The following is a 72,089-nucleotide window of genomic DNA, read 5'->3' on the forward strand; positions in this document are numbered from 1 at the left end:
CAAGGACACCAGAATTTTTACTAGAAGTGGAAGAGTTACACAAAGTTCGCGAAATGATCACAAGGGTTTATGCACTAAGAACAGGCAAGCCTTTTTGGGTTGTATCCGAAGACATGGAAAGGGATGTTTTTATGTCAGCAGACGAAGCCAAAGCTTATGGACTTGTCGATATTGTAGGGGATGAAATGATTGACGAGCACTGCGATACTGATCCAGTGTGGTTTCCAGAAATGTTTAAGGATTGGTAGTGGGTGGATTTCTTGTAAATTTATCTCAAACCTAAATTCGGGTTTTATGCTATAGAAAATAGAAATACTTCATGATGATGAATCATCAGGTTAAGATCGATCTAAACCAATCCATTTTATATATACATACGACATGCCAACGGTTAAACAACTTATTAGAAATGCAAGACAGCCAATACGAAATGCTAGAAAATCGGCCGCGCTTAAGGGATGTCCTCAGCGTCGAGGAACATGTGCTAGGGTGTATGTGCGACTCGTTCAGATCATGAGTTCAAACAAATAATAAAATTTTTGAAGTATCCATGATCGGTACCAATGAATAGGATAGAGAAGCTCTATCCTAGATTTCTATGGTATATGGAATTTATGGTTTCCTTTGGTGCAAATCCAATCATCTAGATTGGAAGAAGCAATTCCCCCATTGGTAACAAATGGTTATCCATTAAGCGGAGGAAATAGTAATAAAAAGAAAAAGGCTTATGCTCCTTTATCTTAAAAGAACGGACTAAAGGGTCAGCTACTTAGCCAACTTTCATAATTAAATACCGTCACTGTATGAATAACTCTTATTGTGAAAAGAGTTATTTACTCTATAATGGATAGGTAGAGCCAAAGAATGTGAACTATACAAGTTCACAATACCTTTTGATGAAAGAAAGGGCTCCGGTGTATAGAGAGGGCCTCGCCGTTTAAAAGGGAACCATAAAAACGATGGAACCCACTGTTTTTTTAGTATCGTTAGAATTTGTTATTTCTATGCGAAATAACTAAATAGAATAAAAAATCGTGGTTGGGAAGGTTATAGTAGCAAAAGCCATTGGAATTAATATTTTATATATCGGAATAATCCGTTTAGTTATTAATGGGAAAAAAGAGGGTTAAAAGAAGAGAAATCATTAGTTATTCATTAAGGTTAATTTGATTCAATGACCAGAGTTCCGCGAGGATATATAGCTCGGAGACGACGAACAAAAATGCGTTCATTTGCCTCAAACTTTAGGGGGGCTCATTTAAGACTTAATCGAGTGATTACTCAACAAGTAAGAAGAGCTTTTGTTTCTTCTCATCGAGATAGAGGCAGGCAAAAGAGGGATTTTCGTCGTTTGTGGATCACTCGGATAAACGCAGCAACACGGGTATATAACGTATTCAATAGTTATAGTAAATTAATACACAATCTGTCCAAGAAGGAATTGATTCTTAATCGTAAAATGCTTGCACAAGTAGCTGTATCAAATCCAAATAATCTTTACACGATTTCCAATAAAATAAGGATCATCAATTAAAGGATAAAAAAGTAATATACAGGAATAATTAAAACCGAATTCCCGGAGAGGGAACTCCGGGAAGATACAATAAATTAAGATTAAGTGGTAGGAATCGACGAGCATGTTGCAATAAATAAAAAAACTATTTATTTTTTCCCATTTTTCTTTCTTATAACAAACACAAGAATCCAAATTGGATTACTTTACTTTATATATGAGTCTGAGTCTTTCGAATAAAACATCAACAATCGGAACTTAAGTTTCGATTGTTGTTTCTTAAATTCTGGTTGGAGTTTCTTAAGTTTCGATTGGAATTGAACTTTTGTGTTAATTGAGGAATATGTCTATTTTTTCTGTGTCTAGGACCAGTAATTATTGAAATTGCCTGGGCTTGAAATTGCTTCTCATTCTCATAGTTACGAAATGGTAAGAAAGATAAAATACGAGCCTGTTTTATAGCAAGAGTAATTAATCGTTGTTGTTTCAAGGTTAATCTATTTATTCGTCTAGATAATATTTTTCCTTGTTCACTAATAAATCGATTAATTAAACTCATGTTTCTATAATCAATTCGATCCCCCGGGCCTATTCGAGAACGCCTACGAAAAGGTTGTTTGGATTTACGAAAAGGTTGCTTAGATTTACGAAAAGGTTGTTTGAATTTACGAAAAGGTTGCTTAGATTTATGAAAAGTTTGTTTGGATTTACGAAAGGGTTGCTTAGATTTACGAAAAGGTTGTTTAGATATATACATGATTTATTCCTTATTTTAAAATTTGAAAAAAAAAAATGGATTTCTTTCTTTTATTAATTTTTGATCCAGAACCAGAAGAAGTAGTCTTTCTTTGGTCCATATATTATTTGATTAAATCAAAATATACTATATAAATTGATTAAATCAAAATATACTATATAAAAATATAAAAAATCCAAATATATAAAAATAAAAACCCTCTATACATATGAAATAATATCTACCTAAAATCAGATGAGTTGATTTGTATTTAGTATTCTATCTATGTTCTATATATTTAATAAGAAGTTCTTACTCTTTCTGTTCTTTGGAAAAATCGAACACACGATGCTCCTATTTCTTTATTTCATTATGAGTGGTATGCTTGCGACAATAACGACAAAATTTTCTTAATTCTAATTGTCCGGGCGTATTGTGGCGATTCTTTTGAGTACTATATCTAGAAATCCCCGTCGATTCCTTATTGGTACCCTTTCGAACACAACTAATACATTCCAAAATAACTCGGATTCTAACATCTTTGCCCTTGGCCATGAACCTCCTTTCCTTTTTGGATCGACTTAACTTAATTCTTATACCTATTCTTTTATTCTTCTATTTTGGATCCAAAGAAAAGAAGAAGAATAAAATCCATAGAAGTTCCTAACTAAAAATGTGATTTCTAAAGATTTTGTTGTAATTCTTCGAATTATCGAACAAATCCAATCCAATAGAATACAAAATTTTTGAAATTCGTAAATTAAGTAATAAAACATAGAGAAATAATTAAAGAATACAATCCTTATCCATCTTTTCTTTCTTTTTGCTTCATATACTAAAAAAGAATTCAAAAAGGGGAAATTTTCGTCATGTCACGAAGAATTCTATCTCTCGCATAGGAATAACTAGAATTAAAAAAAAGGGAATGACAAAGCATCTGGGAATAAACGATTGATTTCTATCAATAAACCTGCTAAAGCCCCAAACCATAGAGTACTTAGCACGGGTGCTACAGAGAGATATGTTTTTATATCCCGCATTGAAAATCCTCCTTCCGTATTGGAATACATATATGATCAGATACTCTTGCCCAAGATCCTTTGTATTTCTTTTGTTTAGGCGAAATTCCTAACTAAAAAAACAAAATAAATATTATATATATATAGAATGAACCGTATAGACGAGATTTTCCTATCCCTAAAAAAGATGACCCCTTCTTCCTATACATTACTAAGGAATAGTAGTCTTTCTTTTATAGGTGAAATTTGACTGGATTTTAGTTTATACCCCTTCCTTGATTATATGAGACCAAAAACAAGAAATGACAAGAAAGTTCTATATGGATAAAGAAATAGAAGAAAATTACGATGTGGAAAACAAGAAAGGAATTGTGTACAATGGCATTGTACAACAATTTGGAAAAGGGATGTAGCGCAGCTTGGTAGCGCGTTTGTTTTGGGTACAAAATGTCACAGGTTCAAATCCTGTCATCCCTACCTATTAATTCTCTCTTCGTTATGGGCAGTAGTGGGGAGATCGATTAAAGTGGGTATAACTTGAATTTGTGGATACTATACGGACGTGAGACACGTTAGGAATAGAAAAGGATTTTCTTTTTTTTTTTGTTTTGAAAGCGCTCTTAGTTCAGTTTGGTAGAACGCGGGTCTCCAAAACCCGATGTCGTAGGTTCAAATCCTACAGAGCGTGATTCCATATATCTTATGTCGAAACTAAAATAACTTAAAAAAAAACAAAGTAGAATTGCAACTCCAATTTGACCTCCTCCAGACCAGAGAGGAGGTCAATCAAAAAAGAAATATTACTCAATCAAAGATCCAACTGATCCCCACGCCTGTATTGCAAATACGCAGTCACGAATAATCCCGCTAAAGTAATAGGAATTAGGCCTAAGACGATTCCAAATAGAAAAACTTCAATCATTTCGATTTGTTCGAGGGGATAAAAAAAGAGGTACGATCTATCTCTAAATAATAGTCTAAACTACCCACGAATCTCAATGACCAAGAAAAGAATTGGTAATTAGTGTGGAAAAGAGTCTAGAATACCAAGAATCCAAAAGAAAGATTCTTCTATTCAATTCATTTCAAATAAGACGTATCTTGTTCAAGCTAATAAATAGAGCTGGGGTTATAGTTAAAGCAGCCAGTAGAAAACCGAAATAACTAGTTATAGTAAGCATGAAGGGGTTCAATTCCATTTTTTTTACTACACTACATATGTTGGTAAAGCACTTACCTAAGTTTAAGTTATGGAAAATTCATAATTCATCGGTTATTTTAGATAATACTAAAAAACAAGATAGAGTGAGATACAGAAGTGTAAAAAAAAGAGAAAATCGATTCATCAGACGGAACATGAGTCCCTAATTCCGAATCAAGAGATTTGTTGTGGAATCTGTCAGTTAAGTAAACTAATAATATTAAGAACTAGATCATCTAACCCCATTGAAAAATGAAATTGGATTTTCGGGAGAATTTTGGAATAAAAGATAAATAAAGAATTGAATTTGAAAAAAAAAAAAAAAATTCTTTCTATTTCGGATTCGGATTATTTCTTTTTTAATAGGATGGATTTCATCCTCTTTTTGGAGCAAATTTTAACTCATTGTATTCCATATGGAATAAGAGGAGAAGAAAAGCATTCCACGACCCCCGAGGGGCCCCCTCAAAAAGGGAACTATTCCTAAAATTTACTTTTTTTTATTTATTTTTATTCGTTTTTTGAACCCCAACAAAAGTGGATTCAAAGTTACTTCAATTATCCTTTTCTTTTAAGTTCTTCTTGTAAAGTTCCATGCTTGCTGTTTGGTCAAGAAAATTAGACCTAATCCAACAAACAAGACAAGGATTGATTACGAATCTTGATTCTTCAAAGAATGTATTCCGTTTCTTTCATAACGGATTATCCGCTATTCGATTTTCTATTTATTAGATATTATTTTATGCTAACCAATTAAATTCCTTTAACTAAAAAGGGATCGATTTTGCATATACTTATCTTTGTATTGCGTCAATATGAGAATATCCTTCCTAAATTCTTTATCTTATTAATCATTAACTTAGATTTTCCCAAGATCTTGGCCGCTATTCCAAATTAAATTATTCTACTATTCCGAAGACAATGAAAATAAGTAGGACCCAAAAAATTGTGGGGTTCTATTGATGCCTTGAATAACATGTAATTTTCCTATAGACAAGGAACAAAAAAGAGAAAAAAGGAATTCTGTTTCGGGACCAAGCAAAACTGGATTGCTGTGCCATAGGAAGGATAGCTATACTAATTCGGTATACTCAAAATACACCTTTGGTACAAAATTGACAATCTCACAAGGATGAAATATCAGTAATTTTCTATTTACTGGTGGATCCCATCTTTTACGGAATCAATTCCTTTTTTGAATAAAAATTTTGGGAGCTCAGCATGTCTGGAAGCACGGGAGAACGTTCTTTTGCTGATATTATTACCAGTATTCGATACTGGGTTATTCATAGCATTACTATACCTTCCCTATTCATTGCGGGTTGGTTATTTGTCAGTACGGGTTTAGCTTATGACGTGTTTGGAAGTCCTCGACCAAACGAGTATTTCACGGAAAGCCGACAAGGAATTCCATTAATAACCGACCGTTTTGATTCTTTAGAACAACTAGATGAATTTAGTAGATCCTTTTAGGAGGCCCCCAATGACCATAGATCGAACCTATCCTATTTTTACAGTGCGATGGCTGGCTGTTCACGGATTAGCTGTACCCACGGTTTTTTTCTTGGGATCAATATCAGCAATGCAGTTCATCCAACGATAAACCAAATTCCAACTATAGAACTATGACACAATCAAACCCGAATGAACAAAATGTTGAATTGAATCGTACCAGTCTATACTGGGGTTTATTACTCATTTTTGTACTTGCTGTTTTATTTTCCAATTACTTCTTCAATTGAGAGAAAGAAAGAGAGTAGTAAGAATTCTCTTATCCCATTTGGAAGGATACCATCTTTATAACTATCCATGACTGTTTTTGTCTCTAGCATGACCACTTGAGAAAATGTGGAGGAAAGTAGGGGAAATGGCCGATACTACTGGAAGAATTCCTCTTTGGCTGATAGGTACTGTAACTGGTATTCTTGTGATTGGTTTAATAGGTGTTTTCTTTTACGGTTCGTATTCTGGATTGGGTTCATCTCTATAGTAATCGGAGGATCCAGATTGTAAACATGAAAAAGTAGGAACTTAGCGGGTCCTTACTCCCCTTTATCTGATTAGAGCGGAAAGGGCCCGCGGAATTCTTATTGTTATAACGCGGTTTTGTTCCATAATCTAGAAATTGGTTACCTATTTCTATTTGTAAAAATAACAAAGAGAAAACCTTTGCTCTGATGGTTGGAATCCCTCCATTTATTCTTTTGTTTGTTAATGATGTTAGTGAGTGAAGCAATCCATCGGTCGATTTAAAGCCCCCGCCTTTCGCCCATAAAATGGATTCACTCTTATGAAGCAACAAGAAAGAGGGGAGAGGATCCAGTATTTTATTCCATGAAGGAAGTATCCTGCAAATCGTTGATTTAGTTTAGAGTAATAAACTAATAAAACCTTAATCAAAACTACTCAACTAGCCTAAAAATCAAAACCACCCTTCCATGGGAGGGTATAGATTTTTTTTTACAAAATTTCTGTAAGTTCAAAGTTGAACTTAATTCAAAAAGTAAAGCAATTCTATTTGCTCACAAGAAATGTGTCCCCCGCCATACCTTCTTTCCCTCTGTTTGTCCACTACCGCGCCCGAACCTAAGCAAAGGAAGTCCAAAAGACAGACCCGAATAAAGAATAAATAGTAATCTTTGACAAAACAAATAAGAAGAAAAATGATTCTTACTTCGATACAAGAAGAATCGACACAAGAAAAAGGCAAAAAAGCCTTTTTCTTGTGCCCAATAGAGGATTAAGAAGACCCACAATTCCTCCTAAAAGGACTTGTTCCTTTTATTGTTCTCGTCTTTGCCTTGGATCCTCTTCTTTTGCATGAGATAGAAATAAGGAATTCCAGAAATCGAGGCTTTTTTCTCACTTGATGGTAAGAAATCCCAGGATCTAGAAATTCATTTCGTACAATTGAACCTTTTCAAACTGTTTCTTTTTGAGAACCAAAAAAACTTGTGCCAAAATAACAGATGCGAAGAAAAACAAAAGGCCTTGGACGCGCAATGGATCCTGAAGCACTATTTCTGCATCCCCCTGACCAAACCCTCCTACATTAGGATTGCTTGTTAATGGTTGATCAAGCTTGATTGATTCCCCCTCTGAAACAAGAAGTTCTGGCCCGGGAGGTATAATATCAATCACTTGGCGTCCATCCGATGCATCCACTATGGATATTTCATATCCCCCCTTTTCTTTACGTAGTATTTTTTTTACTATACCTGTTGACGTAGCATTATAGACCGTATTGTTACTCTTGCTACCGTCAGGATAGATCTGTCCCCTTCCTCGGTTTCCCCCTACATATATGGGATATTTTAAGAAATGAACGTCTTTTTTTGTAGCGGGATCGGGGGAAAGAATGGGAAAGACAATTTCACTATATTTCTTACCGGGAACAGGGCCTATCACAAGAATATTTTTTTTATTGGGACGATAACTCTGAAAAGAGAGATTTCCTATCTTTTCTTTCAACTCAGGAGAAATACGGTCGGGCGGCGCTAATTCGAATCCCTCGGGCAAAATAAGAACAGCACCCACATTCAACCCTCCCTTTTTACCATTAGCAAGAACTTGTTTCAGCTGCATATCATAAGGAATTCGAAGAACTGCTTCAAATACAGTATCAGGAAGCACTGCTTGGGGAACTTCAATATCCACAGGCTTATTAGCTAAATGGCAATTGGCACATACAATTCGTCCAGTTGCTTCCCGCGGGTTTTCATAACCCTGCTGCGCAAAAATGGGATATGCGTTTGAAATAGATGTGCGAGTTATTACGTATATCATGATCGATACAGAAATCGATCGAATCATCTGTTCCTTTAACCAAGAAAAAGTTTTTCTATTTTCCATGTCCAATCGCGGATCCCGGAATTTCTACAATAAATTAGATAGGTAGCTAAGCTAATCTAGTTCCCTATACACGAGTCTGTTGTCATTCTACTGCAATAGTTGTACTAGAATGATGAATACCTTGAGCAGGTAGAAATAGAAAGAATTTTGTTAAAAAGGAAAAGGGCTTTCTTTCTATTTCTAAAGGAAGAAAAGAAATATGCTAATTTGATTAATATTAGGAAATGAAATGAGTGAGTTTATGCTTCACTAATTGAATGATAAATGACTACAAGTGAAGGAGATAGACGGTTTAAACAAAAAAAGACCCAAAATTTCAAACACGTGTCTAGAATCACAGGAAAACTACAAACAAAAATAGTGAAAATTAGCTCGTTAGGAGCCCATCCAAGATTGTTGTAGACCCAACGAATTAGTAGTTCCCAACCGCGGGTAGAGTGAAATCCAACAAAAAAATCAGTAACTAAAAGAATAAAAAAAGCTTTTATTGAATCATTTAAGTTATAGAAAAATTCCTGAACCCAAGAATTCAAAATGACAAGTTCTTCTTTACCCAGAAAAAAAGAACCACTTAGAATAGCCAAACAGATTATATTTGTTGAGAAATGCAAAATGATATGGAGATGATCCTCATTATCTATTTTGGCCAATTGTATTATTTCCTTGTGTATTCCTATAGGAAGTTTTTGTACATGTGTCTTCGGTTTCTCTTTTATCATTTCGTCCAAGAGAAAAAGTTCCTCTAATTCTATGAATCCTTCTAGAATCCTTTTCTCTTGAATATCAGTTAAGAAAGTTTCGGATTGCCTGGTATTCCACCAATTCTTAATCCAAAGTTCCAGACATTTGTTAAAAGAGAAAGAGACTCCCCAGGGCAAAAGTACGATAAATACAAGATATAAGAAAGAAGGCAATGCTTTCTTTTTTTTCATTTTTGATCTGTAAGCTGAATATATATGATATTTCTTTTCTTTGAAGCAAAAATTCTATAACAAGGTTTGAGACCTTGTGTTTGTATCTATTTCTCTTTTTGTATACTAGTGGAATTTCATTGTATTGGGTTCTTTCTTAGATCTAAATGGAGTGGAATAGAGAAATAAAAAAAGGCCTTTCGTATAAAAATGGAAGAATAGTATGCCATATATCTCACTTGGACAAAACAAATTCGAAGCAATTTTCTCTTATCCTCGTTTGTTCCTTCCTTTACTTTAGATAAATACTCGAAAATCCCCTTACAATTGCAAAAAATTGCAATTGGTACTCAAAATACTTCAATTGGTACACGCAAGAAATAGGCCAATTCGGCAGCTTTTTGTTCAATTTCTCGTGGAGTAAAAAACTTCTCATCAGTACGAGTCAAGGGAATGACCCCCTGGCCCCGGATTTCCATATAAAGGATACGACGAGGATAAAGACCCTCTTTAACCTGAATTCTAATTGATTGGATATCCCGCACAAGGAATTGAAGGAAGATGCGACGTTTTATTCCAGGGAATCCCCAACGAAAAATGCACACTATTCCCTCTTTTCTATCGAATCGGTCATAACCACTGCCTACATTCCATAAAATAGTGCACCACAAATAGGAGCTAATGAATAGGCCCGCGATTCCGTAGAAAGACATCACGACCCCCTGTGGAAAAAAAAGAATTTGTTGAGATGGAAGTACAGATATCATATTCTTACCAAGATAACTGGAAGCCCCAACCGCTAAGAATCCTAATGAACCTAGAAAAAGAATACAGGCCCAGAAAAAATTACCTCTTTTTCGAGAACCTTTTAGAAGTTCTATCCATATGTGTTCTGATCGCCAATTCATATTAGATATACTAAATCCAGTAGCGGTCAATTGAAATTGAGAGAATAAGCTAAATGATTTTTACTTTACTTTTTTTGATTCTGAAATAGCCTTCAGTAGCTAGTACTCCTGTGAAATAATTGGTTAGATACATTGACTTTCTATTCAAAAAAAATTAGTGGATCCACTTAAAAAAAAAAACTCGCTATAGTCGGCTACGCATATGCATGCATTTATGCTCGTAGCTTATATCTGCATCCATAGACGTTTTTCATTTGTGTGTAGAAAGAGCTACATACCCTATCATATTATAGTACTTACACAAAAAAATATCTGTATTATGATCCTGGAAATACATTGAGAAAATTTGGCCCCGTCGTTTCTAGACAATCTTATTTTTCTGCACATAAAGAAATAAGGAAGTCATTGCAATTGCCGGAAATACTAAGCCTACTAAAGGTACGAAAATAGAGGGTAAGTTAAAATCTGTCATAGAATATGTGTCTCAATTCAAATTTACTATTTCTATCTATTCGAAATATATCTTAAGATTCTTATGATATAATTAAGTATATCTATTATAAGGAATATTGACTATTGTATTTTTTAGTTTACAAAATAAAGATTTTTTATAGATATAGAATAAAAAAGTATTCTATAAAATAAATGAATGGAATTGATAATAAGAAAATTGCAAAAAAGGGGAACTCAAAAGGGGAACTCATTAAAATAAAATATTTTATTTTTCTTTTCCCATTCTCATCGCCTTTCTATCCTTCTAATCGAACTTGAAATTGGATTCAAAAGAAAGCTATTGTGAAAATAAAAGAAATACCTCTTTCAGAATACCCTTTAATTTAAAAAGTAGAAGTGGAATAGAATACCCAGTTGAAGGGTAATGATCATACGTCTGTAATGCATTGTATGTCCCAGAATAGGTCCCATTCTTCTACCCTTTCCGGGTAGTCGATGGCTATTCACAGCTACTACCTTAACACCAAAGAAGAGTTCGACCCAATGCTTTATTTCTGTCTTAGTGAATCCCGATTCGACATTAAAAGTATATTGATTCTTTCCCAATAAACGAAGACTCTTTTCTGTAAATACTGCGTATTTGATTCCATTATCGTACGATAATACTATATTTTGATTTATATTTGTTTATTGTATTATACCTTTCTATATTCTAGATATATAGAATAGAAGAATCTCGATTTGTCAAGTCTCATGATCGTATCAAGATCTATTTCAATTCGGCTCAGTCTTTTTTTTTTTTAGAAAAGATTGAGCCGAATTGAATTGCAATCAATTAGAGGAATAAAGAAGAATTACTGCATTTCTTAACTTATTTTTTCTCTTTCTATTTTGCTTTTTTTTTTATTTTATATGGTATCCATCGCTTTGAAACCATCAAATTTGATCTCCTTCCATATTTCACAAGCTGCGGCTAGTTCAGCACTCCATTTGCAAGCTGCTTTGATAATTTCATTACCTTCACGAGCAAGATCGCGCCCTTCGTTACGAGCTTGTACACAGGCTTCTAAAGCCACACGATTAGCTGCTGCACCAGGTGCATTTCCCCAAGGATGTCCTAAAGTTCCTCCACCAAATTGTAATACGGAATCATCTCCAAAGATTTCGGTCAGAGCTGGCATATGCCAAACATGAATACCCCCAGAAGCCACCGGTATAACACCTGGCATGGATACCCAGTCCTGAGTGAAAAAGATACCGCGAGAACGATCTTTTTCAATAAAATCATCGCGCAATAAATCAACAAAACCTAAAGTTATTTCGCGTTCCCCTTCTAACTTACCTACTACTGTACCGGAGTGGATATGATCTCCCCCCGACATACGCAATGCTTTAGCTAATACACGGAAATGCATACCATGATTTTTCTGTCTATCAATAACTGCATGCATTGCTCGGTGAATGTGAAGAAGTAGGCCGTTGTCGCGGCAATAATGAGACAAAGTAGTATTTGCGGTGAATCCTCCTGTTAAGTAGTCATGCATTACAATAGGAACCCCTAATTCCCTTGCAAATACAGCTCTCTTAATCATTTCTTCGCATGTACCTGCAGTCGCATTCAAGTAATGCCCCTTGATTTCACCAGTTTCGGCTTGTGCTTTATAAATTGCTTCGGCACAAAAGACAAAACGGTCTCTCCAGCGCATAAATGGTTGTGAGTTTACGTTTTCATCATCTTTGGTAAAATCAAGTCCACCGCGTAGACACTCATAACACGCTCTACCGTAATTTTTTGCGGATAATCCCAATTTTGGTTTAATAGTACATCCCAATAAAGGACGACCGTACTTGTTCAACTTATCCCTTTCAACTTGGATACCGTGAGGCGGACCTTGGAAAGTTTTTGAATAAGCAGGGGGAATTCGTAGATCCTCCAAACGTAGAGCGCGTAAGGCTTTGAAACCAAATACGTTACCCACAATGGAAGTAAACATGTTAGTAACAGAACCCTCTTCAAATAGGTCTAATGGATAAGCTACATAACAGATATATTGATCTGGGTCCCCAGGAACGGGCTCGATGTGATAGCATCGTCCTTTGTAACGATCAAGACTGGTAAGTCCATCAGTCCAAACAGTTGTCCATGTACCAGTAGAAGATTCCGCAGCTACTGCAGCTCCTGCTTCTTCAGGCGGAACCCCGAGCTGAGGAGTTTACTCGGAATGCTGCCAAGATATCAGTATCCTTGGTTTCGTACTCCGGGGTGTAGTAAGTCAATTTATAATCCTTAACACCAGCTTTAAATCCAACACTTGCTTTAGTTTCTGTTTGTGGTGACATAAGTCCCTCCCTACAACTCATGAATTAAGAATTCTCACAACGACAGGGTCTACTCGATATGGATTAGGCGTAAATGAAACCTTTGCAAAAATCTAAAAAAAAAGATATTTAATTAATATCAACTCATTAAATAAAAAAAGGAGTATGCTTAAGTTAATGAATATGTTTCATTCATATATAATGTGTACACCCTGTGTACGTTCTATCCTATAGGAATTTTACTATAGGAATTCGATAGGAAGGAATTCGATAGGAATTGAGTTGTTGTTATGGTAAGTTAACACGGTTCGTTATTAAACCGTGGATTTGATTCACCAAATCCATCATTATTGTATACTCTTTGATAGATATAGCGCAACCCAAACCCTAATCTTTATTTTACAATTTTTAAAGTTCTTCCCCTTTGATATTTTGAATCTAAATACCTAAATACTAAGAAAATTCTCTGTTGACAGCAATCTATGCTTCACAGTAGTATATATTTTGTATATCGAAGTCCTAGATAGGAAAGTAGAGTAGGCACAGATCCTTCACAAAAGGCGAAATTTATATGAAAAAAATGGATTGAACTTTCCAACGGATTCATTCCATAAGTAAACGATTGAATGGGATTCGCTTGGGCAACGAAATCAAGTGCGAGTCCCCTTTTCTTTTTTATTGAATTAACTAATTCATTTCCTTTTGACTTTTGGATTTTTGGATATTTTTTTTGATTTGGCATTATTCAACAAGAAAAAAAATTTCGACAAATTCCTTTTTTTTTGAAAATTATGTGATAATTATGAGAACCAATCCTACTACTTCGCGTCCCGGGATTTCCACAATTGAAGAAAAAAGCGTAGGGCGTATTGATCAAATTATTGGACCCGTGCTGGATATCACTTTTCCCCCGGGCAAGTTGCCTTATATTTATAATGCTTTGATAGTCAAGAGTCGAGACACTGCCGATAAGCAAATTAATGTGACTTGTGAGGTACAACAATTATTAGGAAATAATCGAGTTAGAGCTGTGGCTATGAGTGCTACAGAGGGGTTGATGAGAGGAATGGAAGTGATTGACACGGGAACTCCTCTCAGTGTTCCAGTCGGTGGAGCTACTCTCGGACGAATTTTTAACGTTCTTGGGGAGCCTATTGACAATTTGGGTCCTGTGGATACTAGTGCAACATTTCCTATTCATAGATCTGCGCCTGCCTTTATCGAGTTAGATACGAAATTATCTATCTTTGAAACAGGTATTAAGGTGGTCGATCTTTTAGCTCCCTATCGACGTGGAGGAAAAATCGGACTGTTTGGGGGGGCAGGAGTAGGTAAAACAGTACTCATCATGGAATTAATCAATAACATTGCTAAAGCTCATGGAGGCGTATCCGTATTTGGCGGAGTAGGGGAACGGACTCGTGAAGGAAATGATCTTTATATGGAAATGAAGGAATCCGGAGTAATTAATGAAAAAAATATTGAGGAATCAAAGGTAGCTCTAGTCTATGGCCAAATGAATGAACCGCCGGGAGCTCGTATGAGAGTTGGTTTAACTGCCCTAACTATGGCAGAATATTTCCGAGATGTTAATAAGCAAGACGTGCTTTTATTCATCGATAATATCTTTCGTTTTGTTCAAGCAGGATCGGAAGTATCCGCCTTATTAGGCAGAATGCCCTCCGCAGTGGGTTATCAACCTACCCTTAGTACAGAAATGGGTTCTTTGCAAGAAAGAATTACTTCTACCAAAAAGGGATCTATAACTTCGATCCAAGCAGTTTATGTACCTGCAGACGATTTGACCGACCCTGCTCCTGCCACAACATTTGCACATTTGGACGCTACTACCGTACTTTCCAGAGGATTAGCTTCCAAGGGTATTTATCCCGCAGTGGATCCTTTAGATTCAACCTCAACTATGTTACAGCCTCGGATTGTTGGCAACGAACATTATGAAACTGCGCAAAGAGTTAAGGAAACTTTACAACGTTACAAAGAACTTCAGGACATTATCGCAATTCTTGGATTGGATGAATTATCGGAGGAGGATCGTTTAACTGTAGCAAGAGCACGAAAAATCGAGCGGTTCTTATCACAACCGTTCTTTGTGGCAGAAGTTTTTACCGGTTCTCCAGGAAAGTATGTTGGTCTTGCAGAAACAATTAGGGGATTTCAACTAATCCTTTCCGGAGAATTAGACGGCCTACCCGAACAGGCTTTTTATTTAGTGGGGAACATCGATGAAGCTAGCACGAAAGCTATAAACTTAGAAGAGGAGAGCAAATTGAAGAAATGAAATTAAATCTTTATGTACTGACTCCTAAACGAATTATTTGGGATTGTGAAGTGAAAGAAATCATTTTATCTACTAATAGTGGCCAAATTGGTGTATTACCAAACCACGCCCCCATTAACACAGCTGTAGATATGGGTCCTTTGAGAATACGCCTCCTGAACGACCAATGGTTAACGGCGGTTCTGTGGAGTGGTTTTGCAAGAATAGTTAATAATGAGATCATCATTTTAGGAAATGATGCAGAACTGGGTAGTGACATTGATCCAGAAGAAGCTCAACAGGCACTTGAAATAGCCGAAGCTAACTTGAGTAAAGCTGAAGGTACGAAAGAATTGTTTGAAGCGAAGCTAGCTCTCAGACGAGCTAGGATACGAGTCGAGGCTGTCAATTGGATTACCCCCATCCAATTGAAGACAATCCAAAGATTCGTTGATACAAAGAAAAAGGAAAGAAGGGTAGAAAAAGTTATTAGATAGCGAAGCGAAGTAGATCCCAATGCTATCTAGTAATTTTTCTACCTACCTACCTACTATTGGATTTGAACCAATGAATCCCGCCGTATGAAAGCAATACTCTAACCACTGAGTTAAGTAGGCAATTTATCACCACAAAAGAAGCCCATTACTTCGATCGATTATAGATTGAATCCTTTTTATAAGCAATACCGCTCCGTTATTGGTATGTTTATGTTATATAGTAACGGATCAAGGGATATCCTCTGGCATTAGAGAATATTCATCTTGACAAGAAATTATCTATATGTTAAGATATCTCTGACAAGGGCTATAGCTCAGTTCGGTAGAGCAAACTCGTTTACACGTGCGCCAATGCTTTTCAAGGGAACTTTTTATGCAATGAACATAATTGACCTTGTTGCAAAATCAATGTCTTACTTCATGGATTCGAAAGAATAGAAGAACAGTAGCCTGACAATGACAAACAGCTGGTTCAGTCCGATTCAGGTGCCAATTAAGGTGCTTACTCAAATAGAACTCCTATTGATTTGCTAGTTGATAAGGTAAATATCCAGCCCACTCAATGCTAGGCGTAATGAGGATAAGGGCCTCCAAAAAACCTTCTTTTCGTTCTATGAACTTTAAGGGTGTATGAAGTCCTCATAGTAAACTCTTGCAGCGGAACGATAGAGACTCCATTTCACTTAGGTTGATTTAATTTAGGCCGGAGGCAGACCTAAGTCAAGGTAATCCTCCTTTGAAACACTTTGGTATTGTTCCTAGATAGATCATAAGACAAATAATCAATCAGAGCACAGGGAGCCATCTTATTATCTTTCCCTAAAGAAAAACTATGGCGAATTAACTGATCTTTACATTAGTTGATGAAAGAGCCCAATGCAGAAAAAATGCATGTTGGGTCTTTGAAACAGTTCGAATCATTTCGATAATAATCTGTTTGATCTGTTTTACCGAGAAGGTCTACGGTTCGAATCCGTATAGCCCTAATATATACGTCTTTTTTCCATTTTAGGATGGATATCTTATGTTTCCTTAGTATAGTTTTCTTTTCCTTATTTAGTACTTGTTTATAGACTCGACGGTCGATTGCGCCATAGAATAGAGATAAAAGCATTACCATAGGCTCATTCATCGAAACGCAAATCAGAGAGACAGGAAAAGAAAAAAGATTTTGATCAAATCAATAGAAGGAAGGATCCCTTACCTGATTTGAATTTCATCCTCCTTTAAATAGGATATGCTCTAAGTCTTCCCATACTTTCCTATAATGACTGCAACGATTTTCTCCATTTTGCGAATTCCTATTTTATTTGAAGTATATTACTATCATATACATTATCTAAATCGATCCACTTTAAATAAATAGAAAAAATCGAAAGAAAAAAAAAAAGAAAGAGTAAATAATAAAACAGGATATTCTGTTTCATAATTCTGAAATAGAGTTCTTTTTTTAGTATTACTCCTCATTAGGATGTATATATTAATCATCCTATTTTAATATATATTAATCATCCTATTTTAATTAGGTTCTAATCCAATTAGTAGTAAGTATTTTCTTTTTTATTTAATAGTCTCTGACTATCATTAAATAAAGGGTAGAGCAATTCTTTTTTCTAGAGATTCTAGAGAAAGTGAGACAAAGTGAAGCGAAAGAGTTTTCTTTGTATAAGAATTAGGTCTATATCATATCTAAATAGAAGGGAAATCAAAAAGAAGGGAAGTGGGGATTACATTGGATGAATCCTTAAGGAAGACATATCACAAAAGAAATAAAGCTAAAGTAAGCGCTCCTTGCCTTTGGTTTGAGCAAAACAGATTCTTGTTTCACCGAGGAAAAGAGAGAAGTTCTGGATAAATTGACAATGTCAACTTGAATTGACTAATTCAGTTCCGCCTATTCCACATTAATGGGAGTACATTTATGTTTCTGCTTCACGAATATGATATTTTTTGGACATTTCTAATAATAGCAAGCCTTATTCCTATTTTGGTATTTTGGATTTCAGGACTTTTAGCCCCGGTTAGTGAAGGACCAGAGAAGCTTTCTAGTTATGAATCGGGTATAGAACCCATGGGGGGGGCTTGGTTACAATTCCGAATACGCTATTACATGTTTGCGCTAGTTTTTGTTGTTTTTGATGTGGAAACAGTCTTTCTCTACCCTTGGGCAATGAGTTTCGACGTATTGGGTGTATCCGTTTTTATCGAAGCTTTCATTTTTGTGCTTATCCTAGTTGTTGGTTTAGTTTATGCATGGCGAAAAGGAGCCTTGGAATGGTCTTAACTGAATATTCAGAAAAAAAAAAAAAAGAAGGAAAAGATTCCATTGAGACAATTATGAGTTTGATTGAGTTTCCGTTACTCGACCAAACAAGTTCCAATTCCGTTATTTCAACTACACCAAACGATCTTTCAAAATTGGTCAAGACTCTCAAGTTTATGGCCCCTTCTATATGGTACCAGTTGTTGTTTCATTGAATTTGCTTCATTAATAGGCTCACGATTCGACTTTGATCGTTATGGATTGGTACCAAGATCAAGTCCTAGACAAGCGGACCTAATTTTAACAGCTGGTACGGTAACAATGAAAATGGCTCCATCTTTAGTGCGATTATATGAGCAAATGCCTGAACCGAAATACGTCATTGCTATGGGAGCCTGTACTATTACAGGGGGCATGTTCAGTACAGATTCCTATAGTACTGTTCGAGGAGTTGATAAGTTAATTCCTGTGGACGTCTACCTGCCGGGTTGCCCGCCTAAACCAGAGGCTGTTATAGATGCCCTAACAAAACTTCGTAAGAAGATAGCGCGAGAAATAATTGAGGATCGAACTCTATGTCAAAGTCAAAAGAAAAATAGATCTTTTACTACCCGTCACAAACTTTATGTTCGGCGCAGTACTCACACTGGAACTTACGAACAAGAATTGCTCTATCAATCACCATCTACTTTAGATATATCTTCTGAAACTTTTTTCAAATCCAAAAGTTCAGTATCTTCCTACAAATTAGTGAATTAGGAGGGGTTCTTTTGTGCAGAAAAAGAAAGAAAAGAGCAGTACAATCTTTCAAACTTGCATTTGAAATGTGAAATATTTATACAAAGGGGGAGAGATCAAGACAATGCAGCAGGGTTGGTTATCTAATTGGCTAGTTAAACATGACGTGGTTCATAGGTCTTTGGGCTTCGATCATCGAGGAGTAGAGACTTTACAAATAAAAGCGGGGGATTGGGATTCCATTGCTGTCATTTTATATGTATATGGTTACAATTATTTACGTTCCCAATGTGCTTATGACGTAGCACCCGGTGGATCTTTAGCTAGCGTGTATCATCTTACGAGAATACAGTATGGTATAGATAACCCAGAAGAGGTATGCATAAAAGTCTTTGCCCAAAAGGATAATCCTAGAATCCCGTCTGTTTTCTGGGTTTGGAGAAGTGCCGATTTTCAAGAACGCGAATCTTATGATATGGTGGGAATTTCTTATGATAATCATCCACGTCTTAAACGTATCTTAATGCCTGAAAGTTTGGATAGGCTGGCCCTTACGTAAGGACTATATAACCCCCAATTTCTATGAAATACAAGATGCTCATTGAGTGATAATAAATTCATGTTCACTTATACAACACAATTCCAGATTTATTCAAGTCAAGGAATATTTTGACGTTCTGTTCCTAGACGAAACGAAATACTTAGAATATAATATTCTAATTAATTCCTATTATACAAAAAGGTCCAGATAGACTGAACAAAAAGGGCTTCATTTCTATTTTCCAATTTGGAAAATCACATATTTGTTTCCTTCGTATGAACAGAAAAATACAATGACTCAAAGAAGTTCCTACCACGAACTTTGTACCGCGCATATTACTTAGAACAACTGGGAAAGTAGGATAAGCAAGAATAAAAAAAAATATATTCTTCGGAATAGCGGTATACAAAATTAATAAGAAATGCAAAATGAAGAAAAGGGCACCTAATCTCACCTCTTTCTATACCATAAAGAACCAGAGATTTAAACCCTTTTTTTAAAAGAAAAAGAAGTGTTTAGAGATTTATCTACTTACTCTAGAGATTTATCTACTTACTCTAGACTAAAGACTAAGTAGATTTTTAATAAATATTTACCCCAATCCATCTCAAAATATTTGTATCAATATCTATTCAGTAGATCCTTTTTTTCTGTGCCAGGAACCAGATTTGAACTGGTGACACGAGGATTTTCAGTCCTCTGCTCTACCAACTGAGCTATCCTGACCCTTTCTTGTGCATCATCTTAGTAAAGTATTTGCATCTATGTCAATTAAAGGGACTAAAAAATCAATAAAGTATTCCATTCAAAATTAGGAAATGGGGAGGGGTAGTCCTATGCATTGTGGATGGCTTACTTAATAATACTTAAAAAAAAACGAATTAATAATCGAGATTCCTTGCCGATACTCTACTCTAATAAATAAAAAAGAAATAAAAAAGAAATCATCTATTTAATGAATAGCATAAGATTCATTGAGTTCTTGTCGCACTCCTTTGTGAAAGAGTAGAATGAGAAAGCTAGTGAATCTTAAACCCATTGATAAAAGAAAAAAAGGATAACAACTATGGTTAGGGAATAAAAGAGGGTTTGGGGATAGAGGGACTTGAACCCTCACGACTTATAAAGTCGACGGATTTTCCTTTTACTAGAAATTTCATTGTTGTCAGTATTGACATGTAGAATGGGACTCTCTCTTTATCCTCGTCCGATTAATCCACTTTTAAAAATTAAAAGATCTCGAAAACAATGAATTGAAGGATTTGATTACTCAATATTTGATTGGAATAGATTCACAATAATTCTAAAAAAAAATTATGAATTTTCTATTTCATAATCATTCCTAATTTCATTCTAAAAATAAAATAAAGAACCTATATTATAATATGGGTTCTGTGATTAATCGTTATTACTTCGATTCGTTAGAACAGCTTCCATTGAGTCTCTGCACCTATCCTTTTCCTTTGGGTTCTAGTTTGAGAACCACTTGTTTTTCAAAAAAGGGATTTGGCTCAGGATTGCCCATTTTTCATTCCAGGGTTTCTCTGAATTTGGAAGTTACCACTTAGCAGGTTTCCATACCAAGGCTCAATACAATCAAGTCCGTAGCGTCTACCGATTTCGCCATATCCCCATTTTACTTTTCTTTGAAACCAGGATTCCTTGTATAATTTAATCCATCTCTTAGTTTTTTTTTGAATCATTGAAATTCATTATTCGACGTAGTCTAGCAACTCATCTCTATTTGAGACACCCCGCTCGCTTATTGCAATTCAGAATTGCATTGATTTTATCGTTGATATATTTGCAATTCAATCGGAATGAATATATCCAAAAGTTTTTCTCTCTCCCGCCTCCCTCCTTCCTTTTTAGAGTATTCCAAATCATACTATAACGCTTGATATTCATTCTTTTTTTCTAAACTGAATTAGAAATTTCATTTGCTATGATTCTATCTTCTCCTTAGTGAACTATTTATCCTTAAATTATTAACAAATAAAAAAAACAAAATATCTCAAAAATGTATATAATGATCAAATGAAAATGCCAATCTCTTGGCATTTTCTCTTTATTATATTATTCATATATATTCTTCTTTTTCTTCTTTTCTATGTATTAGATTATTCCTCCGAGCCATATCAAATTGAAAATATCTGAAATCAAATTCAATATAGAATTTGGAATAGATTCTATTAAAAAAATCCATTTGCGAATTAGAGAAATAAAAAGAAAGTTCAATAAATTCTATAATCCTATTTAAGAATATCATTTAGTTAAGCATATCAAGCTAACTTTATCTTTATGAAATTCTAGTATTTTTTTTTTTCTATCTAAGTGGAACTTCCAATTTAGAACTAGTTAATAACTAAGATTAATAATTAAGATCTGACATTTTACAGATTCCCTATATATATTTTTATTTGTTACACTATTTCTGTTATGTAAGCCCACTTAGCTCAGAGGTTAGAGCATCGCATTTGTAATGCGAGGGTCATCGGTTCAAATCCGATAGTCGGCTTTTTTTTCTATCGATGTTCTATGAACAAGAATTTCTCTTTTTCTCCGAATAAAATGGGGAATCCAGGGTCTATTATGTCGTTTTACCTTACAATTTTGCTAGATACAAAGCATAAAAATAAATAATATATATACAAAAAATCCAGATGTTGATGAAATTCCATTTTTTGTGTTACTCCATTTTTTGTGTTACTTTAGTAGATTTTACTCTGTTTATCCTTTAGTTTAATTCTGTTGAATTTCGCTGTATTCTGTAATGTAAATAGAACGAAATTTATTGTGTAAAATGAAATTTCAATAAAATAAAAAAGGAGTCTTCATGTCCCGTTATCGAGGGCCTCGTTTAAAAAAATACGCCGTCTGGGAGCTTTACCAGGACTCACTAGAAAAACGCCTAAATCCGGAAGTAATCAGAAAAAGAAATTCCATTCTGGGAAAAAAGAGCAATATCGTATTCGTCTTCAAGAAAAACAGAAATTGCGTTTTCATTATGGTCTGACAGAACGACAATTACTTAGATATGTACATATCGCTGGAAAAGCAAAAAGATCCACAGGTCAGGTTTTACTACAATTACTTGAAATGCGTTTGGATAATATCCTTTTTCGATTGGGTATGGCTTCAACCATTCCTGGGGCCCGACAATTAGTTAACCATAGACATATTTTAGTTAATGGTCGTATAGTTGATATACCAAGCTTTCGTTGCAAACCCCGAGATATTATTACTACGAAGGATAACCAACGATCAAAACGTTTGGTTCAAAATTATATTGCTTCATCCGATCCGGGCAAATTACCAAAGCATTTGACGGTTGACACATTGCAATATAAAGGACTAGTAAAAAAAAATTCTAGATAGGAAGTGGGTCGGTCTCAAAATAAATGAGTTGTTAGTTGTAGAATATTATTCTCGCCAGACTTGAACTTAACGAAAAAAGGAAAGGTTCATAGAATTTTTTTCCCCTTCCCCTTTCCCCGAACTAAATCGACCTAAGGCTCTTAATTCGTATTTTCCCGTTCACCTAGCAGAAATAGATTAACCCTAGGATACTTTTTTCTTTTTTGTTATTTCCTCGATGTGTATTTTACATACCACAGTAATTTGCTATAGAGAATTTCTATTAATTAAAGGTATTATTGTTGGAATAAATTGTTATTTAATTTGATACATTGTGATCGCTAACATTGATGAATTAAGAGAAACGGAAAGAGAGGGATTCGAACCCTCGGTAAACAAAAGTCTACATAGCAGTTCCAATGCTACGCCTTGAACCGCTCGGCCATCTCTCCTACATAATCTTATTATGGAAAATAAACTGAGTGAATAGCGAGTTTTCGTATTCCTGCAGTACAGGTACAGCCACAACGGCTCGGGAATTCATGGCTCTATTGGATTGGATGGAAAAATTCCTTTTCATCTAAGTGGAAGGATCCTGTATTTTTTTACTAGGAATTCTGCTCCCTCGAAAAGTTTTTCTTTGGGGAAAACCAAAATAAAAAGAGAATGGAAGAATTCTTCTTATTCCATAAGAAAATAAAGGAACCCTAGAATTCCATTTGCATAAGGTACATTACGCCATACAATCTAAATATAAAAGGGGTATGGGGCAATTAAATGACTTTGAAAACGCGAAATAGCTGATGAGGGAAGTTGTTGTTGAGAAATAGGAAAGTGGAATGAAATCCAGTCTTAGTCAAATATTTCATATCTCTTCTCTTCTTGTCCAAACAGAAGGAAAAGGAGACAATTTGAGCTGAGCGGAAATCCATATCTCTCTTATCCATTTAGAGCATATGGATCGATTTATAAGAATCGAATGTTTTGTTTTTATGTTATTTTGTGATAGAATGAAAAGAATTCTATATAGAATGGGTTGGGAATTATGCCTAGATCCCGTATAAATGGAAATTTCATTGAATAAGACCTCCTCGATTGTAGCCAATATTTTATTGCAAATAATTCCGACAACCTCCGGGGAAAAAAGGGCATTTACTTATTATAGAGATGGTGCGATTTGACTCTTTTTTTTTTTAGCCCTACCTATATCTCATTCTTACGAGAAAGAGAGAGGGTTCGCATAGAGAGAACAAAATTAGTAAAGGAAACCCGCGCTTGGGGAAGGTGAGGTGAACTAACAATTCCTTCTGTCGTGTATCCTCGATTGATGTGGCCTCAGATGCTTCAATTGTAGATTTGAGTATTGAGCGAAAGGTTACACCTACAGGATAGGTTCTGTATTACAGGGCAATCCGACTCTACTAGTACCAATAGGCAGCATAGGGGAGAAAAGCACTACACCACGAAATAGGAATCAACAAGAGAAAAACTTTGTTAGAAATTAGCCCTTTCCTGATTGGTATCAGGGTTGGGAAGAATGGTTGGGATAACAAACAACCATCAGGTTTGTACTTTGGATACCCTTATAACCATCAAAGGTCGTTGAAGTGGCTAATTCCTCTAAATAGGAGGCGTTGAGAACAAAGAAATTCTTGGAGCTATCGTTTTCCTCTAGCATTAATATAATTCATTGGTGTTAAGAAAAACCTCTTGGGGGAAGGTTGGCTAGAGATTTCTTGGAAAAATACCAGCCCCCTTCGGTCCATAATGAGATGGGACTAATTCGATTTTTATTCTATAGATTTTTCGCTTAGTACTATGTATAGAAGGGAGAAGCCGTATGAGATGAAAACCTCATGTACGGTTTTTGGAACGGAGATTTTTTGAATAGAATGAACGACCGTAACGGATGTTGGCTCAATCCGAAGGAAATTATGCGGAAGCTTTGCAGAATTATTATGAAGCTACGCGACTAGAAATTGATCCCTATGATCGAAGTTATATACTATATAACATAGGCCTTATACACACAAGCAATGGAGAGCATACAAAGGCTTTGGAATATTATTTCCGGGCGCTAGAACGAAACCCCTTCTTACCGCAAGCTTTTAATAATATGGCCGTGATCTGTCATTACGTGCGACTATCTCCACTATAGAAGAAGAAAAAAAAGAAGGAGGAAATTTTCTAGTGAATACTAGAAAAGAGGGCTTTCTACATAGGGATCGTCAAAACAACGATTTTACCCTATCAGCTGTAGGAAGGAAGGACACTTCACGAGAATCAAAATAGGAAGAAAGTAGAGCCTATACTACTATTCTATGGATAAAGCTGAAATTGATAGAGAAAACACCGTAAAGATCAATTAGTGAGCGACTGGGTCGATACAACTAAAAAAAACTGCTTCATTATACCACGATATGGGACAAAATTTAGGAATCCGCTTATGTAATAAAGCCGATCCACTAAGGGATTAAGCAGCGGTGTAGTATCAGATCCCAAAGATAGTAAGTTCTTTTTTCTTTCTTATGGAAAAAGGTCTTTTTCCAGGATTCTATAGAAATTTCATATATGAAAGAAACGAAACCGAGATAGTTACTTTCAGAAAATTCGAACGAAGGATATAGGTCTATCTATGCTTCATTCTTCTGAAGGTGGGAGAAAAGATCAAACTGATTATTGATCAAAATTAGGGTTTGAAACTTAGGTAATTAACTTCTTCTGCTTAACCCAAGAAGAAATTGGATTGATTTTTGAGAAATCGAATTCAGTTAAGATAGGGGAAATTAAGATAGCAATTTCTGAGCCGTATGAGGTAGGAAACTCTCAAGTACGGTTCTAGGGAAAGGAACTGCCTATTCCAACCGAGGAGAACAGGCCATTCTACAGGGCGATTCGGAAATTGCGGAAGCTTGGTTTGATCAAGCTGCTGAGTATTGGAAACAAGCTATAGCGCTTACTCCAGGAAATTATATTGAAGCACAGAACTGGTTAAAGATTACGAAGCGCTTTGAATTTGAATAAGACCACTCTCCATTTTCATAAAAAGGGTGGTTTGGTTGAAAATCAAATCAAGAATTTCATTATATCCCTTTCTTCTACCTTCAATTTTATATCATATTTCATAAGGATAAACAATAGGGATAGGCTCTGGAACAGAAGTAATAAAGTACATAAAAATCGGCAATCTAAATATTCCTACCTAATATATCAGGACGGTCTTATTAATAATTCTAATGAGTTATCTTGGAATTTTGAATCGAATCAAAAAATCTATATTATGCTCACTCAAGGAAAGTAGATGTAGATAGGGGCTTATACCCTCAGAAAAAAAATACACCAGCTTCTTAAATTAAAACGTAAAAAAAGATTTTTTTGTTATGTCGGGAAATAATTTTCCAGAATAACCAATGTCCGTTAGGCACCTAATCCTTATGTCATAATAGATCCGAACACTTGCCTCGGATTGACTTCAATATATAATTGCTCCAGTGAATAACTAAAAAAAAAAAAATAGAAGGACGGTAGATAGTAAAGAAAAGGACTAATCATAATATCTATCTTTAAAAGATTCAATAAAAAGACAGTTGGCGGGTCTCTTTGTATGTCTTGTCCGGAAAGAGGAGGACTTAATGATTATTCGTTCGTCGGAACCAGAAGTTAAAATTGCTGTGGATAGGGATCCTATAAAAACATCTTTTGAGGAATGGGCCAGACCCGGGCATTTCTCAAGAACAATAGCTAAGGGCCCCGATACTACCACTTGGATCTGGAACCTACATGCTGATGCTCACGATTTCGATAGTCATACCGGTGATTTGGAGGAGATCTCCCGAAAAGTCTTTAGTGCTCATTTCGGCCAACTCTCCATTATCTTTCTTTGGTTGAGTGGCATGTACTTCCACGGTGCCCGTTTTTCCAATTATGAAGCATGGCTAAGCGATCCTACTCACATTGGACCCAGTGCTCAGGTAGTTTGGCCAATAGTAGGACAAGAAATTTTGAATGGTGATGTAGGCGGGGGTTTCCGAGGAATCCAAATAACCTCTGGTTTTTTTCAGATTTGGCGAGCATCCGGAATAACTAGTGAATTACAACTCTATTGTACCGCAATTGGTGCATTGATTTTTGCATCGTTAATGCTTTTTGCCGGTTGGTTCCATTATCACAAAGCCGCTCCCAAATTGGGCCTGGTTTCCAAGATGTAGAATCCATGTTGAATCACCACTTAGCGGGATTATTAGGACTTGGGTCTCTTTCTTGGGCGGGACACCAAATCCATGTATCTTTACCGATTAACCAATTTCTCGACGCTGGGGTTGATCCTAAAGAGATACCACTTCCTCATGAATTTATCTTGAATCGCGACCTTTTGGCTCAACTTTATCCTAGTTTTGCCGAAGGAGCAACCCCTTTTTTTCACCTTGAATTGGTCCAAATATGCGGAATTTCTTAGTTTTCGCGGAGGACTAGATCCAATAACCGGTGGTCTATGGTTGAGCGATATTGCACACCATCATTTAGCTATTGCTATTCTTTTCCTGATCGCTGGTCATATGTATAGGACCAATTGGGGTATTGGTCATGGACTTAAAGATATTTTGGGAGGCTCATAAGGGCCCATTTACAGGACAAGGCCATAAAAGGTCTCTATGAAATCCTAACAACGTCATGGCATGCTCAATTATCTCTTAACCTAAGCTATGCTAGGCTCTACAACTATTGTTGTAGCTCATCATATGTACTCTATGCCCCCCATATCCATACCTAGCTACTGACTACGGTACACAACTTTCCTTGTTCACCACACCACATGTGGATTGGCGGATTTCTAATAGTTGGTGCTGCTGCACATGCAGCCATTTTTATGGTAAGAGACTATGATCCAACTACTCGATACAACGATCTATTAGATCGCGTCCTTAGACACCGCGATGCAATCATATCCCACCTTAACTGGGTATGTATATTTCTGGGTTTTCACAGTTTTGGCTTGTACATTCATAATGATACCATGGAGTGCTTTAGGCCGTCCCCAAGATATGTTTTCGGATACCGCCATACAATTACAACCCATCTTTGCTCAATGGATACAAAATATCCATGCTGGCGCGCCTGGCGTAACAGCTCCTGGTGCAACAACAAGTACCAGCTTAACGTGGGGAGGCGGCGAGTTAGTAGCTATAGGCGGCAAAGTAGCTTTGTTACCTATTCCATTAGGAACCGCAGATTTTTTAGTCCATCACATTCACGCATTTACCATCCATGTGACTGTATTAATACTTTTGAAAGGTGTTTTATTTGCTCGCAGTTCCGTCTGATACCTGATAAAGCAAATCTTGGCTTTCGCTTCCCTTGCGACGGACCTGGGCGAGGGGGAACATGTCAAGTTATCCGCCTGGGATCATGTTTTCTTAGGTCTATTCTGGATGTACAACTTCTATTTCGGTAGTCATTTTCCATTTCAGTTGGAAAATGCAGTCGGATGTTGGGGTACTATAAGTGATCAGGGATAGTAACTCATATCACAGGGGAAACTTTTGCGCAGAGTTCATTACGATTAATGGTTGGCTTCGAGATTTCTTGTGGGCACAGGCATCCCAAGTAATTTCAGTCTTATGGTTCTTCATTATCTGCCATATGGTCTTTTTTTCTTAGGCGCTCATTTTGTCTGGGCTTTCAGTTTAATGTTTTATTCAGCGCCGTGGTTATTGGCAAGAACTCATTGAATCTATCGTTTGGCTCATAACAAATTAAAGTTGCTCCTGCTACTCAGCCTAGAGCCTTGAGCATTATACAAGGACGTGCTGTAGGAGTAACCCATTACCTTCTGGGTGGAATTGCCACAACATGGGCATTCTTCTTAGCGAGAATTATTGCAGTAGGATAGTGGCTAGGAGGATTTGAAAGGCATTATGGAATTAAGATTTCCCAGGTTTAGCCAAGGCTTAGCTCAGACCCCACTACTCGTCGTATTTGGTTTGGTATTGCTACACGCACATGATTTCGAAAGTCATGATGATATTACTTGAGGAACGTCTTTATCAGAACATTTTTGCTTCTCACTTTGGGCAGTTAGCAATAATCTTTCTATGGACGTCCGGAAATCTGTTTCATGTAGCTTGGCAAGGAAATTTTGAATCATGGATACAGGATCCTTTACACGTAAGACTATTGCTCATGCCATTTGGGATCCTCATTTTGGGCAACCCGCTGTGGAAGCCTTTACTCGAGGAGGTGCCTGCCGTCCAGTGATATCGCTTATTCTGGGTTTATCAGTGGTGGTATACAATTGGGATTGCGCACCAATGAAGATCTTTATTACTGAAGCTCTTTTTCTATTATTTCTTTCTACGCTATCCTTAATAGGGGTTGGTTACATCTACAACCCCAAATGGTAAGCCAAGCCTTTCGTGGTTCAAAAACGCCGAATCTCGTCTGAATCATCATTTGTCAGGACTTTTCGGAGTAAGTTCTTTGCTTGGACAGGACATTTATGTTCATGTTGCTATTCCCGATCCAGGGGGGAGTACGTTCGATGGAATAATTTCTTAGATGTATTACCCTATCCCCAGGGTTGGGGTCCCCCTTCTGACGGGTCAGTGGAATCTTTATGCCCAAAATCCTGATTCGAGTAATCATTTATTTGGTACCACTCAAGGAGCGGGAACTGCCATTCTGACCCTTCTTGGGGGATTCCATCCACAAACACAAAGTTTGGTGGGCTGACCGATATTGCTCATCATCATTTAGCTATTGCATTTATTTTTCTCATTGCCGGTCATATGTATCGAACTAACTTCGGAATTGGGCACAGTATCAAAGATCTTTTAGAAGCACATACTCCTCCGGGGGGTCGATTAGGACGTGGGCATAAAGGCCTTTATGATACAATCAATAATTCGATTCATTTTCAATTAGGCCTTGCTCTAGCTTCCTTAGGGGTTATTACTTCCTTAGTAGCTCAACATATGTACTCTTTACCTGCTTATGCATTCATAGCACAAGACTTTACTACTCAAGCTGCTTTATATACTCATCACCAATACATTGCAGGGTTCATCATGACAGGGGCTTTTGCTCATGGAGCTATTTTTTTTCATTAGGGGATTACAATCCGGAACAGAATGAAGATAATGTATTGGCAAGAATGTTAGACCATAAGGAAGCTATCATATCTCATTTAAGTTGGGCTAGCCTCTTCTAGGATTCCATACCTTGGGCCTTTATGTTCATAACGACGTTATGCTTGCTTTTGGTACTCCAGAAAAGCAAATCTTGATATGAACCTATATTTGCCCAATGGATACAATCTGCTCATGGTAAGAACGACATATGGGTTCGATATACTCTTATCTTCAACGAATGCCCCGCTTTCAATGCAGGTCGAAACATATGGTTGCCCGGATGGTTGAATGCTGTTAATGAGAATAGTAATTCGCTTTTCTTAACAATAGGACCTGGGATTTCTTGGTTCATCATGCTATTGCTCTAGGTTTGCATACAACTACATTGATTTTAGTAAAGGGTGCTTTAGATGCACGCGGTTCCAAATTAATGCCGGATAAAAAGGATTTCGGTATAGTTTTCCTTGCGACGGCCCAGGGCGCGCGGTACTTGTGATATTTCTGCTTGGGACGCGTTTTATTTGGCAGTTTTCTGGATGTTAAATACCATTGGATGGGTTACTTTTTATTGGCATTGGAAACACATTACATTATGGCAGGGGCAACGTTTCACAATTTAATGAATCCTCCACTTATTTGATGGGATGTTAAGAGATTACCTATGGTTAAACTCTTCACAACTTATTAATGGATATAATCCTTTTGGGATGAATAGTTTATCAGTATGGGCTTGATGTTCTTATTTGGACATCTTGTTTGGGCTACAGGATTTATGTTCTTAATTTCCTGGCGTGGATATTGCAGGAATTAATTGAGACTTTAGCATGGGCTCATGAACGGACACCTTTGGCTAATTTAATTCGCTGGAGAGATAAGCCCGTGGCTCTTTCCATTGTGCAAGCAAGATTGGTCGGATTAGCCCACTTTTCCGTGGGTTATATATTCACTTATGCAGCTTTCTTGATTGCCTCAACATCAGGCAAGTTGGTTAATTTAGTTATTTTTTTTTGTACTGTATCAGAACCCAGTCATTACTCTTGATGGAGAGGGAGGATCCGCCTTTTTAGATTTTTTGCTATTATTTTTCTATCTAGGATTAGAACCATATACTTGGTAATAATAGGAAACGGCACATTATGGCAAAAATAAAGTTTGATTCAGAGGAAGAAGAAGCGGCAGAAATTAGAACAAAAATATCATTTGATTCGTCGATCCTCAAAAAAAAAGATAAGAAGCAAAGTTTCCCCTTTGAGTTTGAGCGAAAAAACAAAAATGCAAGAAAAATTGCAATCCCTACCACGTAATAGTGCACCTACACAGCCTTCATCGACGTTGTTTTTTAAACCGGAAGACCTAGAGCTAACTATCGAGACTTTGGGCTATCCGGACACATACTTCGAGAAATGGTTTATGCATGTTTGTTACCGGGTGCAACAAGATCCAGTTGGTAAGGGATAAAATACCCTTTCTTTCATATTGTATGGTTTTCTCGAATTGATGATCGTAGAAGAGCCCTCTTTACCATTCTGTATAAATGGACTATTCTATTTGTATAGATATGGTAGAGGGGCCTATCCAACCCACTAGTTTCCCGCTAAGAAGGTGGAGCAGTTTGGTAGCTCACAAAGCTCATAACCTTGGGTTACGGGTTCGATACTGACTACCTGCTCCATATTCCTTCTTTATGATATATGTATCATCCATTTGTATATGGTATATGGATTTGTTTTTCTTTCCTAAAAGAGTTTCGGTCTAACAGTTTTTTATTATTTCTCTGAAATATAAAAAAGAAAGAATAAAATAAGAAAGAGAAGCGTCCATTGTCTAATGGATAGGACAGAGGTCTTCTAAACCTTTGGTATAGGTTCAAATCCTATTGGACGCAATCTTTTTTCTATCTATTCTTTAATAACTATACTAAAACGAAAAAAAATTTTGCATGATTCAAATGAAAAATCTTTGATTCCTCTTCTACTAACACGAGTTATACTAATAAGAGTAGACATGCTATATTATGTTTGTTCCTGAAGGGAAAACCGTTCAAGCTGTTCCTGAATAGCTTCCTTCAAAAGGGTTTCTGCTTGCTCGGTGAATGTCTTACTAGAAGATATAATTTCTTGGAATTGAGGTTTAGTATCTTTTAGGTGTTTACGTAACTCATCCAGAAATTTCTTTACCTGTTCAATTTCTAACGAATCAAGATATCCTCTCGTTCCGGTATAAATAGTAGCTACCTGCTCTTCCACTGGGAGAGGGTTTGATTGGGATTGTTTAAGCAATTCCCGTAATCGTCGACCCCTTGCCAATTGATTCTGACTTGTTTTATCCAGAGCGGAGGCGAATTGTGCAAAGGCTTGTAATTCTGCGAATTGAGCTAGTTCCAATTTTGATTTGCCAGCTACTTGTTTCATGGCTTTAATTTGAGCTGCGGATCCTACTCTGGAAACTGAAATACCCACATTAATAGCAGGTCGAATTCCGGCATTGAATAGATCCGCGGATAAGAATATTTGTCCATCTGTAATTGAAATTACATTAGTAGGAATATAGGCGGAAACGTCTCCAGATTGAGTCTCCACTATTGGTAAAGCGGTCATACTCCTTCGCCTAAAAGAGAATTAATTAGCGGCTCTTTCTAAAAGGCGTGAATGCAAATAAAAACATCCCTGGATAAGCTTCGCGGCCGGGAGGTCTTCTTAATAGAAGGGACATTTGGCGATAAGCTTGTGCCTGTTTGAGAGATCATCATAAATTATTAAGGTATGCCGTTCGCGGTACATAAAATACTCAGCCAGGGCTGCTCCCGTATAAGGAGCGAGATATTGTAATGTAGCGGGTGAATCCGCCATTTCAGCTACTACAATAGTGTATTCCATGGCCCCTCTTCGTGGAAAGTAGTACTACTTGAGCCACGGAGGATGCTCTTTGACCGATAGCTACATAAACACATATTACATCTTGACCTTTTTGATTGAGAATTGTATCTGTGGCTACTGCTGTTTTGCCAGTCTGTCTGTCCCCAATAATTAACTCTCGCTGACCGCGCCCTATGGGGATCATCGAATCGATAGCAATAAGCCCTGTTTGAAGGGGTTCATATACGGAACGCCTAGAAATTATACCCGGAGCAGGAGATTCAATTAAGCGAGATTCTGAAGCGACAATTTCGCCTCTCCCATCAATAGGTTTAGCGAGAGCATTTATAACACGACCCAAGTAAGCCTCGCTCACGGGTATCTGAGCAATTCTTCCTGTTGCTTTTACAAAACTTCCCTCTTGTATCATCAACCCATCGCCCATTAATACAATCCCAACATTTTTAGATTCCAAATTCAGAGCAATACCTCTCGTCCCTTCTGCAAATTCGACTAATTCACCTGACATTATTCAACCAAGACCTATAATACGAGCAATCCATCCCCACTTGCACTACGCGACCGATATTCTCAATCCCTACTTTCTATTATATTGTTCAATACGTTCGCGGAGAATTTTATTAATTCGTCGACTCGAAGGGTTGCCATTAGTGTTTCTTTAATTTTTTTTTTTTGGAAGCAAGGGAAAAATAATGCCTAAATCTTAAACAAAAGTAGAAGTTCAAAACCTAATAAATTGAATTATCTCTTCCATTCTATGGCCCCGAGAATGCCAATATTAGCACGAATCGTACGGAAATGTAACTCGGTATTCAAAACAACTATTCAGAGTTCCTAGAGCTCCTTGTACAGCTTGTTGGAAAACCCGTTGTCGGACCTGATTCATCGCCCTTTGTTTTTCAAAATAAAGGGTTTCGTTTTTAGACTTTCTAATTGTTCCCAAACTAATAGAAGTAGCATTAATCAAATTTTCTTTTTCTCGTTCTATTTCAGAGTATCCATTCATTCGATACTCATCTGCTTCCAGTTCGACTTTCTGTAATCGAATACGAGCTTTTTCGAGTTGTTCAAGGGTCCCTTTACGCAATTCTTCCGAATTTCGAATAGTACTTAAAATCCTCTGTTTCGACTTATCTAATAAATCTTTTAATGAAAGTAGATTATCTTGCTATTAAGTTTACAATTTTTATGATCTCTTCCCGAACCAACATGAATCTTTCGATTCATTTGGCTCTCCCGCTCCTTTTTTCTTTTTTTGTATATGTATTATGGCTATTTCCATATCTTTTTTTATGTAATGAGCCTATCCTCTATCCTCTCTTTCTGTTTGTATTTCTATATACCCAACTTATATAAGACTAGATGATATTAGAGGACTCTTCCAACTAGATAAAATCTATCATGGTCAGCAAAGTTGTTCTTATTTGTGTTTGCTCTGTTTTAGTTAATAATTTCAATTTCTTAGAAAAACTAACTAAATAAATGGAAAATAAAATTGATAGAATTCCTTTTTATTTTTTCTTCAAATCCAAAAATTCTCTTTTTTTTATACATAGGTCGTCGATTTGGCATTGGAAAAAGGGCTGCGTGCCCTTCTAGTAAATAGTTCAAACTATTTTATCGATATGAGTGTTCTATATCAGATAAATTCTACACTAGCTATTTCCCGTTTAAAGCATTTCGAGACTAATACTAATGTAGTTGTAGAAAGAGTACCCCTTTTTGCCCGGACTTCAAGCAGTTTAGCTTTAACCGTGTTAATGGTCTCACATTATTGGTCATATAGAGAATCAAAGTAAATTTACCAATGAATCGCGAAATGCTATGTTCTTCCATATGATTCTGAAGTTATCAGAAGTAATTCGTCGAGATCGTGCACCTTTTCTTATTTATCAAAAAAATACTAAAAATATCTAAAAGTGCAGCCGGATAGATCCAATCTATTCTTGAAATAGACAACTCGCACACACTCCCTTTCAAAAAAAAATCAATACACCAACCACTACAGTTAGATTTATTAGATTTGTTGCTAAAATATCGGTATTAAGCCCGAAACTCCCAGCGAATGGCCAGTGAGCTAAAAAACAAAAGAATGGGTTACATTTTTCATATGCTCTCCTCTTATAGATAGGACGAACCAAAGAAGAAAGTTTTTCGATTACTTACTTCGCTCGTCCTTTTTTGATCGTTTTTTCTTAATGCAAATAGATTCAATCTAATAATTTCTTTTAGATTAAGTCTTAGGTTCTCGTTGACCTGTGAAAGATCTCCTTTGTTGAAATGTTCCCCAAAATTCCTAAAATAAAAGGAAAAAATACTTTTCCACTGTCCTAAAACTAAGGCACGGGAAGGAAGAGGGCGAGCATATCCTTCTAAATTGATCATGCTCAAATCAGCCCTTCTTGGGGTTCCTAGGGTATTGTCTGTCCCCGATAAATACAAAATTTCCGGAATAATATAAAAAGAAATAATATAATAAATAGGAGTAAAGTAAAGTATTGATATACTTAGAATTACATAAGCAAATGCCAATGTACTAAAAAAAGAGAAAAAGTATCTAATCTAAAGGACTCATTTTCTTTTTTAGGATTAAAACAAAAGGGTTCGCAAACTAAAAGCGCTAGTGCACAACCAGTCCATAAATTGTTAAAGTCTTCCATAAAAGCTAGACTAAGCAATAAAGTACCTCTTATTTTACCTTCTGTCTCTGGCTGTCTCGCACATACCTTTCTACAGCTTGTCCTGCAGCAGTACTTGACCAACTCCGGGCCCAATAGAAGCAAGCCCTACGGCCAATCCAGCAGCAATAACGGAAGCAGCAGCAATTAGTGGATTCATGATGAGTTCCTCGTGTCAAAAAAAAAAGAAATGGTTAAGGATACATATCAACCAAGAAATTATTACTTCCAACTTCTAAGCTCTATCGGGTAGAAGTAACTAATAAGTACAAATAAATGATAATCGAAATCGTTCGAATTACTTCGAGATCTCGTTTTTAGTTTCTAATCATTAGAGGTTTGTGTAAATCCATATGATTCTCATTATTCTATTTTCTCTTTCTTTTCAACCAATCACTCTTTTATTCCATCCTTTTTTTTACTCTTCGATATCTTTGAGTTCCCATTTTTTCCCCTTCATCTAACATAATAAAAGACGAAATACAGGAAGACCCCTATTGAAATCGAACTAATCCAAATCCAATAGGAATCAAATCAAGATATACAATTGATAACAATATAGCTGCATAGAACTAGATATGGAATCCAGTTCCATATAGAAGGGAATTCTATATATCGGATTAGATAATGAATCTAACTTAGGAATAAAAAAAAATCCCCTATATACATTTGTTTCTTCTATTTTGTTTGCCTATTTTTCTCATTTTCTATTGAATCCGATTCTACAATCAATTCTTAGAAAGCCACACAAAAGATGACTGTCTTATAGGCATTAAAGATATAGATTCTAACCTGACTTGGCCCCCCTGAATGCATATATACTTTACCTCTTCCATAATATAGTCTATTCTCTCTCCTACAACTCTAGGTTGTATATTCATACGCCTTTCGAACTATTTAGTTTTTCCAACTAAGAGGATTTATCCGGGAATCAATGCATTGAATTGGGCTAAGCTAAACAAAGAAAGGACTATTTCAAAAACTAGTTAATTCAATGATGGACCTTTCCATGGATTCACCTATATAGGCTGCGGCTTAACGTTGCAAAAATAAGAGCTTGAATACCGCTTGTAAATAATCCAAGAAACATGACCGGATATAGGACTTACTAAGGGGACTAAGAAACAAGAACAACAACGACTAATTCATCCGCCAATATATTTCCGAAAAGTCGAAAACTAAGTGATAAGGTTTTGTGAAATCTTCTAGGATGTTAATAGGTAAAGGATTGGGTTGGTTTAATATATTTTTCGAAATAACTCAATCCTTTTTTGCTAAGACCCGCATAAAATATGCCGCTGATGTTAGTAAAGCTAAAGCAACAGTAGTATTTTATATCATTCGTGGGCGCGCTAATTCCCCATGGGGTAACTCTATAATTTTCCAAGGTAAAGAGCACCTGACCAATTCGAAACAAAATAAAAAGGAACATAGTTCCAATAAAGGGAACCCAGGGACCATATTCTTCTCCAATCTGAGTTTTTGCTCAAGTCTCGAATAAACTCAAGGACATATTCGAAGAAATTCTGACCATCGTGTCGGGATGGTTTGTGGATTCCGAACAGCTATGATAACTGAACCTAGCAAAATAGTAATTACGACCAAGAAGGATGAGTACTTGGGCATGAATTTGGAAACCTCCTATTTGCCAATAGAAGTGTTGCCCTACTTCTACACCCGATATATCATATACCCCTCTGAGTGTTTTTAATGGAACATGGTGTAATATTCATATTGTCCTCTGATAAAAATTGAACTTCAAAAAAGGAATTCTTTTGATTCAAGCATATCTTCTCAACTCAGCAACTTGAAGTATTAATCTTATATTTAATATACCAAGAAATCACATCAGATCATAATATATATCAATACCCTCTAATATATATCAATATTTCCCCTTCTTTTAATCTATGCAAAACAAAAAAGAATAGTAATTAATTCCCTATAAATCTACGCAGTTGCTCAAGAATTCACTATTCTTCTTAATCAACGATTTCTATATAGAGAGAACGGCCCCTCAGAAATTGCAAATACTAATTTGTTAAGAATTAATCGAATTGAAGTCATAGTGTTCATCGTTGGCAGGAATCGATATATTCGCAAGATCTGGGTCACAATTTGTATCGACTAAAGAAATAGTAGGAAATCCCCAAAATGCACATTCCTGAAGAGCTATATACTCTTTTTTGCTGATCAAGGGACGATCACAATGTCAGGCAACTCCTCGTCATATATTTGAATCCGCCGAGATATCTTTGCTCAAGGTAGATAATTTTCTCTTTAAGATTGCCGCATCTCTCTTTTTGGGAGATGGTGGAATTTTCCCATTTTTTTCTTCTGCTCTTAAGTCTCTAATTGAGAAAGTCTAGTTTTGGTAATCGACAATTCGTTAACATACCGCTGAACCACTTTTTATTAACATAATGACAACGAGACCTTATTGCAGCTGATGCTACTAAATTCCGCTGCTCTTTTTTTGGTACCAACAATTAAGAAGCTTTTTCCCCTGACTTGCTGCATCAAAAACTAAATCACAAGCTTTCTGATAAAAAACGAGCTTGTTCTAGCAAGATTGTAATAGGAGTACCTTTACGCTTTGCCGAGATGTAAGGGGCCATTTTGGGATTCCATTTCTTAATACCATGACCAAAATGAACTCCCGCTTCTATCATCTCTTTCAAATTGATGTTCCAATATCTTCTTGTCATTTTTTCCACACTTCCTTTTTTTTTCTTTTTTCGTGTTACCATTACGGAATTCATTTCTTTTTGAAGATTAAGAAAGAGCCGAAATAGCTTGAAATAAATAATAATTGTTCCAATGGAACCTTCTTGACCATTGATACACGGTATAAACATAGCCTTAATGAATTAACTGACTTCTTTTACTTATTAAAATACAATTTAAATTTAAGTACAAAATCGAAAATCAGACCTGTTAGCATTCTAAGGTCAAAAGTATAGTTTAAATTAAAGTAAAAAAAATTGCTTTATGTATACTTAAATCGTATAAATAGGGGTAAACGGGGTCTCTGATGTTTCATAGAAATTGTTTGTTACGTCAGAATCAGAAGAAACTAATTCTGTATGGAGAAACAAAATATCTCTCATTTCCGACGCGAATAGATTTTTTTGTTCTTTTGAATTTCTAAATAAAGGTTCTTGTCTTGTGGGGAACGATGCACAAATTTTTGGAATCCGGTACCAACCGGTATAATCCCCCCCAGAACTACGTTTTCTATCAGACCTTTCAACCAATCAATACGACCTCGTAGGGCAGCTTTTGCTAAAACCTCGAGCAGTTTCTGAAAACTTTCTTCAGATATGAAACTTTGGGTATTCAGGGAAGCCTTGTTATTCCCAATAAGATTGCCCGATAATAGATCGATTCATCTAAAGCCCGCCCCTGCTCGTTCCGCTCGCAATAGTCCTATTAATTCCCCAGGTAAAAAAACATTAGACATTCCATCTTCGGAAACCCTTACTTTGATGTTACTTGGCGTATAATAATCTCTATATGTCTATTATGGATCTGTACCCCTTGGGATCGATAAACCTTTTGGATCTTATTAACCAAATGAGATCACGACTTTGGGCTAATGGTTAGCTCAGCTCCAATCAGAATCCCCAGGGAACCCCAAGAATTCTTGGTATTAACGTTCATTCCAATCCTCAATTCTTCCTTTCGAGATTCGGCGATAGTGAATCAATTGAACGCGCTTCGAAGATTTGTTCTACTTTTTGGAAGACCTTGCGTTATATCACTGGATCTCGATTTTTCATATATAAACGTAACTAACCTATCTCCTTTGTAAAGGATTTTTCCATAATGACCATGAACAGTTGCTCTATAGTGGCCAACATAAGCTTAGCTGCTCTTAGAACAAAGGAGTCCATATAACAATGAAAATTTGACCAGATTTTTTTATGTGTAATTTAAATTAGACATAAATTTCACAAATAAATTGTCCAAGGTGAATTATTGCCAATTGTCTTCTTCCAATGAGGTCATGATGGAGAAAGTGCCAATTCAAAGGAATGGCTCCAACATGATGTTTACTGTCAAAAATTCGAAATCCTTTTATTTTCGTCTATAAAGAGTATTTAAGTCCTTGAAGTACTTGTAAGGTTTAGTTTCAAATTGTCAAGGAACAAGTATTTTTTTAACAGATCTGATTATGCGTTAATAAATAGTAAGATGAAGAAAAATTCGATATACTAGGTACAATAACGCCTAAGAGCCCAAAAATATCTCGAATAGGAATTCTAGATTCGATTCTTTACCGCATTGGGATATTTAGAATTCTGAATAAACCAATTCGAGAACAGTTGGATGCCAACAAAATCATCAAAGATGGATTATTCTTTATTTTCGATTCAACAGGTGCCAATAAATTCTTGATGTTGGCTAAGTGATTGAATCTTCGCCTTGGAATAAAAGGAATTGGTATTGTTGCGATCAACCTATTATTGGGAATCAATCCTACACTTGTCCTATCATACCTTCTTCGTGTATACAAAATAGTAGACTTGACTAAATCATTCTAGGAAATCGCGAATTAGATCATTGTTTTTACCTCAACAAGAGAAGCACGAGCTCCCTCTTTTTCTTCTTGTTCCCAATTCACTACTAAGCAAGTTCGAACGAATGACTATTCGTGTGATAAATTCTTGAGTTAACTTGCTATTTTTCATGAGAAATAAAATTGACAAGTCGATAGTTGGAGATTATCCTCTTCTTGCAGGAAGATCCTGCGGGAAAAGTAGTTGCTAAATTTATCCCTTCGTCCATTTCATATGCGACTGCAGGTCGAACCGAACAAAATACTTTCCTTGCTTTTGAGAAATTTTTTCCGTTGAACATAAATACCCAATTTTTCCCTTTTTTTTGATTCCCTTAGAATCTTTTTTTTTCTCCTTTCTGGTGGTATCAAACTGCCACCTAATATCTTATCGCCTCTTCAGGAAAATGATATCTCCGGAAAAGATTTGAGTTCTGTATGGCTTTTTTTTCTCCTCACTCGGACCAATCGCACCTAGTCGACTCTTGTATTTTTTTGTGAGTTGTGTATCGACTCAATAATACTATTGTCAAGTACCTTTAGGGATGAGGATCTCGGCAAGATATGCAGTTCTTGAAGAATGAAAAAAAACGATCTACTCTTTTTGGTATTTTAGACTAAATTCTTTGTCCTCGATGCTCAATAAAACCCTCTTTTTTTAAGATAGAATCTTCCTCCGGCTCCCATATTCGTCTTCTGAGTCTTCCTCTGAGTCTTCTTCTGAGTCTTCTTCTAAAGTCCCATATTCCTTCTCTTGAGCCATCTTCAGGAGCTCCCATATTCTTCTTCTGATTCTTCCTCTAGGATTTCATATTCGCCCTCTCCCTCTCGAGTCCTATATTTGTTCTCTAGGCTCCATATTCTTCCTCTGAGTCTTCTCTAGAGTCCTTATATTCGTCCTCTAGATCCCATATTCATCTTCTAGGGTTTCATATTCGTCCTCTAGAGTCCTATATTCGTCTCTAGATTTTATATTCGCCCTCTCCCTCTCGGGTCCTATATTTGTTCTCTGGGCTCTCATATTCGTCTCGAGTCTCCTCTCGAGTCCGATATTCTTCCTCTCGAGTCCTATTACTCTTCCTCTTGGTCCGATATTCTTCCTCCAGGGTCCTATATCTAAATTTAACAATTCCTGAACCCCTTTTATCTTTTCTGTATCGTGGATCGTCAAAATAAGCAAAAATAGTATTTCTACGTAAAACACCCATAAAGGGTATTTCCATTGAAATACCCAAACAGGATATTCGCTCTTTTTCTTGTTCTTGATGATATTGTAATGGAACGACGAGCCTATTTCTTCGCTTTTGTCGCCAACAAATCTGAATTATCTTTAAGAATGGAAGGATAGAAACAATTCCAATGACCGTTGAACACCGATTCGATCTGGCGTTAATAATTCAAGAATTTCTCTATCTTTTTTACCAAAAGTATCCAACAGTCTATGGCTTACTTGATCATTAGCCATTGAGAAGTCAAAGATATATCTTCATCAACCGAAAAAGAATAAGTATTCATTTGATCTTGATCCTTGTGCAGCGAAAAGATGCTATACGGATCTGCACATACTTACTGACAATATCCATAATGGCTTGTTTTGGTAATCGACGAAGATTACCATATTGATATTCGGGCGCATGGTAAACATCAGTACTCCAGTGCATTTCCCCGTCTGATCGGAATAAATATGCTTTTGTACCTTTTCTTTAAAATGCAAAGTGGACGTTCCGGCACGAATCTCCGCAATTACTTGTTCAGATTCTACATATTGATCATTTTGCACTAGAATCAAGCTTTTTAACGGAATATTCACACTATGTAGAATATCCTGACTCTGAATAGTTACATGCAAGTCTATATAGCATAGAAAAGCAGGCTGCCCATGACGGGTACGTGTGGGGTGAACCAAATCCTCATTGAATTGGATTTTTCCATTCGAGGGGGATCGTATAAGGTCGGCAGTACCCCCTGTGAATACTCCACCAGTATGAAAAGTTCTTAATGTTAATTGAGTCCCCGGCTCCCCAATTGATTGACCCGCAATAATACCTACAGCTTCCCCCAATTCGACCAGATCCCCATGAGTGGGACTCCGCCCATAACATAATTGACAGATCCAAGATGTGCTCCGGCAAGTAAAGGGGGTTCTAATATATATTGGTTGTGCTCGAAACGGTTGTGCTCGAAAGGCAGTTATGAATCGATTGACTAATCCAATTCCAATATCTTGATTTCGAGAAGCAATGCATCGTGAACCAATATATATATCGTCTGCTAATACACGACCAATTAGTGTTTGGACAAAAAGTTTTTCCGTCATCCCATTTTGAGGACTCACAGAAATACCTTGGATAGTACCACAATCTCTTCTACGCACAATAATATGTTGAACTACTTCAACAAGTCTACGTGTAAGATAGCCAGCATCCGCTGTTCGTACAGCAGTATCTACAACCCCTTTTCGGGCTCCGTAGCAGGAAATTATATATTCTGTCAAAGAAAGTCCCTCGCGTAAATTGCTTTGAATAGGTAAATCAATCATTTGTCCTTGAGGATCCGCCATTAACCCTCTCATACCTACTAATTGGTGTACCTGAGATGCATTTCCTCTGGCTCCTGAAAAAGACATTAGATAGACTGGATTAGAAGGATCCGTTATTCGAAAATTCGAATTCATTTCTTGTTTCAAATATTCACTTGTAGCATACCATATCTCAACGGATTGGCGTAATTTTTCTACCGCGTGTATAGCTCCATAATAATAGTGTTTCTCCAAAAGAAAACTCTGTTGTTCCGCGTCTTGGACTAACCATCCTTTAGAGGGTATTGTTAAAAGATCCTCGATTCCTAAAGAAATCGATGTAGTAGTGGCTTGATGGAAGCCCAGAGTCTTTATTTGATCCAGTATATGGGATGTATATCCCATTCCGAAATGATCTATTAATCTGCTAATAAGCCGTTTCATAGCAGTTCCGTCTATCTCTTTATTATGAAAGACCAGGTTGGCCCGTTCTGCCATACATAAGTACCCCCTTTTTTTGGCTGAGTAGGATTCGACAATTGCTGAGTAGGATTCGACAATGGGCCTGAGTCAGTGATTCGAAAACTTAATTTACTCCCTTTCCTCAATCTCAATCTGGATTTGCGCGGCAAAAAAGATGGTACTAGCGAAATCGGAATGCCCCCCGAAAGGGGCATCGCCGAATCTAACTTCCTTGTTTAGATAGTGTATGAATAGGCCCGACTAAATCCTTGTATGGCTTCCTCTATTTCTCTATAAAAAGAAATATGACCAAGAGTGGTTCGAATGTATATAGAACGGATTTCTTTTTTTCTATTTCCCACTACTAGATAGTGGGCATAAATCTCATGATAAGTCCCAAAAGATTCATATTGAACTTCAATCGGAACTTCTCTTGACCCAACGATGCGTTGATCTAGTTTCCATCGGAGCCACAAGGGACTGTTTAAACCGATTCGTTTTTGTCTATAAGCTCCCAGTGCATCATAGGAACTAGAAAAATGGGGTTCTTTATCTTTCGTATACTTATAATAATTGTTATTATTGTAGTTTACTTTTTTATTTGGAGAGTTTCCGCAACTATTATATCTATTTGCACAAATACCTAGACGGTTTCCAATCGTTAATACATAAAGTCCGATAAGCATGTCTTGGGTTGGCACGCAAATAGGATCTCCAATAGCGGGAGACAGGAGATTCATATGAGAAAACATAAGTAAACGGGCTTCCGCCTGAGCTTCCAAGGATAAAGGTAGGTGAACAGCCATTTGATCCCCATCAAAGTCCGCATTGAAACCCTTACACACTAATGGATGTAAACAAATAGTACGTCCCTCTACTAAAGTGGGTTGGAAGGCCTGTATGCCTAATCTATGCAGGGTAGGTGCTCTGTTCAACAGTACAGGATGTCCCCGCATAACTTCTTGAAGTATTTCCCATACAATGGGTTCCTTTTCCCAAATTTTCCTTTTAGCAATCCTGACATTAGAAGTAGCACGTTTCGTGATTAAATCGCGAATTACAAATAGCTGAAAAAGCTTTATTGCTATCTCTAGAGGTAATCCACATTGATGTAATGAAAGCGAAGGACCCACAACAATGACAGAACGCCCCGAGTAATCGACCCGTTTCCCAAGCAGAGTCTCGCGAAACCTCCCCTCTTTACCCTCAATTACATCTGAAAGTGATTTGTATACTTTATTGTGACCATCCCTCGTCGGTTGCCCGCGGGACCCACTATCAAGAAGTGTATCCACGGCTTCTTGTACCAATTTTTCCTGGCACATTACTAAATCTGCTGGTGCTAATTCACTTCTTTTTAATAGATAGGCAAGGTTGTTGTTCCGACGGATAACTCTCTTATAAAGTTCATTAATATCTGAAGTCACTACTTTATCCCCAGATCTATAAACAATGGGTCTCAATTCGGGAGGAAGAACCGGTAATAAGCACAAAACCATCCATTCTGGTTCTACATTTGTTTGAATAAAATGTTTCGCCAATTGCATGCGTCTAATCAAAAAAACTTTTCTTATTCGTCTTTTTCTATCTTCCCATTCATCTCCACTATACCCCTCGTCTTCTAATTCCTTCCATTCAACCAAAGAATTCTCTATAATAATTCGCAAATCTAAATCTGCTAATTGTTCTCTAATAGCGCCTGCTCCTGTTGCAATTTCCCGATTTCGAAATGTTGCAAAGCCTGGGGTAGAAAAAAAGGGAGAAATACTGTGGTTACAGGATGAAATTTCATCTTCGAATAAACCCCGTAATCGTAAGAAAGTAGGTTTTTTAGCGCTGGGCCTAGCAAAAGAGAAATCACCATATACTAGGCCCTCCAATTTCTTAAGGGGTTTATCTAAAAGATTCGCAATATAACTAGGAAGACCTTTCAAATACCACACATGAGTCACTGGACATGCTAGTTTGATGTATCCCATTTGATATCTTCGTATCCGAGAATCAACAAATTCTACCCCGCATTTTTGGCAAAATCTTTCGTCTTCGTTTTCAGCTACGCTCGCTCGAGAGTTTCCACAAGCACAAATTCCGCTTTTTATGGGTCCAAAGATTCTTTCGCAAAACAATCCATCTTTTTCTGGTTTATCGGTTTATAATGAAAAGTGGAGGGCCTTGTGACTTCGCCAACGACTTCCCCATTAGGTAGGATTTTTTTAGCCCAAGCCTTTATTTGTTGAGGGGAAACGAGTCCAATTTGAAGTTGTTTATGTTTATATTGGTCAATCATAAAATAGAAATAAGAAAAAAATTTATATTTATTCCGATCAAACATCCTCCCTATTAACCTGGAAGTTCTTCTCAGATACAAGGAAATGGTTCAGTTCTAGAGCCAAAGATCGTAGTTCTCGAACGAGCACTCGAAAAGATTCTGGCGGATCCTCGTGATTAGGCACTCTTTTTCCCCAGATCGTAGCATTAAGTATTTCTTGGCGAGCTATAAGATGATCAGATTTATAAGTAAGTATCTCTTGTAAAATATGAGCAACACCAAATCCTTCTAAAGCCCAAACTTCCATTTCTCCTATTCGTTGTCCCCCTTGCTTGGCTCTTCCTCTAACGGGTTGTTGGGTAACAAGTGAGTAGGGCCCAGTAGAACGTCCATGAATTTTCTCATCAACTTGATGAATTAATTTTAAGATATAGGACTTCCCTATTAGAACAGGCTGTTCGAAGGGATCTCCTGTTCTTCCATCAAATATTCTGCTTTTTCCCGGGTACTCGGGTTCAAATACCCATGGATTTTTTTTGTTTACTGGCTTCATATAATTCCGAAAACACAAGTTTTCTTGAAGCCTCTTGCTCATATCTCTCATCAAAGGGTGCTATTCTATAATGTTTCTTTAGCAGATCCCCTGCTAATCCGAGCGAGCTTTCAAATATTTGTCCCACATTCATTCGTGAGGGTACTCCTAAGGGATTGAAGACCATATCAACAGGTGTTCCATCTTGCAAATAGGGCATATCTTGCCTAGGCAAAATTTTGGAAATGATCCCCTTATTCCCGTGTCTTCCAGCTACTTTATCCCCAACTTTGATTTCACGTTTCTGTAAAATATATACACGAACCATTATGTCAAAGGGGTCCCTCTGGATCCATTTCACATCGATAACGCGCCCTCTTCCACCTATAGGTAGTTTGAGAGAAGTTTCTTTTGAAGTGGATACCTCAAGACCAAAAATAGCCCGTAATAATCCAGCTTCCGCGATATAGGACGATTCGCTCGCTATCTGAGGCGTTAATTTACCTACTAAAATATCGCCAGTTTCTACCCAGGATCCCAACCTTACAACTCCATTTCTGTCCAAATTGCGAAGTAAATGTTCTTCTAGATGTGGTATTTGTTTAGTGATTTTTTCAGCGGAGCCTTGGCTTGTCGTATCCGTCTGAATTTCATATTTTCGGATGTGAAAAGAAGTATAAATATCCTCATATACCAAACGTTCACTAATTAGTACTGCGTCTTCAAATTGTAACCCTCCCAGGGCATATAAGCTACTAAAACGTTTTTTCCTAAAGCAAGTTCCCCGCCAACTGTAGCTGCTCCCTCCGCTAAAATTTGCCCTTTTTTAATGGATTTACCCCGCGGAACCCGAGGTTTTTGGTGCATACAAGTATTTTTGTTAGAGCGCCGATGGGCAACTAAAGGAATACTTATGGTCTTCCCACTACTTGATAAAAGGATCTTGTGACTATCACTAGAAATGATCTTTCCCTCGCGTTGGGCTATAACGGAAACCCTCGAATCTAGAGCTGTTTGGCGTTCCAATCCAGTTCCAACAATGCACTTCTCGGACCGAGAAAGTGGAACTGCTTGGCGCTGCATATTAGAACTCATTAAAGCCCGATTCGCATCATTATGCTCAATAAAAGGAATGAGAGAACCTCCAATAGAAAAATATTGGAAAGGAAAAATACTTCTAACATGAATCTGTTCCCATGCAATAGTCAGGAATTCTTGACGGTATCTAGCTGGAACAACCTGTTCTTCCTGAATACCCTGATTCAAGGACAAAGAATTTCCTGCTGCTATCATATAATATTCATCTCTATTTGGTGATAAATAAACTACCTGTCTCTCTTTTTTTTCTTTTGCTTTCTCAGATATTTCATAAAACGGACTCTCTATAGATCCCCACCAGTGATCAATTCTCGCATGAATAGCTAACGATCCGGTAAGTCCAACATTGATTCCTTCGGACGTGTCAATTGGACAAATACGCCCATAGTGACTCGGATGAATATCTCGGCTCCGAAAACTTGCAGTTCTCCCCGTCAATCCTCCTGGACCCAAACAACTCACTTTTCGCCCATGAACCGTTTGTGTCAATGGATTGGTTTGATCAAAAACTTGAGCTAAGGGGTATGTGCCAAAAAAGGTCTCATAAGTAGTTATTAATAAAATCGAAGTTGAAGTTGGAGTTACCAAAGTTTGTGGAGTCGGTTTCGATTGACGTATGAATACTCTACGGATAGTTTTTTGAACCGCATGTTGTAAACGGCCAAGAGCCAGTCCGAATTGATCTTGTAACAGATCTGCAACCGAACGAATACGTTTATTTTTCAAGTGATTCATATCGTCATCGTCAAGTATACCCGTTCCAAATTTCATTCCAATCAAATGATCCGTAGCGGCCAATACATCTCGTGGTAACAAGAATGTATTGTTCTGAGGGATATCAAGATTCAGTCTCCGATTCATATTTCGTCGACCAACTCTTCCTAATTCACATTTTTGTTGAAAAAATTTCTTTTGTAATTCCTCGCATAAGGACTCCGAAAATACCAGGTCCCCACCTACACAAGCAAATTGTTGATAAAACTCCAAAATAGCTTTTTCTTTTGACTCAATCCTCTTCTTCTCCTTAGCATTCGGGAAAGACAAGAAAATTTCGGGGTAGGAAACATTATCTAAAATTTCTCTTAGATTCGAACCCATAGCTGATGATAGAACTAAAATAGATATCTTTTGTTTTCTACTCACGCGAGCCCATATCCTTTCTTTTTTATCAATTGCTAATTCCGACCTTCCTCCCCAATCTGATATTATAGTCCCGGTATATATAGAAATTCCCTTATGGTCTAATTCCGAGCGGTAGTAAATACCAGGACTTAGCAATATTTGATTGATCACAATTCGGTATATTCCATTTATTATAAAGGTTCCTAAGGAATTCATTATAGGAATGTTTCCAATAGAAATGGTTTCCTTTTGCACATCGAAACCAAAAATTAATCTCGCGGATACATATAATTCGGAAGAATAGGTGAGTGATTCATACACAGCATTCCTTTCTTTTATCGAGGGTTCTAGCAATTGATATCCTTTCGCAAATAATTGAAATGCAATTTCGTGATCTGGATCTTTAATTGTGGGAAACTTCTCAAGTTCTTCCGCCAAGCCTTGATTAATGAATCTACAAAATCCCTCGAATTGGATCTGACTAAATCCGGGTATTGTGGACATTCCCTCATTTCCATTCCGGAGCATTTGAATCTTAAGTTTCCTATTTATAGAAGAAAAATTCCATTATCAGCTCACTCTTCATCAATCCCTACGGATCAATCTAGCAATCATGGAATCCATATTCTGTTTACTGAATCACATGAAATTCTAGGGAACTCCACATACGTATTTCATATATGTATTTCATACATATGAATAGAGACGATTTCGACGAAAGTTCGAATTTAGCAGGGGTTGAAATGGAATAAAAATGAATTGATAAAACAGTCCTAGAAAAAAATTCTGCCACTGAAACTTTATGATATTCTAAAAAGATTGGATAGCAAAGATTTCTCGTTTTATCTCCTTTCTATGAAAGGGATAAAGCCATAAGAATTTATAAGCACTAGAAAGTTTGACTTTAGTTCGATTTAGAATAGCACGCTTAGTTTCTTTTTCAAAAAGAATTTGAAGGGTCTTTTTGTTTCGTAGTAGTAGAATTGCTAGAAAATAAAGGATTTCGTTGTAGAATCCTAAAATAAAGATAAAGTACTTTATTTTTAAGTACTTGCCAATCTAGTTATCCACCTATCTACATATCCTTTCTTTTATCGTAATTGCACTTAGGTGGGCCAAGAAGGCCTGGCTATAATCTATATCAGAGCAAATTCCCTCTTTTTTTTTTTATTCAAGATATTTAATACAATGAAAATTAAAGCACGATTCCCCATAGGAATATGTACATAAGGGGGATCTGTAGATAATAATGCTGTTCGGACCTGGAGTTTCCCATATACAGATTAGGGAAACATTTATTCTTATTCTATTTTATTATGCCATTCAAAATAATGGGGGGGAATACCGATTTAAGAGTCGTTCACTACTGCAATTCAAAAAATAATATATAATTATTATATTATTTTTTGAATTGCAGTAGTGAACGACTCTTAAATCGTATTCCCCCCATTATTTTGAATGGCATAATAAATAGAATAAGAATAAATGTTTCCCTAATCTGTATATAGGGAAACTCCAGGTCCGAACAGCATTTTATCTACAGATCCCCCTTATGTACATATTCCTATGGGGAATCGTGCTTTAATTTTTCATTGTATTAAATATCTTGAATAAAAAAAAAAAGAGGGAATTTGCTCTGATATAGATTATAGCCAGGCCTTCTTGCCCACCTAAGTGCAATTACGATAAAAGAAAGGATATGTAGATAGGTGGATAACTAGATTGGCAAGTACTTAAAAAATAAAGTACTTTATCTTTATTTTAGGATTCTACAACGAAATCCTTTATTTTCTAGCAATTCTACTACTACGAAACAAAAAAGACCCTTCAAATTCTTTTTGAAAAAGAAACTAAGCGTGCTATTCTAAATCGAACTAAAGTCAAACTTTCTAGTGCTTATAAATTCTTATGGCTTTATCCCTTTCATAGAAAGGAGATAAAACGAGAAATCTTTGCTATCCAATCTTTTTAGAATATCATAAAGTTCAGTGGCAGAATTTTTTTCTAGGACTGTTTTATCAATTCATTTTTATTCCATTTCAACCCTGCTAAATTCGAACTTTCGTCGAAATCGTCTCTATTCATATGTATGAAATACATATATGAAATACGTATGTGGAGTTCCCTAGAATTTCATGTGATTCAGTAAACAGAATATGGATTCCATGATTGCTAGATTGATCCGTAGGGATTGATGAAGAGTGAGCTGATAATGGAATTTTCTTCTATAAATAGGAAACTTAAGATTCAAATGCTCCGGAATGGAAATGAGGGAATGTCCACAATACCCGGATTTAGTCAGATCCAATTCGAGGGATTTTGTAGATTCATTAATCAAGGCTTGGCGGAAGAACTTGAGAAGTTTCCCACAATTAAAGATCCAGATCACGAAATTGCATTTCAATTATTTGCGAAAGGATATCAATTGCTAGAACCCTCGATAAAAGAAAGGAATGCTGTGTATGAATCACTCACCTATTCTTCCGAATTATATGTATCCGCGAGATTAATTTTTGGTTTCGATGTGCAAAAGGAAACCATTTCTATTGGAAACATTCCTATAATGAATTCCTTAGGAACCTTTATAATAAATGGAATATACCGAATTGTGATCAATCAAATATTGCTAAGTCCTGGTATTTACTACCGCTCGGAATTAGACCATAAGGGAATTTCTATATATACCGGGACTATAATATCAGATTGGGGAGGAAGGTCGGAATAGCAATTGATAAAAAAGAAAGGATATGGGCTCGCGTGAGTAGAAAACAAAAGATATCTATTTTAGTTCTATCATCAGCTATGGGTTCGAATCTAAGAGAAATTTTAGATAATGTTTCCTACCCCGAAATTTTCTTGTCTTTCCCGAATGCTAAGGAGAAGAAGAGGATTGAGTCAAAAGAAAAAGCTATTTTGGAGTTTTATCAACAATTTGCTTGTGTAGGTGGGGACCTGGTATTTTCGGAGTCCTTATGCGAGGAATTACAAAAGAAATTTTTTCAACAAAAATGTGAATTAGGAAGAGTTGGTCGACGAAATATGAATCGGAGACTGAATCTTGATATCCCTCAGAACAATACATTCTTGTTACCACGAGATGTATTGGCCGCTACGGATCATTTGATTGGAATGAAATTTGGAACGGGTATACTTGACGATGACGATATGAATCACTTGAAAAATAAACGTATTCGTTCGGTTGCAGATCTGTTACAAGATCAATTCGGACTGGCTCTTGGCCGTTTACAACATGCGGTTCAAAAAACTATCCGTAGAGTATTCATACGTCAATCGAAACCGACTCCACAAACTTTGGTAACTCCAACTTCAACTTCGATTTTATTAATAACTACTTATGAGACCTTTTTTGGCACATACCCCTTAGCTCAAGTTTTTGATCAAACCAATCCATTGACACAAACGGTTCATGGGCGAAAAGTGAGTTGTTTGGGTCCAGGAGGATTGACGGGGAGAACTGCAAGTTTTCGGAGCCGAGATATTCATCCGAGTCACTATGGGCGTATTTGTCCAATTGACACGTCCGAAGGAATCAATGTTGGACTTACCGGATCGTTAGCTATTCATGCGAGAATTGATCACTGGTGGGGATCTATAGAGAGTCCGTTTTATGAAATATCTGAGAAAGCAAAAGAAAAAAAAGAGAGACAGGTAGTTTATTTATCACCAAATAGAGATGAATATTATATGATAGCAGCAGGAAATTCTTTGTCCTTGAATCAGGGTATTCAGGAAGAACAGGTTGTTCCAGCTAGATACCGTCAAGAATTCCTGACTATTGCATGGGAACAGATTCATGTTAGAAGTATTTTTCCTTTCCAATATTTTTCTATTGGAGGTTCTCTCATTCCTTTTATTGAGCATAATGATGCGAATCGGGCTTTAATGAGTTCTAATATGCAGCGCCAAGCAGTTCCACTTTCTCGGTCCGAGAAGTGCATTGTTGGAACTGGATTGGAACGCCAAACAGCTCTAGATTCGAGGGTTTCCGTTATAGCCCAACGCGAGGGAAAGATCATTTCTAGTGATAGTCACAAGATCCTTTTATCAAGTAGTGGGAAGACCATAAGTATTCCTTTAGTTGCCCATCGGCGCTCTAACAAAAATACTTGTATGCACCAAAAACCTCGGGTTCCGCGGGTAAATCCATTAAAAAAGGGCAAATTTTAGCGGAGGGAGCAGCTACAGTTGGCGGGGAACTTGCTTTAGGAAAAAACGTTTTAGTAGCTTATATGCCCTGGGAGGGTTACAATTTTGAAGACGCAGTACTAATTAGTGAACGTTTGGTATATGAGGATATTTATACTTCTTTTCACATCCGAAAATATGAAATTCAGACGGATACGACAAGCCAAGGCTCCGCTGAAAAAATCACTAAACAAATACCACATCTAGAAGAACATTTACTTCGCAATTTGGACAGAAATGGAGTTGTAAGGTTGGGATCCTGGGTAGAAACTGGCGATATTTTAGTAGGTAAATTAACGCCTCAGATAGCGAGCGAATCGTCCTATATCGCGGAAGCTGGATTATTACGGGCTATTTTGGTCTTGAGGTATCCACTTCAAAAGAAACTTCTCTCAAACTACCTATAGGTGGAAGAGGGCGCGTTATCGATGTGAAATGGATCCAGAGGGACCCCTTTGACATAATGGTTCGTGTATATATTTTACAGAAACGTGAAATCAAAGTTGGGGATAAAGTAGCTGGAAGACACGGGAATAAGGGGATCATTTCCAAAATTTTGCCTAGGCAAGATATGCCCTATTTGCAAGATGGAACACCTGTTGATATGGTCTTCAATCCCTTAGGAGTACCCTCACGAATGAATGTGGGACAAATATTTGAAAGCTCGCTCGGATTAGCAGGGGATCTGCTAAAGAAACATTATAGAATAGCACCCTTTGATGAGAGATATGAGCAAGAGGCTTCAAGAAAACTTGTGTTTTCGGAATTATATGAAGCCAGTAAACAAACAAAAAATCCATGGGTATTTGAACCCGAGTACCCGGGAAAAAGCAGAATATTTGATGGAAGAACAGGAGATCCCTTCGAACAGCCTGTTCTAATAGGGAAGTCCTATATCTTAAAATTAATTCATCAAGTTGATGAGAAAATTCATGGACGTTCTACTGGGCCCTACTCACTTGTTACCCAACAACCCGTTAGAGGAAGAGCCAAGCAAGGGGGACAACGAATAGGAGAAATGGAAGTTTGGGCTTTAGAAGGATTTGGTGTTGCTCATATTTTACAAGAGATACTTACTTATAAATCTGATCATCTTATAGCTCGCCAAGAAATACTTAATGCTACGATCTGGGGAAAAAGAGTGCCTAATCACGAGGATCCGCCAGAATCTTTTCGAGTGCTCGTTCGAGAACTACGATCTTTGGCTCTAGAACTGAACCATTTCCTTGTATCTGAGAAGAACTTCCAGGTTAATAGGGAGGATGTTTGATCGGAATAAATATAAATTTTTTTCTTATTTCTATTTTATGATTGACCAATATAAACATAAACAACTTCAAATTGGACTCGTTTCCCCTCAACAAATAAAGGCTTGGGCTAAAAAAATCCTACCTAATGGGGAAGTCGTTGGCGAAGTCACAAGGCCCTCCACTTTTCATTATAAAACCGATAAACCAGAAAAAGATGGATTGTTTTGCGAAAGAATCTTTGGACCCATAAAAAGCGGAATTTGTGCTTGTGGAAACTCTCGAGCGAGCGTAGCTGAAAACGAAGACGAAAGATTTTGCCAAAAATGCGGGGTAGAATTTGTTGATTCTCGGATACGAAGATATCAAATGGGATACATCAAACTAGCATGTCCAGTGACTCATGTGTGGTATTTGAAAGGTCTTCCTAGTTATATTGCGAATCTTTTAGATAAACCCCTTAAGAAATTGGAGGGCCTAGTATATGGTGATTTCTCTTTTGCTAGGCCCAGCGCTAAAAAACCTACTTTCTTACGATTACGGGGTTTATTCGAAGATGAAATTTCATCCTGTAACCACAGTATTTCTCCCTTTTTTTCTACCCCAGGCTTTGCAACATTTCGAAATCGGGAAATTGCAACAGGAGCAGGCGCTATTAGAGAACAATTAGCAGATTTAGATTTGCGAATTATTATAGAGAATTCTTTGGTTGAATGGAAGGAATTAGAAGACGAGGGGTATAGTGGAGATGAATGGGAAGATAGAAAAAGACGAATAAGAAAAGTTTTTTTGATTAGACGCATGCAATTGGCGAAACATTTTATTCAAACAAATGTAGAACCAGAATGGATGGTTTTGTGCTTATTACCGGTTCTTCCTCCCGAATTGAGACCCATTGTTTATAGATCTGGGGATAAAGTAGTGACTTCAGATATTAATGAACTTTATAAGAGAGTTATCCGTCGGAACAACAACCTTGCCTATCTATTAAAAAGAAGTGAATTAGCACCAGCAGATTTAGTAATGTGCCAGGAAAAATTGGTACAAGAAGCCGTGGATACACTTCTTGATAGTGGGTCCCGCGGGCAACCGACGAGGGATGGTCACAATAAAGTATACAAATCACTTTCAGATGTAATTGAGGGTAAAGAGGGGAGGTTTCGCGAGACTCTGCTTGGGAAACGGGTCGATTACTCGGGGCGTTCTGTCATTGTTGTGGGTCCTTCGCTTTCATTACATCAATGTGGATTACCTCTAGAGATAGCAATAAAGCTTTTTCAGCTATTTGTAATTCGCGATTTAATCACGAAACGTGCTACTTCTAATGTCAGGATTGCTAAAAGGAAAATTTGGGAAAAGGAACCCATTGTATGGGAAATACTTCAAGAAGTTATGCGGGGACATCCTGTACTGTTGAACAGAGCACCTACCCTGCATAGATTAGGCATACAGGCCTTCCAACCCACTTTAGTAGAGGGACGTACTATTTGTTTACATCCATTAGTGTGTAAGGGTTTCAATGCGGACTTTGATGGGGATCAAATGGCTGTTCACCTACCTTTATCCTTGGAAGCTCAGGCGGAAGCCCGTTTACTTATGTTTTCTCATATGAATCTCCTGTCTCCCGCTATTGGAGATCCTATTTGCGTGCCAACCCAAGACATGCTTATCGGACTTTATGTATTAACGATTGGAAACCGTCTAGGTATTTGTGCAAATAGATATAATAGTTGCGGAAACTCTCCAAATAAAAAAGTAAACTACAATAATAACAATTATTATAAGTATACGAAAGATAAAGAACCCCATTTTTCTAGTTCCTATGATGCACTGGGAGCTTATAGACAAAAACGAATCGGTTTAAACAGTCCCTTGTGGCTCCGATGGAAACTAGATCAACGCATCGTTGGGTCAAGAGAAGTTCCGATTGAAGTTCAATATGAATCTTTTGGGACTTATCATGAGATTTATGCCCACTATCTAGTAGTGGGAAATAGAAAAAAAGAAATCCGTTCTATATACATTCGAACCACTCTTGGTCATATTTCTTTTTATAGAGAAATAGAGGAAGCCATACAAGGATTTAGTCGGGCCTATTCATACACTATCTAAACAAGGAAGTTAGATTCGGCGATGCCCCTTTCGGGGGGCATTCCGATTTCGCTAGTACCATCTTTTTTGCCGCGCAAATCCAGATTGAGATTGAGGAAAGGGAGTAAATTAAGTTTTCGAATCACTGACTCAGGCCCATTGTCGAATCCTACTCAGCAATTGTCGAATCCTACTCAGCCAAAAAAAGGGGGTACTTATGTATGGCAGAACGGGCCAACCTGGTCTTTCATAATAAAGAGATAGACGGAACTGCTATGAAACGGCTTATTAGCAGATTAATAGATCATTTCGGAATGGGATATACATCCCATATACTGGATCAAATAAAGACTCTGGGCTTCCATCAAGCCACTACTACATCGATTTCTTTAGGAATCGAGGATCTTTTAACAATACCCTCTAAAGGATGGTTAGTCCAAGACGCGGAACAACAGAGTTTTCTTTTGGAGAAACACTATTATTATGGAGCTATACACGCGGTAGAAAAATTACGCCAATCCGTTGAGATATGGTATGCTACAAGTGAATATTTGAAACAAGAAATGAATTCGAATTTTCGAATAACGGATCCTTCTAATCCAGTCTATCTAATGTCTTTTTCAGGAGCCAGAGGAAATGCATCTCAGGTACACCATTAGTAGGTATGAGAGGGTTAATGGCGGATCCTCAGGACAAATGATTGATTTACCTATTCAAAGCAATTTAACGCGAGGGACTTTCTTTGACAGAATATATAATTTCCTGCTACGGAGCCCGAAAAGGGGTTGTAGATACTGCTGTACGAACAGCGGATGCTGGCTATCTACACGTAGACTTGTTGAAGTAGTTTCAACATATTATTGTGCGTAGAAGAGATTGTGGTACTATCCAAGGTATTTCTGTGAGTCCTCAAAATGGATGACGGAAAAACTTTTTGTCCAAACACTAATTGGTCGTGATTAGCAGACGATATATATTTGGTTCACGATGCATTGCTTCTCGAAATCAAGATATTGGAATTGGATTAGTCAATCGATTCATAACTGCCTTTCGAGCACAACCGTTTCGAGCACAACCAATATATATTAGAACCCCCTTTACTTGCCGGAGCACATCTTGGATCTGTCAATTATGTTATGGGCGGAGTCCCACTCATGGGATCTGGTCGAATTGGGGGAAGCTGTAGGTATTATTGCGGGTCAATCAATTGGGGAGCCGGGGACTCAATTAACATTAGAACTTTTCATACTGGTGGAGTATTCACAGGGGGTACTGCCGACCTTATACGATCCCCCTCGAATGGAAAATCCAATTCAATGAGGATTTGGTTCACCCCACACGTACCCGTCATGTGCAGCCTGCTTTCTTATGCTATATAGACTTGCATGTAACTAATTCAGAGTCAGGATATTCTACATAGTGTGAATATTCCGTTAAAAAGCTTGATTCTAGTGCAAAATGATCAATATGTAGAATCTGAACCAGTAATTGCGGAGATTCGTGGCCGGAACGTCCACTTGCATTTTAAAGGAAAAAGGTACAAAGCATATTTATTCCGAATCAGACGGGGAAATGCACTGGAGTACTGATGTTTACCATGCGCCCGAATATCAATATGGTAATCTTCGTCGATTACCAAAAACAAGCCATTATGGATATTGTCAGTAAGTATGTGCAGATCCAGTATAGCATCTTTTTCGCTGCACAAGGATCAAGATCAAATGAATACTTATTCTTTTTCTGTTGATGGAAGATATATCTTTGACTTCTCAATGGCTAATGATCAGTAAGCCATAGACTGTTGGATACTTTTGGTAAAAAGATAGAGAAATTCTTGATTATTTAACGCCAGATCGAATCGTGTTCAACGGTCCATTGGAATTGTTTCTATCCTTCCATTCTTCAAGATAATTCAGATTTGTTGGCGAAAAAGCGAAGAATAGGCTCGTCGTTTCCATTACAATATCATCAAGAACAAGAAAAAGAGCGAATATCCTGTTTGGGTATTTCAATGGAAATACCCTTTATGGGTGTTTTACGTAGAAATACTATTTTTGCTTATTTTGACGATCCACGATACAGAAAAGATAAAAGGGGTTCAGGAATTGTTAAATTTAGATATAGGACCCTGGAGGAGAATATCGGACCCAAGAGGAAGAGTATAGGACTCGAGAGGAAGAATATCGGACTCGAGAGGAAGACTCAGAAGACGAATATGAGAGCCCAGAGAACAAATATAGGACCCGAGAGGGAGAGGGCGAATATAAAATCCTAGAAGACGAATATAGGACTCTAGAGGACGAATATGAAACCCTAGAAGATGAATATGGGATCCTAGAGGACGAATATAGGACTCTAGAGAAAGACTCAGAGGAAGAATATGGGAGCCTAGAGAACAAATATAGGACTCGAGAGGGAGAGGGCGAATATGAAATCCTAGAGGAAGAATCAGAAGAAGAATATGGGAGCTCTGAAGATGGCTCAGAGAAGGAATATGGGACTTTAGAAGAAGACTCAGAAGAAGACTCAGAGGAAGACTCAGAAGACGAATATGGGAGCCCGGAGGAAGATTCTATCTTAAAAAAAAGAGGGTTTTATTGAGCATCGAGGAACAAAAGAATTTAGTCTAAAATACCAAAAAGAAGTAGATCGGTTTTTTTTCATTCTTCAAGAACTGCATATCTTGCCGAGATCCTCATCCCTAAAGGTACTTGACAATAGTATTATTGGAGTCGATACACAACTCACAAAAAATACAAGAAGTCGACTAGGTGGATTGGTCCGAGTGAAGAGAAAAAAAAGCCATACAGAACTCAAAATCTTTTCCGGAGATATTCATTTTCCTGAAGAGGCGGATAAGATATTAGGTGGCAGTTTGATACCACCAGAAAGAGAAAAAAAAGATTCTAAGGAATCAAAAAAAAAGGAAAAAATTGGGTTTATGTTCAACGGAAAAAATTTCTCAAAAGCAAGGAAAAGTATTTTGTTTCGGTTCGACCTGCAGTCGCATATGAAATGGACGAAGGGATAAATTTAGCAACACTTTTCCCGCAGGATCTCCTGCAAGAAGAGGATAATCTCCAACTTCGACTTGTCAATTTTATTTCTCATGAAAATAGCAAGTTAACTCAAAGAATTTATCACACGAATAGTCAATTCGTTCGAACTTGCTTAGTAGTGAATTGGGAACAAGAAGAAAAAGAGGGAGCTCGTGCTTCTCTTGTTGAGGTAAAAACAAATGATCTAATTCGCGATTTCCTAAGAATTGAGTTAGTCAAGTCTACTATTTTGTATACACGAAGAAGGTATGATAGGACAAGTGTAGGATTGATTCCCAATAATAGGTTAGATCGCAACAATACCAATTCCTTTTATTCCAAGGCGAAGATTCAATCACTTAGCCAACATCAAGAAGTTATTGGCACCTTGTTGAATCGAAATAAAGAATATCCATCTTTGATGATTTTGTTGGCATCCAACTGTTCTCGAATTGGTTTATTCAAGAATTCTAAATATCCCAATGCGGTAAAAGAATCGAATCCTAGAATTCCTATTCGAGATATTTTTGGGCTCTTAGGCGTTATTGTACCTAGTATATCGAATTTTTCTTCATCTTACTATTTATTAACGCATAATCAGATCTTGTTAAAAAAATACTTGTTCCTTGACAATTTGAAACAAACCTTACAAGTACTTCAAGGACTTAAATACTCTTTAATAGACGAAAATAAAAGGATTTCGAATTTTGACAGTAACATCATGTTGGAGCCATTCCATTTGAATTGGCACTTTCTCCATCATGACTCATGGGAAGAGACATTGGCAATAATTCACCTTGGACAATTTATTTGTGAAAATTTATGTCTATTTAAATTACACATAAAAAAATCTGGTCAAATTTTCATTGTTAATATGGACTCCTTTGTTCTAAGAGCAGCTAAGCCTTATTTGGCCACTATAGGAGCAACTGTTCATGGTCATTATGGAAAAATCCTTTACAAAGGAGATAGGTTAGTTACGTTTATATATGAAAAATCGAGATCCAGTGATATAACGCAAGGTCTTCCAAAAGTAGAACAAATCTTCGAAGCGCGTTCAATTGATTCACTATCGCCGAATCTCGAAAGGAGAATTGAGGATTGGAATGAACGTATACCAAGAATTCTTGGGGTTCCCTGGGGATTCTTGATTGGAGCTGAGCTAACCATAGCCCAAAGTCGTATCTCTTTGGTTAATAAGATCCAAAGGTTTATCGATCCCAAGGGGTACAGATCCATAATAGACATATAGAGATTATTATACGCCAAGTAACATCAAAAGTAAGGGTTTCCGAAGATGGAATGTCTAATGTTTTTTTACCTGGGGAATTAATAGGACTATTGCGAGCGGAACGAGCAGGGCGGGCTTTAGATGAATCGATCTATTATCGGGCAATCTTATTGGGAATAACAAGGGCTTCCCTGAATACCCAAAGTTTCATATCTGAAGCAAGTTTTCAAGAAACTGCTCGAGTTTTAGCAAAAGCTGCCCTACGAGGTCGTATTGATTGGTTGAAAGGTCTGAAAGAAAACGTAGTTCTGGGGGGGATTATACCTGTTGGTACCGGATTCCAAAATTTGTGCATCGTTCCCCACAAGACAAGAACCTTTATTTAGAAATTCAAAAAAAAAATCTATTCGCGTCGGAAATGAGAGATATTTTGTTTCTCCATACAGAATTAGTTTCTTCTGATTCTGACGTAACAAACAATTTCTATGAAACATCAGAGACCCCGTTTACCCCTATTTATACGATTTAAGTATACATAAAGCAATTTTTTTTACTTTAATTTAAACTATACTTTTGACCTTAGAATGCTAACAGGTCTGATTTTCGATTTTGTACTTAAATTTAAATTGTATTTTAATAAGTAAAAGAAGTCAGTTAATTCATTAAGGCTATGTTTATACCGTGTATCAATGGTCAAGAAGGTTCCATTGGAACAATTATTATTTATTTCAAGCTATTTCGGCTCTTTCTTATCTTCAAAAAGAAATGAATTCCGTAATGGTAACACGAAAAAAGAAAAAAAAAGGAAGTGTGGAAAAAATGACAAGAAGATATTGGAACATCAATTTGAAAGAGATGATAGAAGCGGGAGTTTCATTTTGGTCATGGTATTAAGAAATGGAATCCCAAAATGGCCCCTTACATCTCGGCAAAGCGTAAAGGTACTCATATTACAAATCTTGCTAGAACAGCTCGTTTTTTTATCAGAAGCTTGTGATTTAGTTTTTGATGCAGCAAGTCAGGGAAAAAGCTTCTTAATTGTTGGTACCAAAAAAAAGAGCAGCGGATTTAGTAGCATCAGCTGCAATAAGGTCTCGTTGTCATTATGTTAATAAAAAGTGGTTCAGCGGTATGTTAACGAATTGGTCGATTACCAAAACTAGACTTTCTCAATTTAGAGACTTAAGAGCAGAAGAAAAAATGGGAAAATTCCACCATCTCCCAAAAAGAGATGCGGCAATCTTAAAGAGAAAATTATCTACCTTGCAAAGATATCTCGGCGGGATCAAATATATGACGAGGTTGCCTGACATTGTGATCGTCCTTGATCAGCAAAAAAGAGTATATAGCTCTTCAGGAATGTGCCATTTTGGGGATTCCTACTATTTCTTTAGTCGATACAAATTGTGACCCAGATCTTGCGAATATATCGATTCCTGCCAACGATGACACTATGACTTCAATTCGATTATTCTTAACAAATTAGTATTTGCAATTTCTGAGGGCCGTTCTCTCTATATAAGAAATCGTTGATTAAGAAGAATAGTGAATTCTTGAGCAACTGCGTAGATTTATAGGATTAATTACTATTCTTTTTTGTTTTGCATAGATAAAAGAAGGGAAATATTGATATATATATTAGAGGGTATTGATATATATTATGATCTGATGTGATTTCTTGGTATATTAAATATAAGATTAATACTTCAAGTTGCTGAGTTGAGAAAGAGATGCTTGAATCAAAAGAATTCCTTTTTTGAAGTTCAATTTTTATCAGAGGACAATATGAATATTACACCATGTTCCATTAAAACACTCAAGGGGTTATATGATATATCGGGTGTAGAAGTAGGGGCAACACTTCTATTGGCAAATAGGAGGTTTCCAAATTCATGCCCAAGTACTCATCACTTCTTGGGGTCGTAATTACTATTTTGCTAGGTTCAGTTATCATAGCTGTTCGGAATCCACAAACCATCCCGACCGATGGTCAGAATTTCTTCGAATATGTCCTTGAGTTTATTCGAGACTTGAGCAAAACTCAGATTGGAGAAGAATATGGTCCCTGGGTTCCCTTTATTGGAACTATGTTCCTTTTTATTTTTGTTTCGAATTGGTCAGGTGCTCTTTTACCTTGGAAAATTATAGAGTTACCCCATGGGGAATTAGCAGCGCCCACGAATGATATAAATACTACTGTTGCTTTAGCTTTACTAACATCAGCGGCATATTTTTATGCGGGTCTTAGCAAAAAAGGATTGAGTTAATTTCGAAAAATATATTAAACCAACCCCAATCCTTTACCTATTAACCATCCTAGAAGATTTCACAAAACCATTATCACTTAGTTTTCGACTTTTCGGAAATATATTGGCGGATGAATTAGTCGTTGTTGTTCTTGTTTCTTTAGTCCCCTTAGTAGTCCCTATACCGGTCATGTTTCTTGGATTATTTACAAGCGGTATTCAAGCTCTTATTTTTGCAACGTTAGCCGCAGCCTATATAGGTGAATCCATGGAAGGTCATCATTGAATTAACTAGTTTTTGAAATAGTCTTTCTTTTTTTAGCTTAGCCCAATTCATGCATGATTCCGGATAATCCTCTTAGTTGGAAAACTAAATAGTTCGAAAGGCGTATGAATATACAACCTAGAGTTGTAGGAGAGAGAATAGACTATATTATGGAAGAGGTAAAGTATATATGCATTCAGGGGGCCAAGTCAGGTTAGATCTATATCTTTAATGCCTATAAGACAGTCATCTTTTGTGTGGCTTTCTAAAGAATGATTTTAGAATCGGATTCAATAGAAAATGAGAAAATAGGCAAACAAAATAGAAGAAACAAATGTATATGGGATTTTTTTATTCCTAAGTTAGATTCATTATCTAATCCGATATATAGAATTCCCTTCTATATGGAACTGGATTCCATATCTAGTTCTATGCAGCATATTGTTATCAATTGTATATCTTGATTTGATTCCTATTGGATTTGGATTAGTTCGATTTCAATAGGGGTTCTTCCTGTATTTCGTCTTTTATTATGTTAGATGAAGGGGAAAAAAATGGGAACTCAAAGATATCGAAGAGTAAAAAAAAGGATGGAATAAAAGAGTGATTGGTTGAAAAGAAAGAGAAATAGAATAATGAGAATCATATGGATTTACACAAACCTCTAATGATTAGAAACTAAAACGAGATCTCGAAGTAATTCGAACGATTTCGATTATCATTTATTTGTACTTATTAGTTACTTTCTACCCGATAGAGCTTAGAAGTTGGAAGTAATAATTTCTTGGTTGATTGTATCCTTAACCATTTCTTTTTTTTTGACACGAGGAACTCATCATGAATCCACTAATTGCTGCTGCTTCCGTTATTGCTGCTGGATTGGCCGTAGGGCTTGCTTCTATTGGGCCCGGAGTTGGTCAAGGTACTGCTGCAGGACAAGCTGTAGAAGGTATTGCGAGACAGCCAGAAGCAGAAGGTAAAATAAGAGGTACTTTATTGCTTAGTCTAGCTTTTATGGAAGCTTTAAACAATTTATGGACTGGTTGTGGCACTAGCGCTTTTATTTGCGAACCCTTTTGTTTAATCCTAAAAAAGAAAATGAGTCCTTTAGATTAGATACTTTTTTCTTTTTTTAGTACATTGGCATTTGCTTATGTAATTCTAAGTATATCAATACTTTACTTTACTCCTATTTATTATATTATTTCTTTTTTATATTATTCCGGAAATTTTGTATTTATCGGGACAGACAATACCCTAGGAACCCCAAGAAGGGCTGATTTGAGCATGATCAATTTAGAGGATATGCTCGCCCTCTTCCTTCCCGTCCTTAGTTTAGGACAGTGGAAAGTATTTTTCCTTTTATTTTAGGAATTTTGGGAACATTTCAACAAAGGAGATCTTTCACAGGTCAAACGAGACCTAAGACTTAATCTAAAAGAAATTATTAGATTGAATCTATTTGCATTAAAAAAAACCGATCAAAAAAGGACGAGCGAAGTAAGTAATCGAAAAACTTTCTTCTTTGTTCGTCCTATCTATAAGAGGAGAGCATATGAAAAATGTAACCCATTCTTTTGTTTTTTTAGCTCACTGGCCATTCGCTGGGAGTTTCGGGCTTAATACCGATATTTAGCAACAAATCTAATAAATCTAACTGTAGTGGTTGGTGTATTGATTTTTTTTGGAAAGGGAGTGTGTGCGAGTTGTCTATTTCAAGAATAGATTGGATCTATCCGGCTGCACTTTAGAATATTTTTAGTATTTTTTTTGATAAATAAGAAAAGGTGCACGATCTCGACGAATTACTTCTGAATAACTTCAGAAATCATATGGAAGAACCATAGCATTTCGCGATTCATTGGTAAATTTACTTTGATTCTCTATAGACCAATAATGTGAGACCATTAACACGGTTAAAGCTAAACTGCTTGAAGTCCGGGCAAAAAGGGGTACTCTTTCTACAACTACATTAGTATTAGTCTCGAAATGCTTTAAACGGGAAATAGCTAGTGTAGAATTTATCTGATATAGAACACTCATATCGATAAAATAGTTTGAACTATTTACTAGAAGGGCACGCAGCCCTTTTTCCAATGCCAAATCGACGACCTATGTATAAAAAAAAGAGAAATTTTTTGGATTTGAAGAAAAAATAAAAGGAATTCTATCAATTTTTATTTTCCATTTATTTAGTTAGTTTTTCTTAATGAAATTGAAATTATTAACTAACAGAGCAAACACAAATAAAGAAACAACTTTGCTGACCATGATAGATTTTTATCTAGTTGGAAGAGTCCTCTTAATATTCATCTAGTCTTATATAAGTTTGGGTATATAGAAATACAAACAGAAAAGAGAGGATAGAGGATAGGCTCATTACATAAAAAAAAGATATGGAAATAGCCATAATACATAACAAAAAAGAAAAAAAGGAGCGGGAGAGCCAAATGAATCGAAAGATTCATGTTTGGTTCGGGAAGAGATCATAAAAATTGTAAACTTAATAGCAAGATAATCTACTTTCATTAAAAGATTTATTAGATAATCGAAAACAGAGGATTTTAAGTACTATTCGAAATTCGGAAGAATTGCGTAAAGGGACCCTTGAACAACTCGAAAAAGCTCGTATTCGATTACAGAAAGTCGAACTGGAAGCAGATGAGTATCGAATGAATGGATACTCTGAAATAGAACGAGAAAAAGAAAATTTGATTAATGCTACTTCTATTAGTTTGGAACAATTAGAAAAGTCTAAAAACGAAACCCTTTATTTTGAAAAACAAAGGGCGATGAATCAGGTCCGACAACGGGTTTTCCAACAAGCTGTACAAGGAGCTCTAGGAACTCTGAATAGTTGTTTGAATACCGAGTTACATTTCCGTACGATTCGTGCTAATATTGGCATTCTCGGGGCCATAGAATGGAAGAGATAATTCAATTTATTAGGTTTTGAACTTCTACTTTTGTTTAGAATTTAGGCATTATTTTTCCCTTGCTTCCAAAAAAAAAAAAATTAAAGAAACACTAATGGCAACCCTTCGAGTCGACGAAATTAATAAAATTCTCCGCGAACGTATTGAACAATATAATAGGAAAGTAGGGATTGAGAATATCGGTCGCGTAGTGCAAGTGGGGGATGGGATTGCTCGTATTATAGGTCTTGGTGAAATAATGTCAGGTGAATTAGTCGAATTTGCAGAAGGGACGAGAGGTATTGCTCTGAATTTGGAATCTAAAAATGTTGGGATTGTATTAATGGGCGATGGGTTGATGATACAAGAGGGAAGTTTTGTAAAAGCAACAGGAAGAATTGCTCAGATACCCGTGAGCGAGGCTTACTTGGGTCGTGTTATAAATGCTCTCGCTAAACCTATTGATGGGAGAGGCGAAATTGTCGCTTCAGAATCTCGCTTAATTGAATCTCCTGCTCCGGGTATAATTTCTAGGCGTTCCGTATATGAACCCCTTCAAACAGGGCTTATTGCTATCGATTCGATGATCCCCATAGGGCGCGGTCAGCGAGAGTTAATTATTGGGGACAGACAGACTGGCAAAACAGCAGTAGCCACAGATACAATTCTCAATCAAAAAGGTCAAGATGTAATATGTGTTTATGTAGCTATCGGTCAAAGAGCATCCTCCGTGGCTCAAGTAGTAACTACTTTCCACGAAGAGGGGGCCATGGAATACACTATTGTAGTAGCTGAAATGGCGGATTCACCCGCTACATTACAATATCTCGCTCCTTATACGGGAGCAGCCCTGGCTGAGTATTTTATGTACCGCGAACGGCATACCTTAATAATTTATGATGATCTCTCCAAACAGGCACAAGCTTATCGCCAAATGTCCCTTCTATTAAGAAGACCTCCCGGCCGCGAAGCTTATCCAGGGGATGTTTTTTATTTGCATTCACGCCTTTTAGAAAGAGCCGCTAAATTAATTCTCTTTTAGGCGAAGGGAGTATGACCGCTTTACCAATAGTGGAGACTCAATCTGGAGACGTTTCCGCCTATATTCCTACTAATGTAATTTCAATTACAGATGGACAAATATTCTTATCCGCGGATCTATTCAATGCCGGAATTCGACCTGCTATTAATGTGGGTATTTCAGTTTCCAGAGTAGGATCCGCAGCTCAAATTAAAGCCATGAAACAAGTAGCTGGCAAATCAAAATTGGAACTAGCTCAATTCGCAGAATTACAAGCCTTTGCACAATTCGCCTCCGCTCTGGATAAAACAAGTCAGAATCAATTGGCAAGGGGTCGACGATTACGGGAATTGCTTAAACAATCCCAATCAAACCCTCTCCCAGTGGAAGAGCAGGTAGCTACTATTTATACCGGAACGAGAGGATATCTTGATTCGTTAGAAATTGAACAGGTAAAGAAATTTCTGGATGAGTTACGTAAACACCTAAAAGATACTAAACCTCAATTCCAAGAAATTATATCTTCTAGTAAGACATTCACCGAGCAAGCAGAAACCCTTTTGAAGGAAGCTATTCAGGAACAGCTTGAACGGTTTTCCCTTCAGGAACAAACATAAATATAGCATGTCTACTCTTATTAGTATAACTCGTGTTAGTAGAAGAGGAATCAAAGATTTTTCATTTGAATCATGCAAAATTTTTTTTCGTTTTTAGTATAGTTATTTAAAGAATAGATAGAAAAAAGATTGCGTCCAATAGGATTTGAACCTATACCAAAGGTTTAGAAGACCTCTGTCCTATCCATTAGACAATGGACGCTTCTCTTTCTTATTTTATTCTTTCTTTTTATATTTCAGAGAAATAATAAAAAACTGTTAGACCGAAACTCTTTTAGGAAAGAAAAACAAATCCATATACCATATACAAATGGATGATACATATATCATAAAGAAGGAATATGGAGCAGGTAGTCAGTATCGAACCCGTAACCCCAAGGTTATGAGCTTTGTGAGCTACCAAACTGCTCCACCTTCTTAGCGGGAAACTAGTGGGTTGGATAGGCCCCTCTACCATATCTATACAAATAGAATAGTCCATTTATACAGAATGGTAAAGAGGGCTCTTCTACGATCATCAATTCGAGAAAACCATACAAATATGAAAGAAAGGGTATTTTATCCTTACCAACTGGATCTTGTTGCACCCGGTAACAAACATGCATAAACCATTTCTCGAAGTATGTGTCCGGATAGCCCAAAGTCTCGATAGTTAGCTCTAGGTCTTCCGGTTAAAAAACAACGTCGATGAAGGCGTGTAGGTGCACTATTACGTGGTAGGGATTGCAATTTTTCTTGCATTTTTGTTTTTTCGCTCAAACTCAAAGGGGAAACTTTGCTTCTTATCTTTTTTTTTGAGGATCGACGAATCAAATGATATTTTTGTTCTAATTTCTGCCGCTTCTTCTCCCTCTGAATCAAACTTTTTTTTGCCATAATGTGCCGTTCCTATTATTACCAAGTATATGGTTCTAATCCTAGATAGAAAAAATAAATAGCAAAAATCTAAAAAGGCGGATCCTCCCTCTCCATCAAGAGTAATGAACTGGGTTCTGATACAGTACAAAAAAAAAATAACTAAATTAACCAAACTTGCCTGATGTTGAGGCAATCAAGAAAGCTGCATAAGTGAATATATAACCCACGGAAAAGTGGGCTAATCCGACCAATCTTGCTTGCACAATGGAAAGAGCCACGGGCTTATCTCTCCAGCGAATTAAATTAGCCAAAGGTGTCCGTTCATGAGCCCATGCTAAAGTCTCAATTAATTCCTGCCAATATCCACGCCAGGAAATTAAGAACATAAATCCTGTAGCCCAAACAAGATGTCCAAATAAGAACATCCAAGCCCATACTGATAAACTATTCATCCCAAAAGGATTATATCCATTAATAAGTTGTGAAGAGTTTAACCATAGGTAATCTCTTAACCATCCCATCAAATAAGTGGAGGATTCATTAAATTGTGAAACGTTGCCCTGCCATAATGTAATGTGTTTCCAATGCCAATAAAAAGTAACCCATCCAATGGTATTTAACATCCAGAAAACTGCCAAATAAAACGCGTCCCAAGCAGAAATATCACAAGTACCGCCGCGCCCTGGGCCGTCGCAAGGAAAACTATACCCGAAATCCTTTTTATCCGGCATTAATTTGGAACCGCGTGCATCTAAAGCACCCTTTACTAAAATCAATGTAGTTGTATGCAAACCTAGAGCAATAGCATGATGAACCAAGAAATCCCCAGGTCCTATTGTTAAGAAAAGCGAATTACTATTCTCATTAACAGCATTCAACCATCCGGGCAACCATATGTTTCGACCTGCATTGAAAGCGGGGCCATTCGTTGAAGATAAGAGTATATCGAACCCATATGTCGTCTTACCATGAGCAGATTGTATCCATTGGGCAAATATAGGTTCAATCAAGATTTGCTTTTCTGGAGTACCAAAAGCAAGCATAACGTCGTTATGAACATAAAGGCCCAAGGTATGGAATCCTAGGAAGAGGCTAGCCCAACTTAAATGAGATATGATAGCTTCCTTATGGTCTAACATTCTTGCCAATACATTATCTTCATTCTGTTCCGGATTGTAATCCCTAATGAAAAAAATAGCTCCATGAGCAAAAGCCCCTGTCATGATGAACCCTGCAATGTATTGGTGATGAGTATATAAAGCAGCTTGAGTAGTAAAGTCTTGTGCTATGAATGCATAAGCAGGTAAAGAGTACATATGTTGAGCTACTAAGGAAGTAATAACCCCTAAGGAAGCTAGAGCAAGGCCTAATTGAAAATGAATCGAATTATTGATTGTATCATAAAGGCCTTTATGCCCACGTCCTAATCGACCCCCCGGAGGAGTATGTGCTTCTAAAAGATCTTTGATACTGTGCCCAATTCCGAAGTTAGTTCGATACATATGACCGGCAATGAGAAAAATAAATGCAATAGCTAAATGATGATGAGCAATATCGGTCAGCCACAAACTTTGTGTTTGTGGATGGAATCCCCCAAGAAGGGTCAGAATGGCAGTTCCCGCTCCTTGAGTGGTACCAAATAAATGATTACTCGAATCAGGATTTTGGGCATAAAGATTCCACTGACCCGTCAGAAGGGGACCCAACCCCTGGGGATAGGGTAATACATCTAAGAAATTATTCCATCGAACGTACTCCCCCCTGGATCCGGGAATAGCAACATGAACTAAATGTCCTGTCCAAGCCAAAGAACTTACTCCGAAAAGTCCTGACAAATGATGATTCAGACGAGATTCGGCGTTTTTGAACCACGAAAGGCTTGGCTTCCATTTGGGTTGTAGATGTAACCAACCCCCTATTAAGGATAGCGTAGAAAGAAATAATAGAAAAAGAGCTCCAGTATAAAGATCTTCATTGGTGCGCAATCCAATTGTATACCACCACTGATAAACCCCAGAATAAGCGATATTCACTGGACCGGCAGCACCTCCTCGAGTAAAGGCTTCCACAGCGGGTTGCCCAAAATGAGGATCCCAAATGGCATGAGCAATAGGTCTTACGTGTAAAGGATCCTGTATCCATGATTCAAAATTTCCTTGCCAAGCTACATGAAACAGATTTCCGGACGTCCATAGAAAGATTATTGCTAACTGCCCAAAGTGAGAAGCAAAAATGTTCTGATAAAGACGTTCCTCAGTAATATCATCATGACTTTCGAAATCATGTGCGGTAGCAATACCAAACCAAATACGACGAGTAGTGGGGTCCTGAGCTAAGCCTTGGCTAAACCTGGGAAATCTTAATTCCATAATGCCTTTCAAATCCTCCTAGCCACTATCCTACTGCAATAATTCTCGCTAAGAAGAATGCCCATGTTGTGGCAATTCCACCCAGAAGGTAATGGGTTACTCCTACAGCACGTCCTTGTATAATGCTCAAGGCTCTAGGCTGAGTAGCAGGAGCAACTTTTAATTTGTTATGAGCCCAAACGATAGATTCAATGAGTTCTTGCCAATAACCACGGCCGCTGAATAAAAACATTAAACTGAAAGCCCAGACAAAATGAGCGCCTAAGAAAAAAAGACCATATGCAGATAATGAAGAACCATAAGACTGAATTACTTGGGATGCCTGTGCCCACAAGAAATCTCGAAGCCAACCATTAATCGTAATGGAACTCTGCGCAAAGTTTCCCCCTGTGATATGAGTTACTATCCCTTGATCACTTATAGTACCCCAAACATCCGACTGCATTTTCCAACTGAAATGGAAAATGACTACCGAAATAGAATTGTACATCCAGAATAGACCTAAGAAAACATGATCCCAGGCGGATACTTGACATGTTCCCCCTCGCCCAGGTCCGTCGCAAGGGAAGCGAAAGCCAAGATTTGCTTTATCAGGTATCAGACGGGAACTGCGAGCAAATAAAACACCTTTCAAAAGTATTAATACAGTCACATGGATGGTAAATGCGTGAATGTGATGGACTAAAAAATCTGCGGTTCCTAATGGAATAGGTAACAAAGCTACTTTGCCGCCTATAGCTACTAACTCGCCGCCTCCCCACGTTAAGCTGGTACTTGTTGTTGCACCAGGAGCTGTTACGCCAGGCGCGCCAGCATGGATATTTTGTATCCATTGAGCAAAGATGGGTTGTAATTGTATGGCGGTATCCGAAAACATATCTTGGGGACGGCCTAAAGCACTCATGGTATCATTATGAATGTACAAGCCAAAACTGTGAAAACCCAGAAATATACATACCCAGTTAAGGTGGGATATGATTGCATCGCGGTGTCTAAGGACGCGATCTAATAGATCGTTGTATCGAGTAGTTGGATCATAGTCTCTTACCATAAAAATGGCTGCATGTGCAGCAGCACCAACTATTAGAAATCCGCCAATCCACATGTGGTGTGTGAACAAGGAAAGTTGTGTACCGTAGTCAGTAGCTAGGTATGGATAGGGGGGCATAGAGTACATATGATGAGCTACAACAATAGTTGTAGAGCCTAGCATAGCTAGGTTAAGAGATAATTGAGCATGCCATGACGTTGTTAGGATTTCATAGAGACCTTTATGGCCTTGTCCTGTAAATGGGCCCTTATGAGCCTCCAAAATATCTTTAAGTCCATGACCAATACCCCAATTGGTCCTATACATATGACCAGCGATCAGGAAAAGAATAGCAATAGCTAAATGATGGTGTGCAATATCGCTCAACCATAGACCACCGGTTATTGGATCTAGTCCTCCGCGAAAACTAAGAAATTCCGCATATTTGGACCAATTCAAGGTGAAAAAAGGGGTTGCTCCTTCGGCAAAACTAGGATAAAGTTGAGCCAAAAGGTCGCGATTCAAGATAAATTCATGAGGAAGTGGTATCTCTTTAGGATCAACCCCAGCGTCGAGAAATTGGTTAATCGGTAAAGATACATGGATTTGGTGTCCCGCCCAAGAAAGAGACCCAAGTCCTAATAATCCCGCTAAGTGGTGATTCAACATGGATTCTACATCTTGGAACCAGGCCAATTTGGGAGCGGCTTTGTGATAATGGAACCAACCGGCAAAAAGCATTAACGATGCAAAAATCAATGCACCAATTGCGGTACAATAGAGTTGTAATTCACTAGTTATTCCGGATGCTCGCCAAATCTGAAAAAAACCAGAGGTTATTTGGATTCCTCGGAAACCCCCGCCTACATCACCATTCAAAATTTCTTGTCCTACTATTGGCCAAACTACCTGAGCACTGGGTCCAATGTGAGTAGGATCGCTTAGCCATGCTTCATAATTGGAAAAACGGGCACCGTGGAAGTACATGCCACTCAACCAAAGAAAGATAATGGAGAGTTGGCCGAAATGAGCACTAAAGACTTTTCGGGAGATCTCCTCCAAATCACCGGTATGACTATCGAAATCGTGAGCATCAGCATGTAGGTTCCAGATCCAAGTGGTAGTA

At 37.1% G+C, this 72,089-nt stretch overlaps 4 protein-coding genes, 7 non-coding genes and 8 pseudogenes across 15 annotated transcripts in view; 10 read left to right on the forward strand and 9 right to left on the reverse strand.

Annotated features, from left to right (window-relative positions):
• Positions 1-3,671: 3,671 nt before the first annotated feature.
• TRNAP-UGG (transfer RNA proline (anticodon UGG)) lies at positions 3,672-3,745 on the forward strand. Its single transcript has one exon. It is a non-coding gene; the product is annotated as a tRNA-Pro (tRNA).
• A 117-nt stretch (positions 3,746-3,862) lies between these two features.
• On the reverse strand, positions 3,863-12,981 carry LOC118474757 (ribulose bisphosphate carboxylase large chain-like). Its single transcript, XM_035963761.1, is given in 3 exon segments — positions 3,863-7,055; positions 7,144-12,806; positions 12,808-12,981. Coding segments are annotated over 2 exon segments (1,452 nt in total). The 5' UTR covers positions 12,955-12,981; the 3' UTR covers positions 3,863-7,055; positions 7,144-11,501.
• TRNAW-CCA (transfer RNA tryptophan (anticodon CCA)) lies at positions 3,883-3,956 on the forward strand. The gene has a single exon. It is a non-coding gene; the product is annotated as a tRNA-Trp (tRNA).
• Positions 12,971-18,492, forward strand: LOC118474756 (ATP synthase subunit beta, chloroplastic). The gene has a single exon (XM_035963760.1). The coding sequence runs from the start codon at positions 13,715-13,717 to the stop codon at positions 15,209-15,211; it is 1,497 nt and encodes a 498-aa protein (XP_035819653.1). The 5' UTR covers positions 12,971-13,714; the 3' UTR covers positions 15,212-18,492.
• On the forward strand, positions 13,712-26,696 carry LOC118474760 (photosystem I assembly protein Ycf3-like; annotated as a pseudogene). Its single transcript, XR_004854394.1, has 3 exons — positions 13,712-23,756; positions 24,494-24,723; positions 25,452-26,696. The product of XR_004854394.1 is annotated as a photosystem I assembly protein Ycf3-like (transcript).
• TRNAF-GAA (transfer RNA phenylalanine (anticodon GAA)) lies at positions 19,883-19,955 on the reverse strand. Its single transcript has one exon. It is a non-coding gene; the product is annotated as a tRNA-Phe (tRNA).
• On the forward strand, positions 21,675-21,747 carry TRNAT-UGU (transfer RNA threonine (anticodon UGU)). The gene has a single exon. It is a non-coding gene; the product is annotated as a tRNA-Thr (tRNA).
• Positions 22,952-23,038, reverse strand: TRNAS-GGA (transfer RNA serine (anticodon GGA)). Its single transcript has one exon. It is a non-coding gene; the product is annotated as a tRNA-Ser (tRNA).
• A 251-nt stretch (positions 26,697-26,947) lies between the features above and the next one.
• On the forward strand, positions 26,948-28,622 carry LOC118474761 (photosystem I P700 chlorophyll a apoprotein A1-like; annotated as a pseudogene).
• LOC118474755 (photosystem I P700 chlorophyll a apoprotein A2-like) lies at positions 28,605-30,333 on the forward strand (annotated as a pseudogene).
• Positions 30,334-31,360: 1,027 nt separating this feature from the next.
• On the reverse strand, positions 31,361-37,060 carry LOC118474764 (ATP synthase subunit alpha, chloroplastic-like; annotated as a pseudogene). Its single transcript, XR_004854396.1, has one exon. The product of XR_004854396.1 is annotated as an ATP synthase subunit alpha, chloroplastic-like (transcript).
• Positions 31,527-31,598, forward strand: TRNAR-UCU (transfer RNA arginine (anticodon UCU)). The gene has a single exon. It is a non-coding gene; the product is annotated as a tRNA-Arg (tRNA).
• On the reverse strand, positions 36,385-37,000 carry LOC118474765 (ATP synthase subunit a, chloroplastic-like; annotated as a pseudogene).
• A 941-nt stretch (positions 37,061-38,001) lies between the features above and the next one.
• LOC118474763 (DNA-directed RNA polymerase subunit beta''-like) lies at positions 38,002-42,871 on the reverse strand (annotated as a pseudogene). Its single transcript, XR_004854395.1, has one exon. The product of XR_004854395.1 is annotated as a DNA-directed RNA polymerase subunit beta''-like (transcript).
• A 12,699-nt stretch (positions 42,872-55,570) lies between these two features.
• LOC118474766 (DNA-directed RNA polymerase subunit beta''-like) overlaps positions 55,571-72,089 on the forward strand; it is a 31,386-nt pseudogene continuing 14,867 nt past the window's right edge. Inside the window, exon 1 of the transcript XR_004854397.1 lies at positions 55,571-72,089. This exon is cut by the window's right edge and continues 14,867 nt beyond it. The product of XR_004854397.1 is annotated as a DNA-directed RNA polymerase subunit beta''-like (transcript).
• Positions 61,412-62,480, forward strand: LOC118474771 (ATP synthase subunit a, chloroplastic-like; annotated as a pseudogene).
• TRNAR-UCU (transfer RNA arginine (anticodon UCU)) lies at positions 66,837-66,908 on the reverse strand. Its single transcript has one exon. It is a non-coding gene; the product is annotated as a tRNA-Arg (tRNA).
• The window catches only part of LOC118474767 (photosystem I P700 chlorophyll a apoprotein A2), an 8,445-nt gene continuing 3,816 nt past the window's right edge, over positions 67,461-72,089 (reverse strand). The window contains exon 1 of the mRNA XM_035963764.1: positions 67,461-72,089. This exon is cut by the window's right edge and continues 3,816 nt beyond it. Coding sequence (XP_035819657.1) covers positions 67,729-69,933 — 2,205 coding nt within the window. The 5' untranslated portion in view covers positions 69,934-72,089 and the 3' untranslated portion in view covers positions 67,461-67,728.
• The window catches only part of LOC118474772 (photosystem I assembly protein Ycf3), a 4,393-nt gene continuing 2,744 nt past the window's right edge, over positions 70,441-72,089 (reverse strand). Inside the window, exon 3 of the mRNA XM_035963767.1 lies at positions 70,441-72,089. This exon is cut by the window's right edge and continues 890 nt beyond it. The gene's annotated coding sequence lies outside the window, so the exon portion shown is untranslated.

This window comes from Zea mays, unplaced genomic scaffold (genome assembly GCF_902167145.1).
Source record: "Zea mays cultivar B73 unplaced genomic scaffold, Zm-B73-REFERENCE-NAM-5.0 scaffold_33, whole genome shotgun sequence".
Taxonomy (NCBI): domain Eukaryota; kingdom Viridiplantae; phylum Streptophyta; class Magnoliopsida; order Poales; family Poaceae; genus Zea; species Zea mays.

Bases quoted from the DNA above. Each gene is read 5' to 3' on its own strand.
- LOC118474756 (XM_035963760.1), top strand. From the start codon at position 13,715: ATGAGAACCAATCCTACTACTTCGCGTCCCGGGATTTCCACAATTGAA.